Source organism: Stomoxys calcitrans, chromosome 3 (genome assembly GCF_963082655.1).
Source record: "Stomoxys calcitrans chromosome 3, idStoCalc2.1, whole genome shotgun sequence".
Classification (NCBI taxonomy): domain Eukaryota; kingdom Metazoa; phylum Arthropoda; class Insecta; order Diptera; family Muscidae; genus Stomoxys; species Stomoxys calcitrans.
In genome coordinates this window covers 105,660,703-105,732,791 of record NC_081554.1, presented here as the reverse complement: position 1 = coordinate 105,732,791, position 72,089 = coordinate 105,660,703, and the positions used below count along the sequence as shown (strand labels likewise).

At 38.6% G+C, this 72,089-nt stretch overlaps 1 protein-coding gene and 2 long non-coding RNA genes across 10 annotated transcripts in view; 1 reads left to right on the top strand and 2 right to left on the bottom strand.

Annotated features, from left to right (window-relative positions):
• The window catches only part of LOC106090318 (cyclin-dependent kinase 5 activator 1), a 428,985-nt gene extending 424,023 nt beyond the window's left edge, over positions 1–4,962 (top strand). For 6 of the 7 annotated variants that reach the window (XM_059365389.1, XM_059365384.1, XM_059365390.1 and 3 more), the window contains one exon: positions 4,705–4,962. In XM_059365389.1, the coding sequence (XP_059221372.1) occupies positions 4,705–4,852 (148 nt within the window). In that variant the 3' untranslated portion in view covers positions 4,853–4,962. The remainder of the gene's footprint in view (positions 1–4,704) is intronic. The other variant, XM_059365391.1, reaches the window with a different exon arrangement.
• Positions 4,963–32,978: 28,016 nt separating this feature from the next.
• Positions 32,979–65,161, bottom strand: LOC106093259 (uncharacterized). The gene is made up of 3 exons (XR_001222319.2): positions 65,009–65,161; positions 64,482–64,950; positions 32,979–33,242 (listed from the first exon to the last, which is right to left on the bottom strand). It is a non-coding gene; the product is annotated as an uncharacterized LOC106093259 (long non-coding RNA).
• On the bottom strand, positions 58,704–59,382 carry LOC106093258 (uncharacterized). Of its 2 annotated transcripts, none has more exons than XR_009397732.1 (2): positions 59,214–59,382; positions 58,704–59,171 (listed from the first exon to the last, which is right to left on the bottom strand). It is a non-coding gene; the product is annotated as an uncharacterized LOC106093258 (long non-coding RNA). The 2 variants fall into 2 exon arrangements; XR_001222318.2 differs by having other exon boundaries at positions 58,704–59,150.
• Positions 65,162–72,089: the final 6,928 nt, after the last annotated feature.

Sequence of the window (72,089 nt, the reverse complement as noted above, 5' to 3'; positions counted from 1 at the left end):
TCCCCTCACCAAAGCATACACGTATTCTTCTTCGCAGCATATAAGTAAAGTCAACAAAAAACAAGACATAATAGTCATTGGTGATATGAACATCAACATCAACATGGACATGCTCTCTTCATATGGACATGCTCTCTTCATACGACCTACAATGTATGGTAAACGCGCCAACTAGAGAAGATGCTTGCAATTATACAAGCACATGTATTGATCACCTGTTTGTGCGTTCGAAGTCAAACACACATGTTGGTGTCGCAAAAAACATATCAGACGATTATACATTATACGACTGCATCGAGAGTGATGACAACGGCTGCATAAATAAAAAACGCGAAAACAATGATAATGTGGAAATTTCAAAAATTCATAATAAAAAAAATTAACCAAATAATAAGAGCAGTAAATTGGAACAATATAATTGAAAACTCATATTCTATTAAATATGTGATATTTTTAATAACGCTTACAAAATAGCTAAAACCACTGATAAAATAATGGGAAAAAAGAGAAAACAATATAAATGGTTAAATGAAGAAATAATAAATTGCTGTGAAATACGTGAAAAACTCTATAAAAAATGGAGAAAAAACAAAAGTAATGCAGTAAATGAAAAAATTTATAAAACTTTTTATAATAAATTGATAAAAAAAATTGTAAATGCAAAAAATCGGTATACATTTCTGCAAAATAAAAATAATATGAGAGAATCTTGGAAACTGAAAAAGTTAGAGATATTTAATATTTTAAAAACCCTGAATATTCGGAAAACCGAAGGCACAGATTACATACGGGCCATTGACATAAAAAATAACGCCACTGAATTGACCCCGATAATAACAACACTTATCAACAGCAGCAAACATAACGCGGATGTACCTTCAATGCTAAAAGTTTCGCTAATACGACCTATCTACAAAACGGGAAAAAGACGGATATCAATAATTATAGGCCAATCGCAATATTTCCAATACTAGAAAAAGTGTTAGAAGAAATAGTGGTAAGAAGAATTAAAGGCTTCTTAATCAAATATAACATAATACATAAATCACAATTCGGCTTCCAGAAAGGAAAAAATATAAATCAGCTGTTGGGATATTTTTCAAACCATGTACAACAGAATCTCAATAAGAATATGAACTACCTTGTATTGTTCATAGACTTCAGCAAAGCGTTTGATACTCTGTCGCATACTAAACTCCTTGATACTTTGGAACGAAATGGCATAAGAGGTCACAGTCTAAACTGGTTTAAAAGCTACTTAACCTGTAGAAAATACAAAGTAAAGATAGGAAATGAATTTAGTGAAGATAAACCGACAAATTATGGGGTTCCACATGGTTCCAAACTTGGGCCCATCTTATACATAATATATGCTAATGATCTGATGAAAACTATTCCGAAAGGAACGGCCTTCGCGTATGTAGATGATACCGCTGTAATAGTATCAACTAAATGTATTAAAGCAACAACGGAGATAATGCAAAGCGAACTGAATACCATTACAAATCGGTGCCATGATAATGAACTAATTATACATAAATGCATCAAACGCTCGTCATACAGCTCCAGCCGAAACTAAAATAATATTTCACAACACCTAATGTCTGCACAAAATATATTTACAAAACCAAAATATCAATGAAACTTGTACTACGATAATTGAAAGAGTAAACACTTATAAGTATCTAGGAATTCATCTACAATAGATAGCCTTTTTAAATGGAAAAATCACACTGACATTGTCCAAAAGAAGATCAGAAAATCATCGTATGCTCTTTATCATCTAAGACTCTGTTCACCCTTTTACGTACTCAAGCTGGCATATTTCTCTCTTATCGAATCGTACATACGGCACGACATAACGGCGTGGGGAAATGGAGTAGGCTGCAGATATGTTCAATCAGCTCAGGATAGAGTAGTTAAATTACTATATAAAAAGTGCCAAAGCGAAAAACATTACATGAACCAAAATATTAATATTCTTTCTAATTCAAACCACCAAAACAACACAAATAATACAAACAACCCTAGAGTCACACTCGATACAAAAAAAAAAAATTACAAAGAACTACAAATAATGAACATACATGATCTATGCAAAACTACTATAATAAATGAATTTTCTGAAAACACACAACTTCTACAACGTATAAGCCATCGACATCAAACCAGAAGCCGAACTGAAGGACGGTATACTGTGCCAACTTTCCGAAATAACTACGGCAAATACTCCCTGGCGGTAACTTTGCCTACAACTTTGAATATAATACCAGTAGAATTGTTACAATTAAGAAATAAGAAGAATAAGAAAAAAGAAATAAGCAAATTTTTTATAAATATGTATTAAATCAAAACTTTAGAAAAGATAAATACTATAATACAGCTGGACGGTGGAACTAAGTCTGATATTGAAATAATATACAATTTTTATTATTAATATTATGCTGCAGACAAGCCATAAGGCTTCGCTGCAATAGTAAATAAGATGAATTGTTATTATAAAATTGTCTTTAATAAAGTAAATTATGAATTAAAAAAAAAAAAAAATTTAAATTCTTATGATAAATAACGCAGGTCATCGGCCGAGTATCAGTGTTAGCATAGAATAATTGGTGGTTGATATGGTTCAGTCCAGAAACGTTGTTCTGGTCGAAGGCTTTTGATTTATGAAACTTGTCCATGATGATTTTCTCCATCAGAGCTGTAGCTGTCCCGCTCCGGTGGAGGTTTATCTAGAAAACCTCAATCATTGATCTTCCATTAGATGGGTTTCTTGGGAGTGGGTGATGTGGGCTCATCGTTTGCTCCCTGTTCCTCAGGATGCATTGAGTTTCCCGTCGCTGCACTGCCTGATGCTTTAATATTAGGGTCTTTGGAAATCCTATTCTACCGAATCTTGAGAAAGTTGGTAATGGTTCCATCATCGGGTCCCTGTTCGTTATGCTGTATTGCGTCTGCCGTCCCTGCACTGCCTGTTGTTCATATATTAGGGTCATTGCCTTTACTAGTCTTCTAAATTTTGAGTAAATGGGCCTCTTGGGAGTAGGTTATGGTCTCATCGTCGGCTCCTGTGGGTTAGGCGGCATTGAGTTTTCTGTCATCCATCCTAGCCTTCTTAATCCCGAGAAAGTCGTCGGGTCCCTGTTCATAAAGCTGTGTTGGGTCTCTCGCCCCTGCCCTGCCTCATGTTTTTCTTCCCAATACCGAGAGATTCGGTGATAATCTCGTTATCGGCCCCTGTCAGTTACTGAGTGTCCCGCCACTACATCGCCTGATGGCTCAGTATGAGGATATTTGCCTATCCTTGTCTTCACAATATTGAAAAATACGGCCAAGGTCCCGTAGTACGCCGTGCCTTTAGTTTGGCCAAACTTGTTACGGAGACTTGATCGATGCCAACCACAAGGAGAGTTCATTCCTGCTTCTCCTCCCTTTCACAGCTAAATATTGGTTTTGCTTGTTTAAGACTTCCATTATGCGCTCCATCGCGATTTCACCACCCAAATCCTTGATGAAGACCTTCGCCTTTTTGTGCTGTGGGATATCCATCTTTCTCACAAGGTCGACCTTTGCGCCCCAGTGTGTGTGTATACTTTCAGCGAGCTTTTTGGCGGTATCAATACATTCCGCTGATGCAAAGCGCAGCGTTAAGATGATGAAGTCATAGTCCTCCATGAGGTTCAGGTTGCTGTTTCGACTTTGTCTCCCTCCACAGAGCATTGTCTGGTGTCTCCATTATGTAGGGGCTGTCTTGGTCTTCCCAGATTACTTGAAAGTGGGGAGCTCCTTTCCATTTTCAGCATTTTTGCAGTGTTATGCTCTTCGGGTGATATAAGTGCTTGGAACGTCAGTTCTATTTATTCTGTCTCCTTCGTTGTGCCCCGGATCCCTTTTCTGGTCCGCTTGAGAGAATAGCAAAGCTATCGCTCACCTCTGCCGTCATCCCGATGCCCTCACCTCTCGATTCGGCTGCGTTGACTGTTTCATGGACACTGTCGATGGCTGAATCCGAGTCGGAAACACGACCTTTACTTAAAGGCTGGGGACGAACTGTGCATTCCTCGCGATTATCCGCCTCTTCCTCATTAATAAGTGTAGTATTTGCTTCCCTTTAGTACCATTTTGTATAACTGAATGCCCCTATTCTATGGTGTTGTGTATAAAAACTACAGTACATATTTAAGCGCGGTCTATTCAAATCTGACAGGCCATGACATAATTACCAGGTAGTATACCGTAAACAGCTGAGTACAATTTTTGTTCTCGCGAAGTGGACTATCTCTCAACCAGTTTTGGTTGTGTGTGTGTAGTTAAGAACCATGACACACACAGGCAACGAAAAATGGCGCGAACTAGTAACTTACCCAAAATCAGAGTTGCACTAATAACTGATTTTGACAGAAAGTGTACTCAATATTTGTTGTTTGGCAACTGCCACTACCGGAAATGAATATATCTTGTGACAGACACACAGAAAACCAATTGGAAATATAATGGGAGAGCACTTTGCTTATAAAATATTTTATTGTGTGTACTAAATTAAACCATAAATCTCGGATTTTACTGCTTTTACCGTTCATGACAAACGACTTATCACATTTTTAACTAAACCCAAATGTGTTCACATTCCTCTATGATTTTTAGTTAATTACCCTACACGCCATTAAAATATCAACTTAGCGTACATATTTCTTTTTTTTTCAGATGCTTACTGATAGTGAACCGTTTAAGCACAAAGATGCTTAAAATTAACGCTGAGCCAGGATTTTTCACTGAAGTTTTTACTGAACTTAAATCGTGTGGTCAACTGGTTTCAAGTTCGAACCGCTCCCTTTCCTGCGGAGCTGCTTGACGCATTTTTATTGCAGAAATCACGATTCGACTAACATTTTCTGCACAACATTATGATAACCGTATATATAAACTTTGTTGTAATTGATATACATAAATCGATAAAAACAATGCCGATTAGTTTCATTTACCTTTAAAAAATGTCTTCCTCCGTAAGTACTTTATTATAGTGTGAAACTAGAAAACACCTATATCGGAGTTTTGTATTTTACATTGGGAACTAACCTAACTAGACGAAGATTTCGCCTATTTTAATTCGCTAACATTCTGCTTTCCTTTAATTTTTTTAACGATTGCACAATTTATTTAGGCCTTTCAAGGAGCAGAAATATGCTTTCAACTTGGTTAGGTAAGGTTGGAAAAAGGGTACGAATATTATTCCGCTCTATACCACCATGGAATCCGGTAATCGGCTCTTTGAGCGCTCTAAATACTATTAAATAACCTCGAAATAAAGTCGAAGTCAGGATTTCAGAAAAATAATAAAGCAGGCGTTGTGTGGAGCGAACAAGTCTGTATTTCGCTCCTCAAAAAATATATGTATTTCGGAATAGGAAGTACCTATCACCCACAAAATTTAAATCTCTTCAGGCGTAGGATCAAAATGGACTCCAAAGACCCAACAGCTGCGCGTCTTAGGTACGTTGGTACCTTGGCCCCTGTAAACCGAACTAAAAATTGATAACAACGGTAGTGATAGTAAAAGAAATACCAAAACAATATCGTGGTATGAACGATATAAATCATTATAAATACCATACTGATTTTTTTGTTATTATTTTCAAGTCTATAGATAAACAATTCTACACATATACATGTATACAATATACATGTATACAGTACACATTTAAAAATTGGATTGATTTTTAATCACAAATTTAAATGCAAAATATTCTTACGCTTTAGCAAACTCTTATTTCAGAAAAATTTAAGATGTGATAGTACTTATTGAAATCGCAACATAGACGACGAAGAGGATTATTATTAGAATAGTCTCTTTGAAAATATTGAATAAAAACCAACTGAAATTTCCTCGTTGATCTTATAGGAACGTTTAGATTTATACGGCTCATAAAAAGCTCTTAAGAAATATTGCCATGTAAAACATTATTTAGGAATGCGATGTTCAACGTCTTTCTGCGACTACTCAGAGTCGGTAACGTAATCAAATTAATCCTGTCTTTAGAAGAAGGTTACATCTTAAACAGAAAACAATAAATTTCTTCTGCACAAATTCAATTATGTCAGAATGTATAGTGTAAACAGGATCCCATAATATGGAACCGAATTTTAATGTATTTCGTACTAAACAAATATATACATTTTTTGTGACAGAGGTATCATCAAGTTCCTAAGTCCATCTCTTCATAAACAATAGTGAGCTTAAAGCTATGTTAACCATACTCGATATATGTACCTTAAAATTCAATCTATTATCCAAGATAAGGCTGAGGTCCAAGAATGTTTGCACACTTTGAAGTCCACTTCCAAAAAGGGAATAATTTGTATCCAAAGTCTAGCTCGATAAAAAGACATCTGTTTACATTTTTTAATATTGAGCTGCATATGATTTACATCACACCAATTAGTAAAATTATCAAGGACAGCCAGTAAAAAACTTTGGTTAAATGTATCGGTAATTGAACGAAATATTTTGGCATCATGTCCGTATATTAGTACATGAAAATTGTTTACAACTTGGGGTAAGTTATTAGAAAAAAAAGAAAATTACAGCAATTTGTTTAGAATCAATTCCCCGAATTGCACTTTCTGACTCCGATCTGACAAATAAGAACCAATCCCTTTCAGTGACCCTGGACAAAACCCTATTTCCTGGAGTTTAAGCAACAGCAAATTGTGATCGACCTTATCAAAGACTGCTGAAATAGGTATATATCGAGTCCGTCTGTTTCCCAGATCTAAAACCGCCATTAAACATTCTAGATAGTTCTAAGATGTTAGTAATCAGATAAGGTGTGCGAAATCTAATGCGATATCACATCAGTCAACAACTTTTCAAGCAGTTTAGGAATAGCACATAAGTTAGCAATCCATCTATAATTGGATCGTATCTATTTTTCAAATTTTAATAACGGTATAATGTACGACTGCTTCCATATTCTTGGAACGTATCAATTTTATATTGATTTTTTAAAAATTTTTGTCAATGGGAATCTGAGAGAGGTGGCACAATGCTATACTTAGGCATTCCATCTGGTATAGGGCTAAAAGTGATTTCAGACTTTCAAAAACACTCTCTGTGTATTCTCGATATTGTATTCAGATCTAGCAAGGGCGTATAAAGAGAAATCAGCAGATAAACACGATTTCTTGCATTTCTTAAAGAGATATTCTTCTTGTTTTTGAGTATGGAAAGCTTGTGGGTAATCCAAGGGGGAAATCAAGGTTATGGGAACAGATTTAGAAAAACTCAAAAATAAAACTCTTTAAAATTTATCAATCAAAACATCAACAAAATCATTCATCAAACAAAACATTAATTTACGGTATTGCTTTACTATCAACACCATTGATACCATACGGCAACCATTTTTCTTTAGGCGTAGTCGAGGCCTTTGCTCACTACTGATGGCAGAAGTAAGCAAAGGCCTTGTTATGTTCGCAAGAAGGCTAACAAAGCAATCCAAGGCACGACGAAGGAAACAGAGGAGCATGCACCGGCAGCGCAATCGGGTAAAAGGATAGTGATATGAATAGAACCAAGCACTTCTACCGAAGCTGGAAAGAGAAGCAAATCTCCCGAAGAGCATAATACTGTTAAAATCCTGAAGAAGAAAAAGAACTTCCCTCTTTCAAGTTCTCTGGGAAAACTAAGCAAGCCCTCCCGTAATGGAGATTCCAGACAGTGTCCAGAGGAGGAAGACAGAGACAGAACTTGAACGAAGGAAGCGCGCACGGCCCCTGAAATTTCATGGAGGACCGTGACTTCTAAAAGGACGCCACAGCCATCAGGGAAGGGGAAGATGGTTGTTGAAAAAGGTGGGACCGCATTCTTCCGCCTGAAGGGCAGGCAAGCACAACAGAGGGCAGCTGACGTATGCAGTCATCGTTATCAGTAGTGCACTCCTCTGAAGAGGATCCACCCATACAAACAATAAGCTGCAAGTTTAGAGGGGACATCTTGATGGTGCGCTTTGCGTCAAAAGAATGTAGTGATACCGTCAAAAGCTCGCTGGAAATATCCACACCAGAGAACGGTTTGAATGCCATTTTCATTGCCTATGAATGAATCCATTCGTAAAAAAATTTATAGTCTTCTTCACCACTCATCATGGCAAAACTACAGCATTCAACATAATTATTAGAAAAAGAGTATGACGAAAGCTGTGCATTGTATTCCATGTCTTTTGTTTATCTCACATAACACTCTTAAAAGCAACGAATAAGCAGAGAAAAACAACTTAAGATCTATAAAATCTACTTATCTTGCTGGTGCGGACGGTCCCGGCTAGCATTTGAAACAGTGTGCAGATCAGCTTTCCTATCCTTTATCGATACTGTTTAATAGCCCATTAAAATCTGGATCTCTATCGCAGAAATGGAAAAAATCTTTTATTATGCCACATAAGAAAAAAATATCCGTATCTCGGAATAGGTACTACCTATTACGAACAATTTTATAGCCATTTTGGAGTACAGCTACGTTGGTGGCGTGAGACCGTAGCATGTTGTCCTCCCCTCCTATAAGTGTGGGTGCCTTGGTACCTGTAGACGAGAGTAATGCTTCAAGCGCACTACTAGTCGTCAGACTAATTAATGAAGAAGAGATGGATAAACCAGAGGGATGCACAGTTCATCCACATCCTTTAAGTAAAGGTCGTGTTTCCGACTCGCATTCAGACAGCGACGGTGCCATCAGCGATGGCTTTGCTAAACTCGCAAGTAGACCGAGAAAGCGAACCGGGGCTCGACGTAGGTGACAGAGAAGGAATTAAACTGTCATTCCAAGCACTTCTACGGGGAAGATGGTAGCCGAGAATGGTAAGGTGCCGCCCTCTTATGGCAGAGTAGGAAGGAAGAACAACATAGATGAGCTGACTTATGCAGTCATCAATATCGGCGATGCATCCGGCAGGATTCCACCAGATCATCGGTCCCAGGTATAGGATCTGGTTAACGAGCAAATTTTCGAACATGTGTGGAACTCTGTAGAGTGTCCACCCATACAAATGATGAGCTGCGAGTATAGAGGGGACATCTTTACGCTGCGTTTTGCATTGGCGGAATGTATTGATACCGTCTCCGCTTTTTTTTCAAGCTTGGGAGATTAAGATAGGCAGAAATCCTCATATTGAGACATTAGGCCGTACAGTGGCAGATGACTCAATACCATCCAAAGAACAGCGGGCTGACGACACCCATCAATATTGGAAACACTAGGATAAGCAAAGATCTCAATACTAAAATATTAAGCAGTGCAGTGGCGAGAGACCCAACATAGCCTAACAAACAGGGACCTGACGAAGGACCCATCATCGACTTCAAGATTTGGAAGACGAGGATAGGTAAAATCCTAATATTGAAACAGTAGGCAGCGCAGCGACAAGAGTCTCTGTGCAACCTAACGTACAGGGAGCCGATGATGGTACCATCACTTACTCCCAAGAAACCCATTTACTTAAGATTTGGAAGACTAGTATAGGCAAAGATCCTAGTATTGAAACATCAGGCAGTACAGGGAATGGAAACTCAATACAGCCTAACGAGCAGGGACCTGACGATGGAACCATTACAGACTTTATAAAGATTTGGAAGACTAGGATGGACAAAGAACTTAATACGATGACATCAGGTAGGGCAGTGACAGGAAATTTAACGCAGTCTAAAGAACAGGGAGCAGACGATGAGATAATCACCTACTCTCAAGATTCCCTTCAACTTGAGGACCACTAATTGCGACAATCCAATTATTATTCTATGCTAATACTGGTACTCGGCCGAAGATCTGCGTTGTTTGTCATAAAAATTTAAATTATATATTATCCCCAGAGTTAGACAGGGAGACGGTGGAGCATACCTGGCATCACTTTATCTGCCTTTCGACTCTCCGACCAGATCCACGTCGGAGCTGCAACGGCTGGAGAGGAAAGCAAAACAGACAGGAAACGAGGTACTAACAGTGTGCGATGAGAACTTAAACGACAAATCGTGGGGAAGTACCAACACTAATAAGCAGGGCCAAGCCCTGGCAGAGTTCATGAATACTAAGGAGCTAATAACATTTAATATTGGTAACACCCCTGCCTTTGTCAATAGGATAAGAGAGGTGGTATTAGATATAACGATATGTTAGGAAAATCTAACCGATAAGGTTCAGGACTGGAGGGTCTCCATGGAACACTCTTTGTCTGACCATGGCTACATTAGGTTCAGAATAGCACGGCTAGCGCCGAATCCGATAAGCTTCAGGAACAGGTTGAAAACCAACTGGACAAAATTCGGAAGGCTACTTAGAAAAAAACTTGGGCAATATAATTAGATTTTCCAAGCATAGAAGACATTGACGAAAATTTCAACAGGATTACGACTGCACTGGTGGGGTCCTTCGAAGATAGTTGTCCTCTTCGAGAAAGGAAATCACCCCAAGAAAATCACTAAATGGCCGGAGAGATTCGCAATATTGACTAGAGGTCCGCAGACTTTTTAACAGAGCATTTCGTTAAAAAAACGGGAGTTTATTGGGAAGTGCATTACAAAAGGCTCAAGGAAAACAATAAGATTACCAGAGCGGCAAAACATGCCTCCTAGAAGCTTTTCTGCGAACAGCTCAAAAGCGTTAATAACGTAGCCAAGATAAAAAATTTTCGCTCAAAAACCCAAGTCCAAACTAAAACTTTAGTAGGACATGTTGTGGCTTTTGAAGAAACCCCATTTTCCACAGGATAACACGGGACTCATGCAGACACCGGAATCTTGGAATAGTGGATTCCTCAAGGAATCCCTGAGGAGCTTTAGGCCTTTTAACTCACCAGGACCTGACCGAATACATCCAGCGTTACTGTAAAAGGAGGCAGACGTTTGGATTTGGATGTACTCCGAAAGACTGGCAGAAGGCAAGGGTGGTGTTTATACCCAAGCCCGGCAAGGTAAGTTATGCGACACCAAAGGCCTACAGACCTAAAAGCCTTACGTCCTTTCTACTCAAAACCATGGAACGTATTGTGGACACCATCATAAAGAGTAGGACTGCTCAAACAGCGTCATTATGTCAAGGAAAGGTCGGTGGAGACTGTCTTGCATGAGGTTGTGCATAAAATAGAAAAAATCCTTCGATGCCAAAACGTGCACACTGGCGGTATGCATTGATAACGAGGGGGCTTTTAACAATATGCGGACCTACACACTAATACCGCGTGGATCTTTATGCCATGTGTGTCCCATGGCATAAATATAAGGGAGAAAGTGGCACAAGTTACGACACAGGGGTATATTTTATCGCCACTCCTACGGGTGACTACCATAAATGACCTATTACAGATGCTGACTGAGGAGGGGTTTGAATATATTTGCTACGCAAACCATCTTATAATAATTCTAAGGATCCGAAACAGCTATGCAGAAGGGCCGAAAGGGTCTTGCGTATGGCACATGACTGGGCTAGACCCAGAGAAGACTGAAATATGCCTGTTCACGAGGAAGACGAAGGTGGACATATTTAACGCACCACGTTTCCTCAATAAGACGATTTCGATATCTGACAAGGTCAAATACTTGGGAGTGATCTTGGACAACCCAAGAACATACTGATTAATTGCAAGACAGCCGCTGCGGCTATAAGACTTTAGGCGATGGGATAATGGATTGAGGATGAAGGCATCTCATACCATCGCGTTATAATCGAGGCGACGATAGGAAACCTGGAAGGAAGGGAAGAGGTTTCCGATCGGATACCTGAGATGAACCTTGAGGTCAAATGTGAGGCACTGCTGCTGCGGCACAGTCTTGGACTGATGGAACGCTAGTATTGCCATCTGGAAGATCATGTTATACGGATGGATCAAATTGCCATAAGGGCAATAACATCCAGGTCAGAAAGGTCACAAACAGGCTTGCAGTGTAAGAAATAGATTAACGCCTTCTCTGGGGATGGCAAAATCCGCATCATTTTGGTGAAGCGCCATAACAGAATAAGGGGCTAGAGGACTGCCGTTAATAAACTTGGTTATCCCGAAGCTAAACGGTCGAAAATCCTATGGGGGCATCCAGACGGGACACAGGAGTACGAGCTCACTTATGTAAAATCGGTGCGGCAAGTTATAGCATATGTATGGTATACGGGGAAGATGATGAGACGTTGGAGCATATCCTATGTCATTGCCCTGCTTTCGCGTCTGACGGATACCGGCACTTATACCAGACATAAACCAACTTGGATTTTTAATGGAAAACAAGTAAGGATTTTGTTAGTAGTATTGACTGTCCTGGAAGAATCGTAGCCAATCTGTATTAGTTGGAAATCGTAATTCTAGATGCCTTCCAGTTTCACGAGATGTCCCACAAGGTTCGATATTAGGCCCTCTCCTTTTTTCTTTATACAGCAATGACCTTCCCAAACAGTTGCAGAGTTGTAGTATGTATGCCGATGATGTTCAACTGTATATAAGCACGACAGCTGAGAAAATAAATGATACTATAGATCATCTGAATAACGACCTTGGCAATATTAATGCGTGGGCGAATGCGAATGGCCTTCTATTGAATCCCTCGAAGTCAAAATACATACCCATTTCCAGAAATCGCACAATATTGCCCCTAAATATTAATATTGTAATTAATGGTTCTGCAATCGAAATGGTGACTTCAGCACTAATCTTGGCGTAGCTTTTTTTTGCGTAGGAGAGATCGGATGTCGGACTTTGCCAAACAGTTATATGGTGTCAATTTCTATACGTTCTTAAAATACGTTCGATGCTGGTACTGCACAAAATAATATACACAAATAAGCCGTCTTATTTGTCTGCTATACTTCGTTATGCTAATTCTAGTAGAGGCAAACGAGTGATTCAAATACGACACCAATATTGCATATCAGAGCAACAGTTTTTTATCAGTGCAATACGCCTCTGCAATACTCTTCCCACACACTTTATACAAGACCTAATCCTTTGAATGGGTATTATCACAATAAAAATAAATACAAAAAAATTCAAATGTATACGGCCATCGTGAGACCAGTACTGGCCTATGGAGCACTGGTATGGTGGGGCGCCGTAGGGAAGAGGACGCGTGCGAAGGTCCAGAAACTAGCCAGCGTCGGGATCACAGGGGCGCTGAGATCCGCACCGCAGGCAGGCCTGGTGGTATTTGGAACTGCGCCGCCAGGGTCGCGCTTAGACTGAGAGAGCTGGGCATGCTGAAGGAGGATGGTTGCGGAAACAGTTCGATTCTGGGTGTTAAGGATACGGAGGGTAGACTGAGGAGGATCTCTGACTACCTGGCACCATTCCCGACTGGAGTGAGGGCATTCGCGATTCGTTTTCCTAAGAGGGACGAGAGGGTGACACAGGCTCCGGCGTAGGTAGATCCGTGCTAGCGGAGCTGTTTTTCACTTCCCGCTCGGGTTTCCACTCCTCCAGTCTTTTTCTTTTTATTCGTGTATGACCTTCAGTACGAGGTCTCAAATTTCCCTTTACTTCCCTTTTTCTCTCTAGGGTACCACAATGGGTCAAACTGGCCTCTGGGTGAAATCAACCCATTCAACCTAACCTAAGTAGTACGGAATTCTTATCTTAGATTTGCTTTTTCGAGGTTATTTTTTGTATTCAGAGCGCAAAAAAAGCTGATTTCTGGTCTAGGTGTATGTCCATGGGAGGATTAATACCTGCACCCTCTTTAGACCTCAATCCTTTTGGGTTATAATAACGACACACGTTGTTATACTTTGGAAGACTAAAGAAAAAATCAGTTCGTTACTTCAAATATTACAATAGATGATACCAAAAGAGAAACATTTAAAAAAAAAAACTGCCTCTTTCGCCATAGTTAGAGCAATGTATTTGGCCTCGGTACTACTTAAGGCCACACATTTCTGTCGTTGTGAACCCCACGAAAAGGCTGCACCACCAAGAAAGAAGACCTACGCATAGTAAGATTTTCGATTGGATGCTGCCCCAGTCTGCGTCGGTATATCCCTCAATCGGCTTTCCAGTATGTTGATATACTAATCGCTGATCTACCGTCTGACTTAGGTACCGAAGAATGTGCTTAATTGCTGCCTCGTGCTCCTTGTGTGGGTTCTGGTTAGGTTGAGCAAACTTTAGCACCGAATGCATGATGCCAGGTCTGGTACAAATCGCCATGAGACTACCAATAAGCGACATAAACCGCAACTACACACAGCGTTCCATTTATGTACATTCTATAGAAGCATTTGTCATTGATGCAGGGCGTGAAATCGAACTTACGAAGAACTTCATCTAGTGTAGTGTTCCACTCACGGTTTGCTTGTTTGTGTCCATGTATTGCTTTATTCAGCTTCACAACGTGATTTGGATGCCCCTTGGTGACAAACATTTCTGGTTACACCATGTAGACCTCATCAGACAGCTCACTATTCACATACGCAGTACATACGTTATTTGATATAATAACATTTTATGTTCCGCCGCCAATGCAATGTCCATACGTATCACCTCGTACCGTATAACAGGGGAAAATGTGTCTGTATAGTTAACACCAAACTGCTAACTGCAGCTTTTTGCCACTAAGCGCGATTTGAATTTTTCGATGTCACCATCCTTATTGTGCTTAACAGTAAACACCCATTTACACCCTATTGGTTCAACATTCTGTGGCTTTTCTACAAGAGACCAAGTTTTGCTGTTCAGAAGCGCTTTATATTCTCTTGCCATAGACTGCTTCCATTCATTGGCATATTCACCACTAATACCCTCTTTTGCACTTTAGGGTATGGCAATATCAAAGTTCTCCATTACGTTACACACGCCGTCGCTTTTCACCTGTTAAATATTTGGATTTTCTTCGAAGTTTGACATTTCCTTTTCATCGATCGCAACTGCTTCATGTAGTTCCTCTACGATATTGATTTCTTCCCCTTCAAACCCATTTTCTTGGGTTCGTCACTAGAGTCACTTTCATATGGATCTTCCCGTACACTTCTGGAATGCTGAACAGCTCTGATACGCTTACCTCGTCAATGTCTTATTCTTTTTCCGTAAAAAGTACATCACGCTTTTCCACTACTATTCGTTTTTATGGGTCACGTAAACGATATGCTTTAGCTGTAAGAAAATAACCAACCATTTTATATTCTCTTCCTTTGGGCTTAAATTTCTTGTGACTTGTCTTCTCTAGTCCCACAGCCTCAGCTCCAAAAACACGTAAATGTTGCACGTTGGGTTTTTTGCCAGTAAATGCCTCAAAAAGTGTCATATTATGTAAAGTTTTCGTAGGCGACCTGTTTCTTAAATACACCGCCGTAGCAACAGCCTATGCTCATAGCGAATCACATAAATCGGACTGCAACAACATTGCCCGTGCCATCTTGACAATTGCCCGATTCGCCCGTTTGGCTACGCCGTTATGCTGTGGCGTATAAGGCACTATCAGTTCTCGCACTATACCATTCTTCTTCAAATAATCGCTGAAGTTTTTATACACAAATTCACGGCCATTGTTGCTTCTTAAAATTTTCATCCGTTCACCAGTTTGACACTCCACCATTTCCTTGAACTGTATAAATTTCGAAGCACTTCATCTTTACGTTTAAGGAAATATTCAAATATACGCCTTGACTGGTCATCAATGAATGTTAAAAAATAACTTGCTCCACCGAGCGACTGCTTTTCAAATGGTCAGCACACATCTGCATGTATCCTTTCAATAACATTCTTTGACCGTGTATCACTTTTCTCAAATGGGTTGACGTGTGTTTTTGTCTTCATACAAATTTTGCAATCTATGTCACGAACATAATTAATTCCATCTATTCCGAGCACCAGTTTAGTTTTTGACACTCATGCAAACTACGAAAATTTAGATGTCCGTATCGTTCGTGCCATTTCATTACGTTCTCATTATTCTTGACGACAAAACATCGCTGCAATTCACTGACGAAAATATATAATTAGTTTTCTTTTCCTATTCTAAACTTTTTATTATCAAATGCCACTTTGTATCCATTTTCGCAAAGTCTGTTGACAGAAATAAAGTTCCAATCCATTGCCATCACAATATGTTCTCCAGCCAGGTGGATATTTTCTTTGTGTTCTCTTATCTCAGAGAAATACGACTTGTTGCTGCACATATGCGCGGTTGCGCCACTATCCAAACATCACTAGCGTCGGTTGAGAACGTCGGCGTCAGCAGCTGCTAAAACGGTGAATTGCCTTTGTGCTTTCTGTTTTCTCCTTTACTCGGCAATTTGCAGAAAAATGTCCACGTTGACCGCAACTGAAACATTTGAAATTCTACTTGCTTTTCTTGCTCATTCTTGAACTGTTTTCTGTCGTCTTTGTTTTCGGCTTAACCATATATGCATGTGATTCACTATTAATGCTCGAACTGTTTTGGCTTTTTCTCCCCCTCCTCCAGGAGTTTTATTCTCAGCACTTGGAGCGTTGCTCGTACGACTTAGACAAGCTTGACAACAATATTATAACCACCAGCTCGTCCTGTAGATTAATTATACCCTCCACCATATGATGGGGGGTATACTAATTTCGTCATTCTGTTTGTAACTACTTGAAATATTCGTCTGATACCCCATAAAGTATATATATTCTTGATCGTCGTGACATTTTATGTCGATCTAGCCATGTCCGTCCGTCTGTCTGTCGAAAGCACGCTAACCTCCGAAGGAGTAAAGCTAGCCGCTTGAAATTTTGTACAAATACTTCTTATTAGTGTAGGTCGGTTGGTATTGTAAATTGGCTATATCGGTCCATGTTTTGATATAGCTGTCATATAAACCGATCTTGGGTCTTGACTTCTTGAGCCTCTAGAGTGCGCAATTCTTATCCGATTGGAATAAAATTTTGCACGATGTGTTTTGTTATGATATCCAACAACTGTGCCAAGTACGGTTCAAATCGATCCATAACCTGATATAGCTGTCATATAAACCGATCTTGGGTCTTGACTTCTTAAGCCTCTAGAGTGCGAAATTCTTATCTAATTGGAATGAAATTTCGCACGAACATTTTTTTTATGATATCCAATAACTATGCCAAGTATGGTTCAAATCGTTTTATAACCTGATATAGCTGTCATATAAACCGATCTTGGGTCTTGACTTCTTGAGCCTCTAGAGGTCGCAATTATTATCCGATTTGCCTGAAATTTTCTACGACTGATTCTCTCATGACCATCAACATACGTGTTTATTATGGTCTGAATCGGTCTATAGCCCGATACAGCTTCCATATAAATCGAACTCTCTATTTTACTTCTTGAGCCCCCAAAGGGCGCGATTCTTGTTCGAATTGGCTGACATTTTACACAGGTCTTCAACATATAATTTAATTGTGGTCCAAAGCGGACCATATCTTGATATCGCTCTAATAGCAGAGCAAATCTTTTCTTATATCCTGTTTTGCCTAAGAAGAGATGCCGGGGAAAGAACTCGACAAATGCGATCAATGTTGGAGGGTATATAAGATTCGGCCCGGCCGAACTTAGGGAAACCTTTCTTACAGGGCCAACCTTTCTTTCTGGTCGATAAATCTCACTTAACTTTTCCACGCTTCCGCAGATGTCTTACAAGACATATATATATGATTTAACTGCGAAGCCTTCACGCAGAATATTAATGTCGCCAACGCCTTTTCATCCTGTGTATCCGATTCATCAACTGAAGCAGGCGCAGTTCTGGAACTTTTCCCACTATCCAATTTCCACAATCCCTAGTGGACTAATCCAATTTATCGATCGTGTAAAGCAAATTCATCTTTAATACCGTCCTGGGCCCATAACCTGTTAGACCTCAATCCTTTTGGGTTATAATAACGTCACACGTTGTTATACTTTGGAATGTTTATTAAAGACTAAAGAAAAAATCAGTTCGTTACTTCAAATTTGAGATGATACCAAAAGAGAAACATAAAAGATAGAATACAGAGTTGTATCATTTGAATATTCACATTGCCATATTTTCTTATTCAAAATGTCAGATTTCAATACAACCTAACCTTACCTATGCCACTCTTTAAATTTGCAGATGTAAAGATGCCTGGAGTTGGATAGGTATCTCTATACATGGTGCATTTCAAAGTTAATGGAGAAGATATTGATTAAATATATTTCTCACTAAGCTGCCCCAGTGCTCTTCATGGCAACACGGATTAAGGATATCACGCTCAACCATAACAAATCTTATGGAATTTACATGTCTTGTCAACGATGCTTTTAGGAGCAATAGACAGACTGATACCGTATATACGGATTTCAGTAAAGCTTTCAATAAGATTAATCATTCACTTCTGATGATGAAATTAGATCTAAATATAAGGTTTCAGTAATTCGTTGTTAAAATGGCTAAGTTCATATCTGATTGGCCGTACGCAAAATATGAAATTTCGTAATGCGATCTCTAAAACCATCATTGTTTCCTCCGGTGTTCCCCAAGGTAGCCATCTCGGTCCGATCTTGTTTTGTCTCTTCATTAATGATTTATCTAACATAACAAAGCATTCTAGTATTTTAATGTTTCCCGATTATGTGAACGTTTTTAGAACTTTTAATGGCCCAGATAATCAGTATTTTCTCCAGTCCGATCTTGATCTCTTTTATGAATGATGCAATTGAACATTTCCAAATGCAATATAATGCGTTTTTCAAGACGAAAATTTTTTATCACAAATTATTTTATCGGATCCGATGAGCTTGAATCGGTCGATTCATTTAAAGACCTTGGACAACTTATGGATCCACGTTTTAACTTTCATTATCCTATCTTTATGCAACTTTGGAGCAGTGAATTTCGTGATACTTCTGCGACAAAAAATTTATACACTTCTGTAGTACGTTGCAACCTTGAATTCGGATCTAGTATGGGATTCTTACTATACTCTTCACTCTAATCTGATAGAATCTGTTCAAAAGCAATTCCTTTTATTTTGCCTCCGACGACGTGAGTGGGATCGGCAGTCCCTACCTTCATATGAGTTTAGACTGAACCTTATTAAACTACCAATGTATATTGTCAAGCCGGAGAACTATATTGAATGTTAATTCTGTAATGAATATTGTCAATGGAAAAGTTGAATCGCAATTTCTTCTAAGTAGAATTTTTTCAATGTTCCGATCAGACCTACCAGAATTTTTTAATTATTACGTATAACATATTATATAGCAAATTTTGCAAACAATGATCCCTTTCGTCCTATATGCTATCAATTTAACAAATTCTATAATACACAAACCTATTTGAGAATCAAGACACATAAAAAGAATATTATATTGCATTTAAACAGTTACTTTTTATAATTTTTTTTATATGTTATATATATTTTTTTATGTTATATATATTTTTTATGTTATATAATAAGATTTATAAATGTAAATAGTAGTGTGTGAGGATATTTGCGATCCACAGACTTAATAAAGAAAATCGCTTTTTTGTTTTTCAAAATATTACCCATTAAGATCTACACACTTTTGGATGCGTTTGATCCAATTGTCGAAGCACTTTTGCCACTCTGATTAAGGTATCGTCAAAACATGCAACGCATCAACTGCTTCTTCAGGTTGATGCTTTGAGAGCTAAAAAATGCAGTTGTTTTGTGTTTTTGGAGAATTTCTTTCGACCAATTGATACGAGCCTTTTTTTTGAGCGATTGACAAATTGTGTGGGATCCAATACAAACAAATTTTTTTGGTGTTCAAACGTTCATGCAATATTGAATGTATGCTGGTCCCGCTAATGCCTAAGGTTGTCTCAATCTCACAAACGGTCACAGACGATTTTGGAATATCAGTTGGCGCACAGCATCAATGGTTTTTGGAACTACAACTGATTTTGGACGACCTACGCGAAATTCGCCTTGAAATGAACTACGACCTCTATTAAATTCACCATACCATCGATAAACACTGGTCCTTGATGGAGCTACATCGCCAAAAATTTAATTAAGTTAATCGATGCACTGTTGTTGAGTTATTCCATGTCGAAATTTTTAAACAATAATTGCAAGAAAATTTTCACGATTTAATAAAATTTTTTTGGGCGAGATGAATCTTTTAAATTACTGTACACAACATAAATAGCGCTGGTATTTCAAAACGTGCTGAGCACGTATAACCTCAGAAATGTCAAGCTTTACGATAGAGCTGTCAGTTGGCAGATTGCAACACAAGGGTTGTCCAATCCCGAAACATAAAAGGCAAAATTTTGAATTTTTTGTTCTTTTTCAATGCAATAGCTTTTGATCCAAATACCTTCAGATGCGATACCTTCGGTTTGATACCACGAACTAACTCAACTAACATTCGAATGATTTATTCTGCTATACCATTCTGCTGCGGCGTATATGGTACGTTTAGTTGACGAATAATTCTATATTTTTCAGATACGAAATAAACACTTTGTAGCCGAGTTCAGTACCATTATCGCTTCCGAAAATTTTCATTTAATTACCGGTTTTCCTTTCCATCATTGAATGAACTTCTACATCCTTACATCCTTACTCTTAAGGAAATATACTTATACATACCTTGACTTGTCATATATTGTATGAAGGTTAGCATATATCTTGCTCCACCAATCGATGTTTCCTTCATCGGGTCACAAAAGATCTGTGTGAAAAATCTCTCCAATTTCCTTCACATGACTCTCTCCATTTCATATCATTAGGAACATTGACATTCATGCCAGAGACAAGTAGCTTCTTCTGCGGCTCACTTACGCTTCCGAAATTGTGGTGTTCATGACGGCAATGTCACTTCTTTGCATTTTAATCAAAATTTCTCGATAAAAACAAAGTTGTATCTCTTTGTGTGCGATCTCCCCTTTTCTAGGCTTGGAGAATCAACTCACCATCTTTTTTGTATATTTCACCTCCATATTGGCCGAATAGCACCTTAAGTTTAAATCACCTTCGAATGTGACAACAAATTGCATTTTTAGCCGGAAGCCATGGACGACCCGGAACAAAGTTGCTGTACTGAACTATATCAACTATCAATTATTCTATGGTAACTGGTTCTCGGCCGAGGACCTGCGTTATTTGTCATAAAAAAAAAGAATAATATGTGTTCCCCAGAGTTATCAACGTCGGATGCAACAGTGGTTAGACATGAGACGGTGGACCATACCTGGCATCACTTAATCTGCCTTTCAATTTTCTGACCTCGCCACACACGTCGGAACTGCAACTGATGGTGAGGAAAGCAAAACAAGAAATGTGGTACTATGAGGGTGCGATGCGAACTCTCACCACATTTCGTGGGGTAGTACCAACTCTAATAAGGGGTGCCAAACCTTGGCAGAATTCTTGAAAATCTGATCGATTAGGTTCAGGATTGAAGGGTCTTCATTGAACACTCCTTCTCTGACCATCGCTACATTAGGTTTAGAATAGCACTGTCAGCGCCGAATCCGATAAGCTTCCGGAATAAGTTGAAAACCAGCTGGACAAACTTCGGAAGACTATTTAGAAGAAGATTTGGGCAATATAGTTAAGATTGTCCAAGCATGGAAGACATTGACGACAACGTCAACAGGATTGCGACTGCACTGTTGGGGTCTTTCGAAGATAGTTGTCATCTTCGGTAAAGGAAATCAGTCCAAGAAAAACCTTGGATGACCGGAGAGATACGCAATTTTGGGAAAGAGGTCCGCAGACCTTTTTACAGAGCAAGTCGTAAAAAAGTGGAATTTGTATTACACACAGATCAAGGAAAACAATAATATTACCAGAGAGCCAAAACGTGCTGTCTGGAAGCTTTTCTGCAAACATTTCGATAGCGTTGATGACGCCGCCAAGATGAAAAAGATTCTCTCCAAAACCCATATACAAACTAAAACGTTTGTAGACGACATGGGAGTGGGAGCAGAGACAACGGAGTTGTTGAGGCTTTTGATGAAAACCCATTTTCCACAGGATACGACTGGACTAACGGATACACCGGAATCTTGGGAATAATGATGTTGATTTAAGCCTTATCATTATAGCATTTATGGTGAAGGAATCCTAGAGGAGGTTAAAATTATTGAAGTCACCAGGGCCTAATGGGAATATTTCCGGCGTTACTACAAAAGGAGGCAGACTATCTGGCGACATATCTGGCCATTATTTTCACAGCGCGCCAAGGACTTGCATTTATTCCGAAAGCCAGGAGGTAAATGTGGTATTTATACTCAATTCCGTCAAGGCAAGTTATGCGACACCAAAGACCTACTGACCTATAAGCCATACGTCCTTTCGTCTCAAAACCATGGAATGTATTGTGGACATCATGATATGGGGTAGGATATCCAGCGACTGTTCATATACAAACAGCATGCCTACAAGAAGGGAAGGTCGGTGGAGACTGCCCTATACGAGGTTGTGCATAAAATAGAAGAATCTCTCGATGCCAAAACGTACTCGCTGGCGGTAAGCATTGACATCGAGGGGCTTTAACTGATCCAATCTTTAGACCAGTTCTGGGTAGACCCGGTCCTTAGAGACTAGATAAACTATACGCTAAGGAACAGGCGGATAAATTGTGCGTCCCATGACATAAATATCAGGAAGATGTGGCAAAAGGATGCTGACTGGGCAGGGATTTAAACCCGTCTACTACGCAGACGGTGCTATAATACTTCTAAAAAATAATGATCCCAACTAGCTATGCAGAAGGGCCAAAAGGGTCTAGCATATGGTATATGACTATGCTAAGCCTAGGGGTCTCTATGATAACCCAGAGAAGACGGAAATATGCCTGTTCACGTGGAAGACGAAGATGGGCCAATTTGTCGCACCACGTTTCCCCAATGGAATAATTTCGATATCTGACAAGGTCAAATACTTCCACAATAGAATAATTTTGAATTGAAACTGAATTGAAAGTGTCACATTTAGTGGAGTACCGAGAAGGCTCACAGATGACATGCACTATGTAGACGGGCCGTAGGCTCGAAATGGAGCCTGAATCCGATGATAGTCCACTGGCCCTACAGGCCACTGCTTAGACCAATACTAATTTACTCCTCCGTAGATTATACAACAGATTCATAGACATACAGATTAAATGTGAGGCAGCCACTGCGGCTTTGAGACTTAAGCCGATGGAAGACTGGATTGAGGATGGGAGCAGCTCATACCATCGCGGTATAATCGAAGCGACGATAGGAAACCCGGAAAAAATGCTAAAGGTGACCGATCAAATATTTAAGACAACACTTAAGGTCGAGTGCTGGGTTCTGCTGCCATCGGCACAGTCTTGGATTGATGAAACCCTAGTATTGCCATCTGAAAGATTATGTTACATGGATGGATCAAAGCCGGAGGACAGAATGGGCCTTGCGTCTACATTGAACTACTCAGGAACTGATATCTATTTTAGACTGCATTACCATAAAACGGTCCTGCAAGTGGGGATCCGGGCGATCACGGACTGCGTGAGGTGGTGTGGTGTTAATGCCAGGATGTCGATTATGAACATATGTACGGACAGTAAACAGGACATAAGGGTAAGGAAAACAAGACGGTAAGATCACGAACAGTCTTGCTATGTAAGAAGGAGATTAACGCCTTCTCCGAGGATGGGACGATCTGTATCGTTTGGGTGGTCAAGACAGAGGTCAGTATAGCTCTCGGAATCATAACGGGACACATAGAATTACAAGCTCACTAATGTAAAATCGGTGCGGCAAGTGATAGCATGTGTAGGGCATGCTGGGAAGATGATGAGACGTTGAAGCATTTCTTATGTCGTCATCCGGCACTTAGGTGGGAACGCAATATCATCCTCGCGATGCTCTTTGAGCTTTTCAAACAAATTGCGATCACACCACATATGAGACGACCAACCACTGTCCAGGCACCAGCTACCTTCGTTCAGAAATCGATGTCCACCAGCTGCAGAAAACAATGCACCACTCTTACCTTGAGAATTTATTTTTTTTTCTTGTGATGCTATCAAATTGCATTGAAATGCGTAGTGATCAATCCTCTTGCACTTGAAGCACGGAATTCTTTTACATGTTGCTATTGAGCTCCACTAGTTACTTCATTTCGTGGTTTCTGTTCTTTCTTGGATTGATTTTTCCATATGCGAAAGCATGTTCATGTTCTCTCGCTTTCTTCCAACAACTTTATATTCAGCGATGACAATGAACGAAGACTGTATCGAGCTTCTAGGGCAACTAATAGGTTCTGTTACGAAATGGGAAGACCGGCGAGGAACATAATGGTAAATATTTCCTCCTGCAGTTCAACTCCAACTACTGCAAGTTGTTTCACACATGCACTGAAATTGCATGTATGCACTTGCATACTCACATCAGCATCCATTCGCATTTCCAAGAGTTTTTTGAACAACGGAACCTACATGCAGGTCCTTTCGGGCGATGGACATCTCCCAACTTATTCCATGCCATCCAATATACAATTCTTTATGTGTTGCATTTCTGTTGACGTCACAATCAGCGCTATTAATGCTGAAGCCTTTCATCATGAGCCTTCCAAACAAATACACGATTAAATAACGCAAAAAAGTATAATTTTAGCATATGGATTGTCTGGGCCCATAACCCCTTGAAAGAAATTAGTTTTAATAAGAAATGTGTTTTCTGATATGTATGACAGAACACGAATAAAATGTTGCATGACGCAAAACGTTTAGATACAGACAATGATTTGCAACCTGAAAATGAGTTGTAACAAAACTAAAAAACAATTTGTTCTAGAAAATATTAAATTCCATTATTATTGTAGCCGTTGAGTGGAGCGGACGTGTTATTTCGCTCCTCAAAGAAAAAATATCCGTATGTCGAAATATGTACTACCTATTACGAAAAATATTAAAGCCTTTTCGAGAAGGCTAGAAATTGATCCAAAGACCCAACAGCTGAGATGGTGGCGTCAGACCGTAGCATGTTGTTCTCCCCATAACATATTGCACAACACTGCAAAAATGATGAAGAAGAAAATGAGTTCCCCGCTTTTAAGTACTCTAGGAAAACCAAGCCAGCCACCCCGCAATATAAACTCCAGACAGTGTCCGGCAGAGGAATACAAAATCGGAACAGGAACGGAGGAAACGCGAACGGCGCCGAGACTTCATTTAGGACTGTGACTTCCAATAGGAGGCCACAGCCATCACAGAAGGGGAAGATGGTCGCTGAGACTGGTAAGGAGCCGCCCCTTTACGCCAAAGTGGCAAGGAAGCACAATAGAGATGAGCTGACTTATGCAGTCATCAATATTGCGTGCTGTAGGATTCCACCAGATCAACAGTCGCAAGTGGAGGATCTGGTTACTTACTTTACTTTAATTGGCTATGACAGAATTTTTCTTCCACTAGCTGAACGTAGAATAGAGTTCCAAGCGCCTCGATCTTCTGCGCTCATTCTAAAATCTCTGGCATAAAGTTTCGAGGTGTCTCCCACAACTTGATCTTTCCATCGGGCTTTTGGTCTTCCCGGTTTGCGTGTACCACCGTGTTTGCCTTCAAAAGACTTCTTTGCTGGAGCTTCTTCATCCATTCTGACAGCATGACCTAGCCAACGCAGCCGTTGTATTTTGATGCGTGTAACTACATGTATACATACAGCTCATACAGCCCGTGGTTAATACGTCGCCTATATTCTCCGTTAACGCAAATTGGTCCATATATTTTACGAAGAATCTTTCTCTCAAATACTCCAACCACTGCCTCATGTGCTTTCACAAGTACCCATGCTTCAGAACCATATAACAGCACAGGTAGTATCAGTGTCTTGTAAAGTATAGTCTTTGTCGGTCGAGAGGTGGCCTTGTTACTAAACTGCTTACTTAGTCCAAAGTAGCATCTGTTTGCCAGCATTATTCTTCGCTTTATCTCAAAACTGGTGTCATTGTTTCGGTTACGGTGGTGCCGAGATAGATAAAGTTACTGACTATCTCAAAGTTGTGGTTCCCAACTTTCTCCATGTTCTTTATCTGCTCGGTTGTGCAAGGCTTTTTGGGAGTGGAAACCATCCATTTCGTCTTATCTCCATTTACTGCCAGACCTATGATATCGATATCGTCGGCATAGGCGAGTAGCATGTGCTCTCTTGTGATTAGTGTGCCATATCTATTCACTTCTGCATCTCGTATAATCTTCTCCAGCAGGATATTAAAGAGATCACACGATAGGCTGTGTCCTTGTCTGAAACCTCGTTTGGTATTAAATGGTTCGGAGAGATTCTTTCCTATTCTTACTGAGGAACGCGTATCAGCAAGTGTCATCCTGCAGAGTCTTATTAATTTTGCAGGGATACCAAACTCAGACATGGCTTGAAATACCTTTGAACGTAAAGGAGTATCGAAGGCGGCTTTGTCTCTTCAAGAGGATGTGCCTGCACCAGAGCCATCGGTTTGGTGTTTAATTCTTTGGTAGAATTTCCGGACTTCATTCTGACTCCTGTACATCTCAATTCACTCGCACTCACGTCTTTCCATTTCCTTTTTCTTTCTGCGGAATTGACGTTTCTCCTCTCTCCTTCATCTGCTACTGATTGCAGGGTTGCTCTATATGCCGCATTCTTGGCTTCAGTAGCATCTCGACACTCTTGGTCGTTCCATGGGTTTTTGGAGGAGGCTTCCGGTACCCAAGTACGGATTTCGCGGCATTTTCCATGGAGTGGGCAATAGTCTGCCACTGCATTATATCATCGGAACAAGGAATGCTTTCAGTCGAGTGGAGTATGCCGCTGCCATTTGTTGTGTCTGCAGCTTTTCAATGTCCAGCTTCCGTGCAGTGTCAGAACGTACTTTCCTCGCCATGTTCAAACGGGTGCGAACCTTTGCTGCAACAAGGTAATGATTCGAATCTATATTCGCTCCACGGATCGATCGTACATCTAACACGCTGGATGAATGCTTTCCATCTACAACGAGAAACAAAATTGATCACAACGTGATCAATTTTGTTTCTCGTGTTTTTATCGTGTGACAGCCATATGACTTTGTGGATATTTTTATGTTGAAATCTGGTGCTACTAACTGGTATGTTTTTTGCCGCGGCGAAATCTATTAGCCTCAACCCATTACTGGACGTTATCTCGTGGAGGCTAAACTTTCCGACTGTTGGACCAAAAATGTCTTCCTTCCCTATTTTCGCATTAAAATCTCCCAGAACGATTTTAATATCTTGGGCGGGGCAGCAGTCATATTCTCTCTCTAGGCGCTCGTAGAAAATATCCTTGGTCTGCCCGAATTTGGCTTTTATGTGGATTGTGGCTAGCCTCCCATCCACCGGAGTAAAGCTGGAGACTAAGTGTTTCAGTCTCCGACTAACCACAAATCCGCAGCCAAATTCATGCCTCGTGTTATGGCAACTATAGTATAGTTCGTCATCGCACTTCCTGTAAGGCAGTTATATCTGCCTTGTACTTCTCTAATACATCCGCCAGCGCGTATACTACACCTTCTCTATAAAGAGTGCGGACATTCCAGGTGCAGATCCGCAAATCATGGTCCTTTTTTCGTTTGCGTGGGTCGTTAACGTTGGGGGTCCGTTTTTACCATTCCTTTGTTTTTCATAGTAGTTCTATGTTTTCCGGCGGCGGGTTACTGGCCCAGTGCCCTAGCCGCATGGGTTTGTGGGATTGCATGTATCCCTCGTTGTGGCGAGCCGCTTGCTCCAAGATCCGACGCTCGCCGCCAGCCGCCCCTAACCTGGAAACAGACGCTTATGTTGGCCATTGGTTATTTGAAGGCGCCAATAACTCGCATTGTCATCTCGAGTATCATTGGCACACAGTATTTAATTAAGAGCCAGTGCCACCTGACTCCTCACTGAGACTCTCCTCTCGAAAATCGGAGGATCTGGTTAACGAACTGATTTTCGAACATGTGTGGAACTCTGCAGATGGTCCCATCATCTTCCCCGCATAACCTACACATGTTATCACTTGCCGTACCAATTTTACATAAGTGAGCTCGTAGTTCTATGTATCCCATTATGATACCAATAGCTATATTAACTTCCTTCTTACTTCCTTTCAGTAATAGTCTCGCCTTCTCCCGATCTAAATCCACCCCATAGAATTTTCGCCGTCCAACCTACCGTTTCGTTGTTCTACAGGGTTGCACGTGCATTCCTCACCCACGCCCTTATCTCGGACATTGGAGCATTTCCTTTGTCATTACCCGGCTTTCGCGTCTAACAGATACCGGCACTTAGGAGGGGACACACTACCAGACATGAACCAACTTTTCGAGAATACTTTTTTTAGTTTTTAGAGCGCAAAATAAGCCGATTACTGACTTAGGTGTATGTCCATAGTGGCATGGACAGCCTTTTTTCAACACAACCTCTCATAACCATTAGAGTTCATTGCATAAGGTAAAATGCATATTAGTTAGCCAGTATATATAAATAAAAATATCTATGCTTTGGAATCAAATTTTTGATAACAGGTCAATCCGTTACGCATTCTACAGAAAATAATAAAAAATAATTAGTATATTGTAAAATTTTCAAAAAAAAAAAAAACTCAAGACTTATTATTTTTTACTAAAATTAAAGACTTTAATAGAAAGATTGTCTCTTTCGTATCGTATTGTACTTTTTTATTCCAAATTTTGTGAGGATGAACTATTGGTGGAATCAGAAGACGAGGCTAACACAACAGTGAGTTCTGAATCCTGACTATGATCTGGTTTCTACAGGTAAACTATACTACTATAGGTCCTCCTAATGGCAGGGGGATTGAACGTGGTTCTTATCCAGGAACGATGGGTGTGTGGAGGAACGGTTCGTGGATTAAGAATTCCGGGATTTAAACTACTCAAGGGTATGGGGAATGGGAGACATAGAGCCTGTATTCTTGCAAATAGTAGTCTAAATGTTTTTCTTCTTCCGTCGCTAAGCACTGAAGATTTAGTAGTAGCCAGCCTTGAAGTAAACAAGTCTCATTCCTGGCTGGCTACCCTATACATGGCACACGATTCAGAGATGCAGCCTTCAAACCTTCAAACAGTCTGGTCCGGTACTGCCGAGGTAGAGTTATATAACGTGTACATACCGCCGGTTGGTAGCTGTGTCCCGATTAATGGCCAAGCTTACAACCCCGATATAAGTGGGTTACAATCTGGCCATAATCGTCTGGTTCTAGGGGATTTTAATACGCATTACACTTCATGGCATTCTCCCCTAGGTAACGACCAGCGTGGCATAGCTTTGGCGGAGCAGCATTGAAAGATCCACGTTTTGCGTGGTGAATAAGGATGCCCGCACTAGGATTACGAGGATCTCCAGGGTGACGTATCTTGGCAAGCCGTCATCTCCTTGGTCAGCCCACCTCCCCATTATTTTCACCATCGACCGACGACCCGACTTCATAACCTCCGAGCGCCGGACGTTTATCAATCAGAAGAAGGCCGATTGGGCTGGCTTCAGAGAGTATACCAATCACCGCTTCAGTGAACTGCCACCCTCCTCGGAAGTGCTAGTGGCCGAGAGGAAATTCCGAGACATCATTAACGCAGCAGCCGCTCGCTTTATACCAGCCGGTCGAATACCCCACGTGCGGCCCAATTTCGATAGGTTGAACGTCTACCGCAACGAACTCACCTCATATTTTGCTGCAAGAAATCTGACGATATCCGCCACCAAATCTTCAGCCACATTGTTCACTACAAATACGCGTCAGGTGAATACTGAGCTGACTGTGATGGCGTCACATTTGACAGCTCTTACACATTCCCCCCACATGCCAAAGCAATTTGCGATAAAGTCAAAAGTAGAAAGGTCCTCATGTCACTTGCTGGCAGCACTTGGAGTGCAGATAAAGAAACCTTGGCAATTGGCCGGTCTGTGGTAAGTTATGCAGCGTCAGTGTGGTCTTGTCAACTTTGTGACATGCAGTGGAATAATATTCAGATCTGTCTCCTCCCTCCGAACTGCGACGGGCTTTCTCCTCAGTTCTCATGTGGACCACCTCCATCAGGAGACGAAGATCCTACCAGTGCAAAGACATAACTACATGCTGTCGAAGCAATACCTTTTGGGCTGTTATCGCACAGACCATCCAAATCATCATCTTGTGGATAGATATCCACCGCCTAGAAGCCTTAAGGTAGATCTACATGATCTAGAGCGTGAGGTTCAGCGCAACCAGAGAGAACCTCTAGATCAAGCAGGTTTAGACAACATTTATTCAGACACGGGAGCAGATGCAGATATAATTGGCTACCGAGTGAATGTAGTCCTTGGAGAACGACCGCCTCCCATTGCACCTGAAGAAATTGACCTCCCCCGGCAATCCAGAGTAGTTCTGGCTCAATTAAGTTCCGGCAGATGCAGCCGCATCAACTCCTACAGAGCACGGATTGATGCCGACGTGCAAGATGTATGTCCCGATTGTAACCAGGGACCGCACGTACACGTCACAATCTGGCGATTTGTAATAAAGTGGATAAACCGACCTTTATTACATGGAATAGGCAGGAGATATTATATATTACCATTGTATAGTAATATACAGAAGTGGTCCCCCGGCAAAACAGAAAAAAGGCGGATTGGAATAAATTTCGGCACAAATTCTTTTCTAGACCAGAAATGAAAGTGGCAAATGCGCAGAATAAAGACATAACGATCAAGCGGATTACGAATGCCCTGAATGATTCGCTTGTGTCAGCAGGTCCTAATGCCAAGGGGCAAACAGCGACCGCCATGGTGGACCTCAACGCTGGTTGGTCTAGGGAAGGACTGCAGAAAACTCTTCAACAGAGCGAAAACCACATAAGCACCACACGATTGGAACATCTCTAAGGCTGAGCTAATAAAATATAATGGCGAGCTGAGAAAGGCTCAAAACACTGCCTCAGATGTATCCCGTGGTGGATACATCTGAGGCCCCTAGGCTAAGGAAAATTCTGTCCTCTATCTTCGGCTCTGACACAACGGTGGGATATATTCTGAAGTCAGATAATGTATGGACAGGGTCTATTGAGAAAACACTAGCACCAATCGTTGATACACATTTCTCGTCAGGGCCTGATGATGTAACACCGGTTGAATTACAAGCTGCGTCTAATAGACTGGTTCCTGGGTTCCAGAGAGATGTACTCTACATGTATCAATATGTCATATATACCAGTGGGACGGAGAGACACCAAGGTCATTTTTATTCCGAGAGCAGGAAAGATTTACCACACGAAGACAAAAGATTTTCTTCCTATTAGTCTGTCATCTTTTATGCTAAATACTCTTGAAAGGTTGATAGAAATATATCGTAGGGCAAAAATCCTTGGAGATCGCCTTCGCTGCAACAGCATGCATATAGTAATGCCAATTCCACTGAAACAGCCCTTCACGACCTAGTCGGCTACATAGAGGGTTCTCTCGCTGTCAAGGAATATACAATGGTAGCATTTCTTGACTCTGAAGGTGCTTTCGATAATGTCAAACCGACGTCAATCATGAAGGAGTTGGAGTTTCTAGGCATCAACTCTACCGTTAGAGAGTTTATTAATAACTGTCTTATTAATTAACTAACTAACTAAAATTTTGGGGCACTGCAGTTGTCAAACTTATAGTGCTATTTGGTGTTTTGGTCCGGTGGACGGCGATTCAAAAGTCCACCTACTGTTCAATACTCAACTGGATTCAAAGTATGGCTTGTTTGTGCATCACAACCGCACTGAGGGCGACACCATCTGACACAACATTGCAATTTGTCTAGCAATTGCAGCGACCACTGCCGTGAGGCTAATGGAGCTTTCTCTTTAGTCATTTGGCGGCTACGGACTCTGTGTTATCCATGATACAATGTCCGTTATTCCAGGCAGTGTGGATTACACCCCACCTGAGCCGATTTTTGATAATAAGTACTGTACCACTATTCCCGATAGAACCGATTGAATCTACGATATCCCTGGTAATAGAAGTTATATAGACTTCTATTCGGATGGTTCCAAACTAGACGACCAGTTTGGCTTTGGGGTGTACTCTAGAGATCTAGAACTGGTCATATCGAAAAGACAACCTAAACACTGCAATGTATATCAAGCGGAGATTCTTGCAATAAAGGAAGTGGTGAAATGGCTAAGATATAATGACATAAAGACGATTGGCATAAATATCTTCTCAGACAGTCATGTAGCCATTTAATCTCTGAAGAACATATTTCTGAACACAAAAACTGCCCTCGACTGTCGCAGATCACTAAACTAGATGGCTGATCAGTTCAAAATTCGTGTGCTCTGGGTGCCGGGCAACAGAGGTATTCCAGGGAATTGTAAAGCGAGCTTGCGAGACTAGGAACAATCTTACACATTCCAGGGAAACTAGAATCTGTGGGTGTGATTCTAGCGACATGTAGGCTAAGTTTTCAGGACCAGGCCCGAAGGACAACGAATAATAGATGGGAAAACAAGCTGACAGACCGGAGGTTTGCTGCAACGACTTTTAGAGAAGCTGTAAGGACATCGAAGAAGAACAGACTATAAAAGACCTTATGTGTGTGTCCGCACTTGCTGTCATTTTTTTGAGACCCTGTCTGATTTAGCGGATGTGAACATTCGCAAGTCGTTGGGTTTTTAAAGCGAACTAGAAGACATATCCTCTGTTTCTGTGGTATCACAATGCACGAAAACGTCTAAGTGAATCGATGGCAGACTGCCACTTAAACCTAACCTACTATATAGTTCGACTTTTCAGTTTTCCTCTAACCTAATATGCCTTTCATAAAATAAAAGAGAACGCATACATATATATTTGTTTGTAATTTTTTCTTTGAGTAGATTTAAGGTTTTATATTTTTCGTTTTCCTTTTAACAAGCAAAGGGATTGGTGGAATAAATATTAAAGGAGGTTTTACTTTTAAAATTCATTCAATGGCAATTAAAAAATGTGTTATACTTTAGATTTAGAAAAAATTGGGAAAAGCAATATTAGTTTTAAGTTAGGGTTTAATTCAAGGGGTTTGCAATGAAAAGATTTAAGTATAAAACATAATTTAACAGCAATAATTTCAAGAGGTTTTGGAAATAGTTTTATTTTCATTTCAAAAGCGGGGAAGAAGCAATGGTAGTTATTAGTTGGCATAAGCTATTTTAGTTATAAGTTCAATGTTGATAGGTTTTGATGGCACTTGTTGTTTCTGTGGATGTGTCTCGAACTTCTTTACTTTTTGTTTCGTGACCCGCACTTGGTTTGTAGATTGTAGAGAAATGAACCGCACTTCCTTTTGTTGTTATGTCCCGCACTTGGTTTGGTTTGTTGATGAGTGTCTTTTAGAAAGGTAATTTATTACTTTTTTTTGTGTTCTAAAAAATTTTAATTTTAGTATGTTCAATAAGAGGGGATTTATAAATGTAGTTGTCTGAGGGTAGCAGAAATGAACGATTCGTTTTTAAAGGCGGCGCGAAATGGATGTTTACCTGAAATTGTCTTGAGCGGAAAAGTAACAGGACTTTCCCAAGCTACAAACTACAATTCCACGTAATCAAATGAGTGTCTAAAGAACTTTGAATATTGACGGATTATTATGGTGTGATACGATATCCTCACAAATCTATGTTCTCCCATAGCTTGTTACGGCCGAATATGCGATTCTTGAAATCGTGGCTGATTGGGGCTTAAATGATATCCAGCAATTTATCTCTAATGGTCTAGACACGTATGCGCCTGGTCGATAGTTGACCTTTCAGTTAGCCCTTGGGACATTTGGCGTACGGCTCTGAGCTAGTGAATGAGATTAATGACAAAAAGTGCTTCTTGTAGACTTTGAGAATCACCTTTCGAAAAAAACGCATTATGCCTTTGGCGACAACAGAATGGAACGCTTTCTAAAGATTATGGGAAGCACCGCTGGCAAAATTATTGGGCTGCTATGCCCTTGGCCACAATAAGGCAAAACGTCTTTCTGCCCTTGTTGGTATGATGAGCCTCTGCCATCACCTTCCAATTTGGAGCAAACACAGTTCCAGCAAAAATCTTTGCAATAAATGTAGTCGCACGATATATCCAATAGAACGGGCAAATTGATGGGAACTTCAACTGGTATGTCCAAAAGTTTCAGATCGGGAAAGGCGTATTTCGTTCTATGAAACATATCATGTTTCCTTTTTCCGCCGATCTGAAGTAAAAAGTTTCCCGAAATAAATGAAAAATTTGCTGAATAACTTTCAAAAATACCAACCTGAGGAAAAGATGGTTAAAAAAATCTTAATTACTTTCGAGGAGAATTTAAGACTTATGACTTGAAAGGTTAACGCAAAAAGAAAGTGTATTTGATAAGCTACCGATAGTTTAACCTCATATTGGCTTAGGCAGCAATGGTTAGAAAGCAAAATGTCAAATCTGCTAGACTAATGTCAAAATGCCACCGTAGCGTAGAGGTTAGCATGTCCGCCTATGACGATGAACACCTGGGATCAAATCCTGGCAGGATCTTCAAAAAATTTTTCAGCAGTGGTTATACACTCCTAATGCTGGCGACATTTGTGAGGTACTTTGCAATGTAAAAACTTGCCCCAGTTCCTTAATTCATGGACAAATTTACATTTTGCAATGTCAAAATGCAGAAATAAACATTTGCTACCAGTTTTGGTACAATTTCGGACAGTTTTCTTTAAAATTAAAAAATTCAATTGCCATCATACGATAGAAATTTTGGATTTGTACATATGGTAAGCACATTGATCTCATTTAAATCTTGCAAAATTTCTGGAAATAAATAATTAAGAAAATATAAGACCTGAAGTTGGTAGTGCAGTATGTACCAGAACTTCACTACAATGTGTATTGTATAAACCATACACATCAATTTTATCGACTCAAAGCGAGTCGATAAAATTGACTGACAGTGATCAAAACAGAACAAAAATAAAAACACTACCATAAGGCCTAAACAGAATCGACATAAAAAATTTTCTCTGGCTGTTCTGGTACAAACTTACCAGAACAGCAATTGACATTTTTATTATAGATCTAATTAAAGAATATTTGCAGTGTCGTATCAATGAGAAGGGGCTTGTGGATATACAGCAAATGAACATAGTTACTGATCATTTTGTAAAAATATAAAGTTGTCCTGAGGTTGGTAGGAATTTGTCTTTCCAAGATATATGATAATCATTAATTTTTGTTTCTCTCGGAAACGACTTAAACAATTCGCAAACAGCTTTATTCGTTTGAAAGCCAAGAAAAATATAATTCCTACCACTTGTGTCAGGTCATTCTTGAAGTGTATGTTACGGATAGAATCTTTAATTTTCTTTTTTCTCGAAAACGACTTAGCCGATTAGCAAATAGCTTGATTCTTTTTAAAGCCAACAGAAATATGTATAAAACCACGATTTACCTTTAATATCTACTACACAGTTTCGGAGATATATGTCAATTATATTTTGGGTCATTCTTGAAGTGTCTCTAATGTCAGAAATTTTCGCTTTTTCAAATACGATATAACCGTTTTGGCAACAGCTTGATTCGTTTATTTTTTAAAGCTATCACACATAGTTTCCGAGATATATGATAATTATGTGTTGGGTAATTCTTGAAGTGCCTATTACGGATATAATCGGTAATTTTTGTTTTTCTCGGAAACGACTTATTCAATTCGCAAACATTGATTCGTTTGAAAGCCAGCAAAACTTTCTGAAACTTTCTTTTCTTACCAGGTACTAACAGGTTCCGAGATATATGGTAATTAAGTGTATGGTCTTTCTTGAAGTGTCTGTTATGGAAACAATCAGTGATTGCCGTTTTCCTCGGAAACGGCTTAACCGATTCGCAAACAGATAGGTTAGTTTAAAGCCGATAAAACTATCTACAAAACCAGCTTTATTTTTCATATCTATCACTAACAGTTTCCTAGATGCATGACAATTATGAGCTGGGTCGTTCATTACATCTCTGTTACTGATAGAATCAGTAATCTTTGTTTTTCTCGTAAACGACTTCACCGATTCGCAAAGCGCTTGATTCTTTCGAAAGCCATTATAAATATCTACAAGACCATCATGTGTTCTCCACACCAACCACTTACAGTATCCTCGATATGCGATAATAATGTAACGGATAGAATCAGTGATATTCGTTTTTCTCGGGAACGACCTAAGCGATTCTCAAATAGCTTGGTACATTTAGTACAACCCCTTACTCTTAATACCTAGCACACTCAGATTCAGAGATGTATAATAATTATATGTTGGGTCATTGGGCCTATTACGGAAGAATAAAAAAATTTCATGCAATTATGGGTGCCAAATTTGTTCATCTCTTTGAAATATCTAGAAAAATATCCACTAAAAAATCCACCAGAAATATCTACAAAACCACCCTTAAACTTTAACACCTATCACTCACAAATTTCTAGATGTTGATCATTATAAGTTGGGTCATTCTTGAAGTGTCTGTTATGGAGAGAATCAGTGATTTTCGTTTTTCTCGAAAACGACTTAACCGATACGAACATAGCTTGATTCGTTTAAAATCTACCAAAAATATCTACATAACCACTTTACTTTTAATACGTACTACTCACAGTTTCCGATATATATGGTAATTATTGGGTTGCCCAAAAAGTAATTGCGGATTTTTCATACAGTCGGCGTTGACAAATTTTTTCACAGCTTGTGACTCTGTAATTGCATTCTTTCTTCTGTCAGCTGTTACTTTTAGCTTGCTTCAGAAAAAAGTGTAAAAAAAGTATATTTGATTAAAGTTCATACTAAATTTTATTAAAAAGGCATTTACTTTCTTTTAAAAAATCTGCAATTACTTTTTGGGCAACCCAATATATGTTACGACTTAACCGATAAGCAAACAGGTTAATTTTGTGAAACCCAACAAATATATCTACAAAATCAAGATTTACTTTCAAGGCCCACCACTCAATGTTTCCCAGATGTATGGTAATTATATTTTGGGTTATTCTTGAAGTGTCTGTTATGGATAGAATCAGTAATTTTCGCTTTTTCGCAACGATTCGCAAACAGTTTGATTCGTTTGAAAGTCAAGAAAATATAAACCAAACCACATTTTACTTGTAATACCTACCACTCATAGTTTCCGAGATATATGATAACAATATTTTGGGTCATTCTTGAAGTGCCTACTATGGATAGAATCATTAGTTTTCGTTTTTGTCGGAAATGTCTTAACAGATTGATTCGTTTGAAAGCCAAAAAAAAATGCAAATCAAACCAAATTTTTTTTGAGTCATCTTGAAGTGGCATAGGCCACCGTATCGCAGAGGTTAGCATGTCCGCCTATGACGCTGAACGCCTGGGTTCAAATCCTGGCGAGACCATCAGAAAAAATTTTTAGCGGTGGTTGTTTCCTCCTAATGCTGGCAACATTTGTGAGGTACTATGTAAAACTTCTCTACAAAGATGTGTCGCACTGCGGCACGCCGTTCGGACTCGGCTATAAAGAAGAGGCCCCTTATCATTAAGCTTAAACTTGAATCGGACTGCACTCATTGATATGTGAGAAGTTTGCCCCTGTTCCTTAGTGGAATGTTCATAGGCAAAATTTGCAATTTGCATGAAGTGTCTTTTACGGATAGAATTAGTAATTTTCATTTTCCCCGAAAAAACAATTTTACCGATTCGCAAACAGCTGGATTAATTTGAAACCCAACAAAAGTGTGGACAAATCCACGCTTTACTTTTCATATCTACCAATCACAGTATCCGAGATATAGGATAATTATCTGTTGGGTTATTCTTAAAGAAAATATTACGGATAGAATCATTTGCTTTTAATACCTCCCACACATAATATCCGACATACATGATAATTATGTGATGGGCCAGTAATTTTCTTTTTTCTCGGGGTCAGTAATTTTATTTTTTCTCGGAAACGATTTAACCGATTCGTCAACATATTAGTTCGTTTGAAAGCAAATAAACTAACTACAAGATCAGCCTTATTTCTCATACCTACCACTAACAGTTAGTGATATATATGATAATAATACGTTGGGTCATTCTTGACGTGTCTTTTACGGATAGAATCAGTTAATTCGTTTTTCTCAGAAACATGTTAACCGATTCGCAAACAGCTTGATTCGTTTAAAGCCCAAAACAAATATCTACAAAACCACCATTTACTTTTAATACATACCATACATAGTTACCGCTATACATGATAATTATGTGTTGGGTCATTATTGAAGTGTCTGTAATTGTCTTGTTTCTCGAAAACGACTTAACCGATTCGCAAACAGCTTGATTCGTTTGAAAGCCAACAAAACTATCTACACAATCGGCCTTATTTATCATACGTACCACTAACAGTTATTAAGATACATGATCATTATGTGTTGGGTCATTCTTGAAGTGTCTGTTACGGATAGAATCAGTAATGTTCGCTTTTTCGGAAACAGCTTGATTCGTTTGAAAGCCAACAAAACTATGTACAAAACCAGCTTTCTTTTTCATACCCACCACTCACAGTTTCCTTGATATATGATAATTATATGTCGGATAGAATCAGTAATTTTGGCTTTCTCGGAAACGACTTACTCGATTCACAAACAGCTTTATTCGTTTGAAAGCCAACAAAAATATAATACCTACCACTGCCAGTTTTCGACATATATGATAATAATTTGTTGGGTCATTCTGAAGTGTCTGTTAGGGATAGAATCAGTTATCTTCGGCTTAACCGGTAGGTCGGAAACGTCTTAACTGATTCGTTTGAAAGTCAACAAAAAATTCTACAAAACCACCCTTTACTTTTAGTACCTACCACTCACACTTTCCGAGATATATGGTAATTATATGCTGGGTCGTTCTTGAAGTGCCTATTGCGGATAGAATCTGAAATTTTCGTTATTCTCGGAAACGACTTAACCGATTGGCAAACAGCTTGGTTCACTGGAAAGCCAACAAAATGTCAATAAAACCAGCCTTTGCCTTTAATAGAATCATAAATTTTCTCGGAAACGACTTATTCGATAAGCAAATAGGTATCTACAAACCCACCCTTTATTTTTCATATCTACCACTCGCAGCTTCCGCGATATATGATAATTATGTGTTGGCTTATTCTAGAAGTATATTTTACGGATAGAATGATTAATTTTGTTTTTTCGCGGAAACGACTTAACCGCAAACATCTTTATTCGGATAGAATCGAAATTTTCGTTTATCGCGGAAAAGACTTAACCGATTCGTAAGCATCTTGATTCGTTTGAAAGCCAACGAATTCCACAAAGCCACCTTTATTTTTCATACCTACCACTCACTTACTTTACTTTACTTTAATTGGCTATGACAGAATATTTGTTCCACTAGCCGAACGTAGAATAGCGTTCCGAGCGCCTCGATCTTCTGCGCTCATTCTAAAATCTCTGATCCACCACCACTGGATCGGGATTATGGTCTTCCCGGTTAGCATGTACCAACGTGTTTGCCTTCAAAAGACTTCTTGGCTGGAGCTTCTTCATCCATTCTGACAACATGACCTAGCCAACGCAGCCGTTGTATTCTGATGCGTGTAACTATGCTATCGTCGTATATAGCTCATACAGCTCGTGGTTCATCTGCTTTCACAAGTACCCATGCTTCAGAACCATATAACAGCACGGGTAGTATCAGTGTCTTGTATAGTGTAATATTCGTCTGTCGAGAGGAGGCCTTGTTTCTAAACTGCTTACTTAGTCCAAAATAGGATCTGTTTGCCAGTATTATTATTCGCTTTATCTCAAAACTAGTGTCATTCGTTTCGGCAACGGCGGTGCCGAAGTAGATAAAGTTACTGATTATCTCAAAGTTGTGGTTCCGAACTTTCTCCATGTTCTTTATCTGCTGTTTTGGGAGTTGAAACCATCCATTTCGTCTTATCTCCATTTACTGCTCTCTTTCGATTCTTTCAAAGGCAGCAGTTACTACATCCGGTGACCGACCTATGATGTCGATGTCGTCGGCATAGGCGAGAAGCATGTGTTCTCTTGTGATTAGTGTGCCATATCTATTCACATCTGCATCTCGTATAATCTTCTCCAGCAGGATATTAAAGAGATCACACGATAGGCTGTCTCCTTGTCTGAAACCTCTTTGGTATTAAAAGGTTCGGAGAGATTCTTTCCCATTATTACTGAGGAACGCGTATCAGCAAGTGTCATCCTGCAGAGTCTTATTAATTTTGCAGGGATATCAAACTCAGACATGGCTTGAAATACCTTTGAACGTAAAGGAGTATCAAAAGCGGCTTTGTAGTCAACAAAGAGATCGTAGGTGTTGATTTGTCCATCTCGGGTCTTTTCCAGGATTTGGCGCAGTGTGAATAACTGGTCCAGGGTAGATTTATCAGGCTTAAAGCCGCACTGAAAGCGCCCAATTATCTCATTGACTTTATGTTTTAATATTTCACACATTACGTTCGAGAGTACCTTGTATGCGATGGGAAAGAGACTTATTCCTCTGTAGTTGGCACATTCCGTCTTGTCTCCTTTCTTGTGTACGGGACATAGTATGCTGAGGTCCCAATCATCGGGTATGCGTTCTTCTAGCCAGATTGCGCAGATAAGCTGATGCATACGCCTTATCAGCGTGTCACCTCTGGTCTTAAATAGTTCAGCGGGTAACCCGTCGGCTCCTGCTCCTTGTTGTTCTTTAGTCGGGTCACTGCTACCTGGACCTAATTCTGACTAGGAGGTAAACATTCTATACCATCATCATTGATTGGTTCTGCGGTATCCTCTTCGCCGCCAACATCGGTCACTAACAGTTGGGTAAAATGTTCTTTCCATATCCTCAGCATGTTATCTGTGTTATGTTTAATTCTTCGGTTTGATGTTTAATTCTTTGGTAAAATTTCCGGAATTCATTCCGACTCCTGTACATCTCAATTCGCTCACACTCACGTCTTTCCGTTTCCTTTTTCTTTTTTGCGGAATAGACGTTTCTCTTCTCTCCTTTTCTCCCGATACCTCTCCTCATCTGGCGCATTGCTACTGACTGCAGGGTTACTCTATATGCCGCATTCTTGGCTTCAATAGCATCTCGACACTCTTGGTCGTACCATGGGTTTCTTGGAGGAGGCATCCGGTACCCAAGTACGGATTTCGCGGCATTTTGCACGGAGTGGGCAATAGTCATTATATCATCTGAACAAGGAGTGCTTTCATCAAGTAGTTGGGTCAATCAAGTGGAGTATGCCGCTGCCATATGTTGTGTTTGCAGCTTTTCAATGTCCAGCTTCCGTGCAGTTTCAGAACGTACTTTTCTTACCATGTTCCAGCGGGTGGGAACCTCTGATGCAACAAGGTAGTGATCCGAATCTCTATTCGCTCCACGGATCGATCGTACTTCTAACACGCTGGATGAATGCCATCTATCACAACGTGATCAATTTGGGTCCTGGTGTTTTGATCGGGTAACAGCCATATGGCTTTGTGGATATTTTTATGTTGAAATCTGGTGCTACTAACTACCATGTTTTTTCCCGCGGCGAAATCTATCAGCTTCAACCCATTACTACACGTTATCTCGTGGAGGCTAAACTTTCCGACTGTTGGACCAAAAATGTTTTCCTTCCCTATCTTCGCATTAAAATCTCCCAGAACGAATTTAATATCATGGGCGGCGAGCGGTCATATTCTCTCTCTAGGCGCTCGTAAAAAATCCCAAATAAGGCTGATGTTCTCATCCACCGGAGTAAAACTGGAAACAAGTTGTTTCAGGCTCCGACTAACCACAAATCCACAGCCAAATTCATGCCTCGTGTTATGGCAGCTATAGTATAGTCACCGTCGAAAACGACTTAATCGATTCAAGTGCAAAATTATCGTTCTTCTCAGAAACAACTTAACCGATTCGAAAACAGCTTTATTCGGATATAAATTCGGAATAAATATTTTAGTTTTTCGAGCAAAAGAATTAACCGATTCGGAAGCAGCTTGATTCGTTTGAAAGCCAACAACAATTTCTATAAAACCAGCCTTATTTTTCATACTTAGTGATCACAGTTTCCGTGATATATGATATCTATATAGTTTGAGTCTTTCGTGAAGTGTCTTGTGCGGATAGAATCAGTAATTTTCGATTATCTCGGAAACGTCTTAACCGATTCGCAAACAGATTGATTCGTTTGAAAGCCAACAAAAATATAATACTTGGGGTTTCCGAAATATATTATCATTATGTGTTGGATCATTCTTCAAGTGTCTGTTAAGAACATAATCAGTAACGTTGGTTTTTCACTTAAACGTCTTAACCGATAAATTGGAAACGACTTAACTGATTCATTTGAAAGCCAACAAAAATTTTACAAAAACACCCATTATTTTTTATATCTGCAGTTTTGTGTTGGCTCATTCTAAAAGTGTATGTTACGGAATGAATCAGGGATTTTCGTTTTCGCGGAAACGACCTAATCGCAAACATCTTTATTCTAATAGAATAAAAATTTTCGTTTTCCGCGGAAAAGAATTTACCGATTCGCAAGCGGCTTGATTCGTTTGAAAGCCAACAAAAATATCTTCAAAACAAGCCGTTTTTTTTAATACCTAACACACATAGTTTCCGAGATATATGATAATTAAGTGAAGGGTCATTGTTGAAGTGTGTGTTACGGATAGAATCTTAAATTTTCGTTATTCTCGGAAACAAGTTATTCGATTCGAAAACAACTTGATTCGTTTGAAAGCCAACAAAAATAACTACAAAACTACCTTTAATTTTTCATACCTATCGCTTACAGTTTCCGAGATTATGATAATTATGTTTTGTTTTAAAGTTTTAAAAGTGTCTGTTATGGATAGAATCAGTAATTTTCCTTTTTCTCGGAAAGAATTGACCAGATTCGCAAACAGGTTGATACGTTTGAACGCTAACAAAAATATCCACAATACTACCTTTTACTTTTAATGAATTCCACTCACAGACAGACGGTGGGACGGTCATGGCTAGATCGTCTTAGATTTTTATAAGGATCAAGAGTACATATACTTTAAAGGTTCGAAAATGGATATTTCGATGTGTTGCAAACGGAATGGCAAAATTAATATTCCCTTATCCTTTGGTGGTGGGTATAAAAATCTTGACATCGGGCATTAAAATTTAATAACCATTTTAATATTATTATCCCTCCAATCTACTGAAGTTTGAATTCAATCTTTTTTATATTGGAAGTTGTTATCGTGCATATTGGGATCAAATCAAAAAATGGAGAGTAAGGCACGCTTACTCTTTGCAACAAAAAAATTTACTTTATAGCATGTGACATATATACATTGGAGATGTATGTAAATCTGAACCGTTTTTTTTTATAAATTAACCAGTAATAAAAGACCACATTACTGCAATATTTGTAGTAATCGAGTAAATATATATATTTCAATAGTGTTCGTCTTCAAACCGAAAGAGTCACTTGTGCCAAATTTCGCGATCTGTATTTGGTACACAAATCACTATGGACAGACAGGAAGACGGGCAGGGCTAAATCGAGTCTGAAGCTGATTTTGTGTTGATCGGTATAATATTTCACTAACTTATTTGGGAAAAATTATTGAATAAAGTTACAAAAATGGCAGTTTGAAGCAGTTCTACCACGAATAGATCATCCTCTTGAGGTAGTTAACACAAAAAAACACAATTTGTTAAAATTGTGTACATGTTTATTTATGTGTACAGCAATATCATGATAAAACCCTAAATGTATACTTCACTTTTAAGGTTTTCGTTTTATAGTCGATATTCTTTGACAAATTTGAGATCACAGTTTTAAGGCTATGCAAAAGTACGTTTTTAGGGAATGAGTTAGTCACTCAGGTCACAAGGCCTGTTATGCTCTCGTAAATGTAGAACAAATGTATCGTAAATGTAATAAGTAAAAGCGTGCAAAGTTCGGCCGGGCCGAATCTTATATACCCTCCACCATGGATCGCATTTGTCGAGTTCTTTTCCCGGCATCTCTTCTTAGGCAAAAAAGGATATAAGAAAATATTTGCTCTGCTATTAGAGAGATATCAAGATATGGTCCGGTTTGGGCCACTATTAAATTATATGCTGGAGACCAGATCGGTTTATATGGCAGCTATGTAAAATGTGAATTAGAATTACGCCGTTTTGGGGGATCAAGAAGTAAAATAGAGAGATCGATTAATATGAGAGCTGTATCGGGCTATACACCGATTCAGACCATAATAAACACGAATGTTGATGGTCATGAGAGAATCCGTCGTACAAATTTTTAGGAAAATCGGATAATAATTGCGACCTCCAGAAGCTCAAGAAGGTAAAATCCCAAACGAGTTTATATGCCAGCTATATCAGGTTATGAACCGATTTGAACCTTATTTGACACAGTTGTTGGAAGTAAGAATAAAATACGTCATGCAAAATTTCAGCCAAATCGGATAGGAATTGCGCCCTCTAAAAGTTCAAGAAGTCAAGTCCCCAGATCGGTTTATATGACAGCTACATCAGGTTATTAACTGATTTGAACCATACTTGGCACAGTTCTTGGATATCATAACAAAACACGTCGTCCAAAATTTCATTCCATTCGGATAAGAATTGCGCACTCTAGAGGCTCAAGAAGTCAAGACCCAAGATCGGTTTATATGGCAGCTATATCAGGTTATGGACCGATTTGAACCATACTAGGCGCAGTTGTTGGATATCATAACAAAACACGTCGTGCAAAATTTCATTCCCATCGGATAAGAATTTTGTTATAACATATATCTTACTTTTTCATTTTCTCTTCACAGCAGGTCAGGCTGGGCACCTTTTCAGGGTGGACTACTTTTTTTGGTTTTGAAATTTCTTCAAACTTCAAATTTTATCAGCTGACACGAAACGGTACGTAAAATTTTTTTACTGATAGCCTGTTTGTAGATTTCGGACAATAATCCAGACGAACAAACAACTACCGCTTAAAATCGAATCTTTTTCGGTTTGTGTATGTCGAATTCAATTTCTCGCCTGCACATACGGAAGTCAATGTTTTCATTTTCACATGCTCAATATTTGGGAATGCCATAGGGGTGGTTTTTCGATTTCTCCTAATCTACTACCAATTTGTATGTACGATTATGCAACTAAGTTGTAATTTCTTTATTTCAATTACATACACAAGTTCAAAGCATTGTTAGCATAAAAAATTGTGATGTGTTTAATAAAAAACAAATGGAATCATTTATTGGCGTATACTTTCTTTGGCGGATGAGGACGAGCCCAACATTCTACAACTACTTCAAGGTAGCGCGGCACGGGATAACTATTAGCACCACACAGGCTGGAACTTTGAGCTTCAAACAGTGTAGTGTAAATCGTTGTTACGAGAAGCTTGACTGCGACCTACCGGTCTCATCCACAGGTTGCGGATAGTGGTGTCCTTTATACGGAGTAGCTGCAACTACAGTCGCGGACAATCGACGGTATCGAGTGAAGAGTCTCAATGAGAAGCCGGGGGGCTCCGGTTCTTCCAAAAATAATGAGGGCCAATGATGCTCAATATGACAAGTAGAGTTTTTGGTGCCAATGACCATCGTGTTCCCGCGGCGATCCCGGAACGAGCATTCTCATCTAAGGAGCTTGACAAAGATCGCCACCTCCACACACAGACATGTGGCGACAACAACAGCAAAAAAAACCTCGAGGCACAAAGAAACAATTTTAATTGTGTCCACATTTGTAGAAGTACGCTAAAGAGATATATCCGTAAAATGTTATAGGTTTTTACTTTCCATTTTTGCTAAAACAAAATCTATCTCGAAAGCAAATTATCAAGTGACTGGTTTTGACATATGCTTCGCATTGTTGACAACTATTACGCTATGCATGAACCCAGTTTTGTATGGGAATGCTTACGTTTTTGTTCGGCTTGTCTTTCGATAAATTCTTCGGTTAAAAGAGATACACAAACCCAAACGTTTTTTTTTTCGTTTGCACGCCGAATATGACAAACAGGCTATGAATTATACTTCCCGGTTAAGGTCGAAAGGCGTTCGGTAATCGTTTGCATGTGTTTTCATAAAGCAAAACAAAACAGCTGACACGTTTGCCTACATTTACGGTATGCTTACGAAAGCATAACCAGGCCTTTATTCGTTCGTTTAGGTTGACAGTGTTACATGTACATGTTTAACAGGTGCCGCCTGTCAAAATTGTTTTTTTTTTTGCGATTTGCTTAAAATTGGTTATTTAAAGAATAATTTTGCATCAGCGAGCGCTTATATATTTATCGATTATATGTAACTCTTTATGCCCTAGACTAGAATTTATATAGGTACTTATGATAGAATATCTATTCATTTTGAAAGTGTTTATACACGTAGAGATTCGGCATTTGGAAACTTTTATTAGTGATCATTTCGATCGCATAGGTGACTGTGTATATATCACATATTCTTCAAAAAGTACATACAATATATACTAGACCAGTAAATGTGGGGATAAATATATTTATTTAAGCTCACTCATGCTAAATTACATCCAATTTTAGGAAAACCTCTAAAAAAATTGGGCCCGACTTTTGTTGAATACTACTTGTAACTGCAATATAATTGAAAAATGGGGTCATTATTGTTAGCGACATCTGTGATCTAAAAGTCTCAATCTAAATACTGTATCATTACATAATGTAGGTCTTTCCGTTGTTCCGGCGTCGTTATTTATGACGTTTTGTAAAAATTCGGCAAATGTATTCCTCTACAGAGCTATGAAAACATCGAAATATAACACATCGAACGTCGTTATTTAGACGTTATTTGATAGATTCGGCAAACGAAAATATAATAAAAGCGACAGATCAACGAAATCTGGCGCTTTTGGGCTGCCAGATGTCGTTAGTAAAAAAGGGCTTCATTTTACAAGTAGTGGCCAAAAAGGACCCAATGTTTTTAGCGATTTTCCTACAATTTGATACAACGTAGGAGACAGAGGAGTATGCACCGGCAGCGCAATCGGGCGATAGTGCAGAATGCTGGAAGGGATAGAACTGACATTCCATGCACTTCTACGGAAGCTGGAAAGAGAATCAGATCTCCCGAAGAGCATAACACTGCTAAAATGGTGAAAAAGAAAAAACTCCCCGCTTTCAAGTACTCTGGGAAGTCCAAGCCAGCCATCCCGCAATGACGACTCCAGACAGTTTCCAGAGGAGGTAGACAAAGTCGGAAAAGTAACGAAGGAAGCGCGCCCGGCAATCTTCATGGAGGACTGAGACTTCCAAAAAGAGCCCACAGCCATCACGGAAGGCGAAGATGGTATCTGAGAAAGGTATACAGCCCCCCTTCTTCGCCGGAGGGGCAAGGAAGCACAACAGAGATGAGATGACTTATGCAGTCAATATCGGCTGTGCATCCAGTAGAATTCCACCCAATCGGCGGTCTCAGATGAGCCATTTGGTAAACGATCGAGTTATTGAACATGTATTGAACTCTGAAGGGAGTCCATCCTTTCATATTATGAGCTGTGAGTATAGAGAGGACATCTTAACGCTGCGTTTTCCGTCAGCGGAACGAATTTATACCGTCAAAAAGCTTGCTGAAAGTATCTACACTCCCGGGGCGCTAAGCTCGTCCTTGTGAGAATGATGGACATCCACACAGCTCACAAAGGCAACGGTTTTCATCAAGGATGTGGCCGGCAAAATCACGACGAATCGGAAAGCATGATGGAAGTCTTAAACAAGCAAAACCAAGATTTGGCTATGGGGAAATGACAGGTTTTTCACAGGGAGCAAAAGGAGGAAGGAACTCTAACTCTGGCAAGTTAATCTAAGACTAAAGGCACGCGTACTACGGGGCCATGGTCCCCTTTTTCACGATTGGGAAAACAAGGATAGGCAAATGTCTTCATATTGAGCCATCAGGCGGTTTAAGGTCATCCATATAAACCTCCACCGGAGCGAGACAGCTAATCACGCTCAGTTGGAGAAAATCAGCAAGGCAAGATTCATATTGCCTAAATTCAGGAGCCATGGACGACTCGAACCAAAGTTTCTGGATTGAACTGTATTAACTACCATTTATTCTATTCTAACACTGGTACTCGACCGAGCTGCGATTCGCAACATTGGGAAAGAGGTCCGCAGACTTTTTAATAGAGCGCGTCTAAAAAAATCGGTTTATTAGGATGTGTATTACATACGGCTCAAAGAATACCATGAGATTACCAGACGGGCAAAACGTGCCAGTGACGCCGCCAAAATGAAAAAGTTTCTCTCCAAAAACCCCTTTCCAAACTGAAACGTTAGTAGACGACATGGGAGTAAGAGCAGAAACAACGGAATACATGTTGATGCTTTTGATGAAAACGCATATTCCACAGGATACGACGGAACTCACGGACCCACCGGAATCTTGGAATAATGAGGTTGATCGAAGGTTTATCATAACAGAATTTATGGTCTAGGAAGCCTTGAGGAGCTTCAAAACATTTAAGTCACCCGGACCTGATGGAATATATCCGGCGTTACTACAAAAGGAGGCCGACTATCTGGCACCTCATCCCTCATCTGGCACCTCATCCCTCATCTGACCATTTTTTTTTACAACGTGCCTAGGTCTTGCATGTAATCCGAAAGCCTGGCAGGAAGCAAGATAAGGTCGGTGGAGACTGCCTGTACGAGGTCGATGCCGAGACGTAGACATTGGCGGTTTTCATTGACATCGAGGGGGCGTTTAATAATATGCGGACCGACACACTGATCCAATCCTTCGACCAATACCGGGTGGACCGGGTCCTTAGAGACTGGATAAACCATATGCTAAGGAACATTTGGATGAATTGAGGGTCCCATGACCTAAATATATGGGAGAAGGTTGCACAGGGAGACATTTTATCGCCACTCCTTTGGGTGACCACCATAAATAACCTATTACGTAAACTAAGTGAGGAAATATGCAGACGATGTTGTAATACTTCTTAAGGGTAAGGATCTGAACCAGCTATGCAGGCTAGACCTAGGGGTCTCAATGTTAACCCAGAGAAGACAGAAATATGCCTATTCACAATAAAGACGAAGGTGAGCCAATTTTACGCGCCTCAATAAAACGGTTTCGATATCTGACAAGGTCAAGTTTCTTAGGAGTGATCTTGGATAGGAAACTTAATTGGAAGTGTTTCTTAGGTTTTATGTCCATAGTGACATGGGGCGGAATAATATCTGCACCCTCTAACCTTATATCTTCAACCTAACCTGACCTTATTAGCGAAATGTTCCTGCTTAAAACAGCGACAGTTTGAATTTGTTTTAATACTCATATTTATCACTCATTTGGTGGGAAGGTGATTCGAAGATTTTGTACATTTTAGTACCTAAATGTACAAAAAAATCTTTTACTTGCCAGATATATAACGTCAACGTGTAAGAGCTGTAGCTCAATCCAAAAAAAAGAACCATAAAACGTACAATAGTTTTATGACCTAAATGCAATGATTTAAAAAAAGCAAAAAAAAATTTTGCTATTGAGCTCAATTCGTACAGAAGGTATCAAAAGTAAAAGTACGTTGTCTCCCGTTTCCACTGCTTCCACTGCACTGTAGATCGTCTTAGATTTTTATAAGGATCAAGAGTACATATACTTTAAAGGTTCGAAAATGGATATTTCGATGTGTTGCAAACGGAATGGCAAAATTAATATTCCCTTATCCTTTGGTGGTGGGTATAAAAATCTTGACATCGGGCATTAAAATTTAATAACCATTTTAATATTATTATCCCTCCAATCTACTGAAGTTTGAATTCAATCTTTTTTATATTGGAAGTTGTTATCGTGCATATTGGGATCAAATCAAAAAATGGAGAGTAAGGCACGCTTACTCTTTGCAACAAAAAAATTTACTTTATAGCATGTGACATATATACATTGGAGATGTATGTAAATCTGAACCGTTTTTTTTTATAAATTAACCAGTAATAAAAGACCACATTACTGCAATATTTGTAGTAATCGAGTAAATATATATATTTCAATAGTGTTCGTCTTCAAACCGAAAGAGTCACTTGTGCCAAATTTCGCGATCTGTATTTGGTACACAAATCACTATGGACAGACAGGAAGACGGGCAGGGCTAAATCGAGTCTGAAGCTGATTTTGTGTTGATCGGTATAATATTTCACTAACTTATTTGGGAAAAATTATTGAATAAAGTTACAAAAATGGCAGTTTGAAGCAGTTCTACCACGAATAGATCATCCTCTTGAGGTAGTTAACACAAAAAAACACAATTTGTTAAAATTGTGTACATGTTTATTTATGTGTACAGCAATATCATGATAAAACCCTAAATGTATACTTCACTTTTAAGGTTTTCGTTTTATAGTCGATATTCTTTGACAAATTTGAGATCACAGTTTTAAGGCTATGCAAAAGTACGTTTTTAGGGAATGAGTTAGTCACTCAGGTCACAAGGCCTGTTATGCTCTCGTAAATGTAGAACAAATGTATCGTAAATGTAATAAGTAAAAGCGTGCAAAGTTCGGCCGGGCCGAATCTTATATACCCTCCACCATGGATCGCATTTGTCGAGTTCTTTTCCCGGCATCTCTTCTTAGGCAAAAAAGGATATAAGAAAATATTTGCTCTGCTATTAGAGAGATATCAAGATATGGTCCGGTTTGGGCCACTATTAAATTATATGCTGGAGACCAGATCGGTTTATATGGCAGCTATGTAAAATGTGAATTAGAATTACGCCGTTTTGGGGGATCAAGAAGTAAAATAGAGAGATCGATTAATATGAGAGCTGTATCGGGCTATACACCGATTCAGACCATAATAAACACGAATGTTGATGGTCATGAGAGAATCCGTCGTACAAATTTTTAGGAAAATCGGATAATAATTGCGACCTCCAGAAGCTCAAGAAGGTAAAATCCCAAACGAGTTTATATGCCAGCTATATCAGGTTATGAACCGATTTGAACCTTATTTGACACAGTTGTTGGAAGTAAGAATAAAATACGTCATGCAAAATTTCAGCCAAATCGGATAGGAATTGCGCCCTCTAAAAGTTCAAGAAGTCAAGTCCCCAGATCGGTTTATATGACAGCTACATCAGGTTATTAACTGATTTGAACCATACTTGGCACAGTTCTTGGATATCATAACAAAACACGTCGTCCAAAATTTCATTCCATTCGGATAAGAATTGCGCACTCTAGAGGCTCAAGAAGTCAAGACCCAAGATCGGTTTATATGGCAGCTATATCAGGTTATGGACCGATTTGAACCATACTAGGCGCAGTTGTTGGATATCATAACAAAACACGTCGTGCAAAATTTCATTCCCATCGGATAAGAATTTTGTTATAACATATATCTTACTTTTTCATTTTCTCTTCACAGCAGGTCAGGCTGGGCACCTTTTCAGGGTGGACTACTTTTTTTGGTTTTGAAATTTCTTCAAACTTCAAATTTTATCAGCTGACACGAAACGGTACGTAAAATTTTTTTACTGATAGCCTGTTTGTAGATTTCGGACAATAATCCAGACGAACAAACAACTACCGCTTAAAATCGAATCTTTTTCGGTTTGTGTATGTCGAATTCAATTTCTCGCCTGCACATACGGAAGTCAATGTTTTCATTTTCACATGCTCAATATTTGGGAATGCCATAGGGGTGGTTTTTCGATTTCTCCTAATCTACTACCAATTTGTATGTACGATTATGCAACTAAGTTGTAATTTCTTTATTTCAATTACATACACAAGTTCAAAGCATTGTTAGCATAAAAAATTGTGATGTGTTTAATAAAAAACAAATGGAATCATTTATTGGCGTATACTTTCTTTGGCGGATGAGGACGAGCCCAACATTCTACAACTACTTCAAGGTAGCGCGGCACGGGATAACTATTAGCACCACACAGGCTGGAACTTTGAGCTTCAAACAGTGTAGTGTAAATCGTTGTTACGAGAAGCTTGACTGCGACCTACCGGTCTCATCCACAGGTTGCGGATAGTGGTGTCCTTTATACGGAGTAGCTGCAACTACAGTCGCGGACAATCGACGGTATCGAGTGAAGAGTCTCAATGAGAAGCCGGGGGGCTCCGGTTCTTCCAAAAATAATGAGGGCCAATGATGCTCAATATGACAAGTAGAGTTTTTGGTGCCAATGACCATCGTGTTCCCGCGGCGATCCCGGAACGAGCATTCTCATCTAAGGAGCTTGACAAAGATCGCCACCTCCACACACAGACATGTGGCGACAACAACAGCAAAAAAAACCTCGAGGCACAAAGAAACAATTTTAATTGTGTCCACATTTGTAGAAGTACGCTAAAGAGATATATCCGTAAAATGTTATAGGTTTTTACTTTCCATTTTTGCTAAAACAAAATCTATCTCGAAAGCAAATTATCAAGTGACTGGTTTTGACATATGCTTCGCATTGTTGACAACTATTACGCTATGCATGAACCCAGTTTTGTATGGGAATGCTTACGTTTTTGTTCGGCTTGTCTTTCGATAAATTCTTCGGTTAAAAGAGATACACAAACCCAAACGTTTTTTTTTTCGTTTGCACGCCGAATATGACAAACAGGCTATGAATTATACTTCCCGGTTAAGGTCGAAAGGCGTTCGGTAATCGTTTGCATGTGTTTTCATAAAGCAAAACAAAACAGCTGACACGTTTGCCTACATTTACGGTATGCTTACGAAAGCATAACCAGGCCTTTATTCGTTCGTTTAGGTTGACAGTGTTACATGTACATGTTTAACAGGTGCCGCCTGTCAAAATTGTTTTTTTTTTGCGATTTGCTTAAAATTGGTTATTTAAAGAATAATTTTGCATCAGCGAGCGCTTATATATTTATCGATTATATGTAACTCTTTATGCCCTAGACTAGAATTTATATAGGTACTTATGATAGAATATCTATTCATTTTGAAAGTGTTTATACACGTAGAGATTCGGCATTTGGAAACTTTTATTAGTGATCATTTCGATCGCATAGGTGACTGTGTATATATCACATATTCTTCAAAAAGTACATACAATATATACTAGACCAGTAAATGTGGGGATAAATATATTTATTTAAGCTCACTCATGCTAAATTACATCCAATTTTAGGAAAACCTCTAAAAAAATTGGGCCCGACTTTTGTTGAATACTACTTGTAACTGCAATATAATTGAAAAATGGGGTCATTATTGTTAGCGACATCTGTGATCTAAAAGTCTCAATCTAAATACTGTATCATTACATAATGTAGGTCTTTCCGTTGTTCCGGCGTCGTTATTTATGACGTTTTGTAAAAATTCGGCAAATGTATTCCTCTACAGAGCTATGAAAACATCGAAATATAACACATCGAACGTCGTTATTTAGACGTTATTTGATAGATTCGGCAAACGAAAATATAATAAAAGCGACAGATCAACGAAATCTGGCGCTTTTGGGCTGCCAGATGTCGTTAGTAAAAAAGGGCTTCATTTTACAAGTAGTGGCCAAAAAGGACCCAATGTTTTTAGCGATTTTCCTACAATTTGATACAACGTAGGAGACAGAGGAGTATGCACCGGCAGCGCAATCGGGCGATAGTGCAGAATGCTGGAAGGGATAGAACTGACATTCCATGCACTTCTACGGAAGCTGGAAAGAGAATCAGATCTCCCGAAGAGCATAACACTGCTAAAATGGTGAAAAAGAAAAAACTCCCCGCTTTCAAGTACTCTGGGAAGTCCAAGCCAGCCATCCCGCAATGACGACTCCAGACAGTTTCCAGAGGAGGTAGACAAAGTCGGAAAAGTAACGAAGGAAGCGCGCCCGGCAATCTTCATGGAGGACTGAGACTTCCAAAAAGAGCCCACAGCCATCACGGAAGGCGAAGATGGTATCTGAGAAAGGTATACAGCCCCCCTTCTTCGCCGGAGGGGCAAGGAAGCACAACAGAGATGAGATGACTTATGCAGTCAATATCGGCTGTGCATCCAGTAGAATTCCACCCAATCGGCGGTCTCAGATGAGCCATTTGGTAAACGATCGAGTTATTGAACATGTATTGAACTCTGAAGGGAGTCCATCCTTTCATATTATGAGCTGTGAGTATAGAGAGGACATCTTAACGCTGCGTTTTCCGTCAGCGGAACGAATTTATACCGTCAAAAAGCTTGCTGAAAGTATCTACACTCCCGGGGCGCTAAGCTCGTCCTTGTGAGAATGATGGACATCCACACAGCTCACAAAGGCAACGGTTTTCATCAAGGATGTGGCCGGCAAAATCACGACGAATCGGAAAGCATGATGGAAGTTTTAAACAAGCAAAACCAAGATTTGGCTATGGGGAAATGACAGGTTTTTCACAGGGAGCAAAAGGAGGAAGGAACTCTAACTCTGGCAAGTTAATCTAAGACTAAAGGCACGCGTACTACGGGGCCATGGTCCCCTTTTTCACGATTGGGAAAACAAGGATAGGCAAATGTCTTCATATTGAGCCATCAGGCGGTTTAAGGTCATCCATATAAACCTCCACCGGAGCGAGACAGCTAATCACGCTCAGTTGGAGAAAATCAGCAAGGCAAGATTCATATTGCCTAAATTCAGGAGCCATGGACGACTCGAACCAAAGTTTCTGGATTGAACTGTATTAACTACCATTTATTCTATTCTAACACTGGTACTCGACCGAGCTGCGATTCGCAACATTGGGAAAGAGGTCCGCAGACTTTTTAATAGAGCGCGTCTAAAAAAATCGGTTTATTAGGATGTGTATTACATACGGCTCAAAGAATACCATGAGATTACCAGACGGGCAAAACGTGCCAGTGACGCCGCCAAAATGAAAAAGTTTCTCTCCAAAAACCCCTTTCCAAACTGAAACGTTAGTAGACGACATGGGAGTAAGAGCAGAAACAACGGAATACATGTTGATGCTTTTGATGAAAACGCATATTCCACAGGATACGACGGAACTCACGGACCCACCGGAATCTTGGAATAATGAGGTTGATCGAAGGTTTATCATAACAGAATTTATGGTCTAGGAAGCCTTGAGGAGCTTCAAAACATTTAAGTCACCCGGACCTGATGGAATATATCCGGCGTTACTACAAAAGGAGGCCGACTATCTGGCACCTCATCCCTCATCTGGCACCTCATCCCTCATCTGACCATTTTTTTTTACAACGTGCCTAGGTCTTGCATGTAATCCGAAAGCCTGGCAGGAAGCAAGATAAGGTCGGTGGAGACTGCCTGTACGAGGTCGATGCCGAGACGTAGACATTGGCGGTTTTCATTGACATCGAGGGGGCGTTTAATAATATGCGGACCGACACACTGATCCAATCCTTCGACCAATACCGGGTGGACCGGGTCCTTAGAGACTGGATAAACCATATGCTAAGGAACATTTGGATGAATTGAGGGTCCCATGACCTAAATATATGGGAGAAGGTTGCACAGGGAGACATTTTATCGCCACTCCTTTGGGTGACCACCATAAATAACCTATTACGTAAACTAAGTGAGGAAATATGCAGACGATGTTGTAATACTTCTTAAGGGTAAGGATCTGAACCAGCTATGCAGGCTAGACCTAGGGGTCTCAATGTTAACCCAGAGAAGACAGAAATATGCCTATTCACAATAAAGACGAAGGTGAGCCAATTTTACGCGCCTCAATAAAACGGTTTCGATATCTGACAAGGTCAAGTTTCTTAGGAGTGATCTTGGATAGGAAACTTAATTGGAAGTGTTTCTTAGGTTTTATGTCCATAGTGACATGGGGCGGAATAATATCTGCACCCTCTAACCTTATATCTTCAACCTAACCTGACCTTATTAGCGAAATGTTCCTGCTTAAAACAGCGACAGTTTGAATTTGTTTTAATACTCATATTTATCACTCATTTGGTGGGAAGGTGATTCGAAGATTTTGTACATTTTAGTACCTAAATGTACAAAAAAATCTTTTACTTGCCAGATATATAACGTCAACGTGTAAGAGCTGTAGCTCAATCCAAAAAAAAGAACCATAAAACGTACAATAGTTTTATGACCTAAATGCAATGATTTAAAAAAAGCAAAAAAAAATTTTGCTATTGAGCTCAATTCGTACAGAAGGTATCAAAAGTAAAAGTACGTTGTCTCCCGTTTCCACTGCTTTATTAATTATTTTCGTTTAACTTTCATTATCTCATATTCGGAGTTTCAGCTCTGTTACATCGCCCTGTGCGAAGTTCACCTTTTTCGTACCTAAATGTACAAATGTCCAAAAACTCTTTAGGTCTCCCAGTTAAGGTTGTCCTAGTGTACTTATGCACACATACCTCTAGTTCAATTTACAAAGAAAGTTCCGTACAACCGGCTGCCATGGGATTGACAATTTGGTACTTTTTTGTACTTAGACGTATCAATATCCTACCTTATCTCGTGCCCACGGCTTAACCCCAAAATTCGTGCAAAATGTCATGTTTCTAGCTATAGCTATATATAGTGACCAGTTAGTTTGCAATTACAAATTGCAATCAATTCAGTCGATGGATTGTTTTATTCTCCGGTTTTAGTGCTATATTTATTTTATTTACTTTAAACTTCGTTGGCTACACTTGAACTGCTGCAGCAGAAATTTGTCTAATGTTTTGCCTAATTGCATACGCCATACGTATAGTTGTGTCAATTATTTTTTATCTGCTTAAGAAGAAACGTTTCGAATTACAAAATAATATATTACATTATCCAAACTTGTTCTTAATTAGATTTGCAATCGTATGATTATAAAATGCAGAGCGAAAACCTTGTATCCAAATTTTGATAGATGTAGCTCAGTCTAAGAAGAAAGTACGAAGGATGTACGAATTTCGAAAAATTCTTCTATTCACCGGATATATATTCTATGGTACCAATTAATGCACTCCAAATATACGTTTGTCCCCTTTTTTGTACGATATATTACTATTTTCCACTTTTTTCTAAGATCGTGATAGTTTCAACCCAGTTTTATAATTCTACCTATCTACATTTGTTGGAGACCAATATCAACTTTTTCGTGCATTTTGGGACTAAAAAGTACGAATTTTGAAAATCATTTCATTTCCGTTTGCCCTCTTCAAACATTTACAAGTTTCGTAAAAAGTACAAATACTTTTGAGTACGTAAGCGTATGTATATCACAAAAATCCGCCTTATCTCGTGCTTCCGACCCTAGACTAACATTTGTGCCCAACTTCATGATTATAGTCTTAGCCGTTTGCGCTGGGTAGTGATCAGTCAGACAATCACGCGTTCTATTTATATATAGAGACAAGCATACTCCCGGTCGCTCCCCATCCCCTATGCAACTTCCAATGTCAAGGTGTAGCTGTATCCAATTTTGAGAGGTGTAGCTCAATCCGTAGAGCAATTACCATTTTGTACGTTTTAATACCTAGATGTACGAATTTCAAAAAAATCTCCAAGTCACCCGATATATACCGTCGATGAGTAACCAAATCCCAATTTTAAAATCTTTAGCTCTACCTATCTGCGTTCATTTAGTACTTTGTGGTATCAAAATGTAGGATTTGTCATTTAGTCACCCAACAAAAATTTCCTACATGCCAAAATTCAGAACTTTAGCTCAATCCGTAAAGAAAGTACGAAATGGTGCCAATTACGGTACTAAACGTACTTTTTCCGATTGTTTTATAGCTTTCTATAGGTGGCATTCATTTGCAAAATTCAACTTTTTACAAATAACGTCCTAAATGACATAAAATTAAAAATTTTCCGGCAAATGTCTACAATAATGCTTTAGATATTTGCTTTTTAAAGTATCGGTAGTGCCGATTCCGGGTTCGCCTTGATTAAGGTTAAGGTTAAAAGCAAAGAGTTATCAATTATAATAATATCCCTCTGATCGTGATGTTGTGAACTGCATTATCCACTTTGGGAAATGCATTATGCCCACTAATCTTGGTCACTGGTCATCCCGTATTTTTCGTTTAAATTCCCTCTTATATATTAATACCCCTTTGAATACAGCAATGCAAATGCTGCATTCATAATCAGAAAAATATTAGCATCAAACTCAATATTGCCCATATTTTGTTCAGTTTTTATGCAAAGCATAATTTCAGGCATTTAATTTAATTGCTTTAACGTAGAGCAAGATTATCATAGAACATTTTCAATATCGATAGATAGTGCGGTTCTCCTTGTCAAAGAGTTGTATAAAACGATGAACTAAAAAGAATGAAAAATGTCTTGAGGTTGAAAACTGCATTACTCTCAAGTTGCACACTGATCCTGGTCACTGGCCATCCCGTTTTTTTCGCTTAAAATCCCTCTTTGATACTGAATACCAAATTAGTTAAATTTTCTGTTATCGCTTATAAACGATTTTCGTTAAAACACTTTACTGTATTTGACTACAGATGTCGTTAATAAATTACAAATGCATCCTGATTGATAGCAGAGTGATAGTTGACGGCGGTTGATAACAGATGTCTATAGTCGAAAGAAACCCGATCACTTTTAGCGAATTGTACCAAATGAGACCTCTAACTGTGTTCTCATAAATTCATAAATAGATACTGGGACACTAATATGAAGATTTTCAGGTTTTCTTTGGTTTCTCCAATGTTATCGACGCCTGTGGATATTGCAGTTCAAGTGCTACTATTAGATGTTAGATGTATTCAGTACATTTAATTTTACATTACAAGTAGTGGTTGCAGGTAGTGCAACGGGCAGTCGATATCAGATGTTCTAGTCGAAAGACATTCAATCACTTTTTATGAGTTTTTTTGATAGCACTGAGTTCCTCGTGGAAATAAAAAATCTTAATTCATATTTGTAACGTAACTTACGAAATCATAGATTTAATTATCAGTTTAAAAATATATTAAATTGTGTAAGTTTATAAATTTAATGATTTTAAAAATTTAAAATTAAAAAAAATTAAATTAAAACTATTATTTTTAAGTTGTAATGTTTTGGGTCCTCTTAAGAAACGTCAAGAATTTATACATGTATGTGAACATTTTCTATATATTGCACTATTTATTCCTTAATCTTGACAAGAGCTTGGAATGGTTGATTATCGTTTTGTGGCGTATACGTGTTGGTCAACAATAAAATTTACGGCGACAATAATTCGCAATGGTGCGCTTAGAACCGCCAAAGGTTAGACTGGTGGTGTTTGGGAGATGCTATTCCCTTTTATCTCTCTCGCGGAAAAAAACTTTAAATAAAATATCCTTGGGAGGAATTAGAGATAAACGCTCCCAATTCCTGAAAACGGAAAACTGGTCTCTAGTTTTTAAAATAATAATATGTCCAATATATTTACAATACCTCCCAGAAATATATAATAGCTTCCAATTTATTATTTGCAGTCCTAGCCGCAGCGAAATTGTCAATTCAAAAAATAAATTTCTACGAGAAGAACCAAAAATTATTTGACACAAAAAAATATCTTGCCTTTTAATCAACGATATAAACAGCCTGAAGTTTTCTTTCAAATAAAAAATATTTTCTGTACATACTCGTACAAATCAATTGAAAACAAAAGCCTACTCGATAAGAATATTTATCTAACATGCAGAGTAGCTTTGACCCAAAATCAGGCTTTGTGAGTTATAACTTGCAACGGCTGTTCAACCTTTCTAGGACCATATATCCTTTGCATGATAAATTCCTATATTACCACTTTCTATATCTCGAAGTTCATAATTTACCTGTCCTATACGTCGAAGCACCTCCGCATTTATACCTACCGAAGCTAATTTACTATTAAAATATGAACTCTGAGTAAAACTCCTCCTGACGACCTTTTGTCCAACGGTAAATTCCTTCTTTCTCGATTGCAAATTATATAATCGAGCATTGTTCTCGTAAGCGGTATGAACTCTTTTCTGGATTTGATCTCTCAATAAAAAAATTATTGATTGGCCAAAGACAATTTGATACGGTGTCTTTCTAGTCGTCTGGTGAATACTATATCCTAACGCTCAATTTATACTATCCAGATAAACGTTCCAGTCTCGTTGATCATGCCAAATATATGACCGCAACACTTAGTTTATCAAACGATTCACACGGTTACTGGCGTTGGCTTGTGAACTGTGAACAGCTGTGAAAATATGCTTAACACCATATTTCTCCAAAAATTTCTGAAAATCCTTATTTCGGAATTGTGTTCCATTATAAGTAAGTACCGTTACGGGTACATCGAAACAATGGAAATTTTCCTTATGTAAATAATCAAAAAAGTAAATTTGGAAAAATGATCCAAAATTATCAATATCCCAATAAATCCTTTCCTAGTCCTGGGAAGTGGTCCGATAAGGTCAATATAAAATCTTTGAAACGGTCGCTCCGTCTGAATGAACTGTCCCAATGGAGGCCTCATAGTTGTCGTTGGAGTCTTTGACGTCTTACACAAGTCAAAATTCTGAATATAATCCCGTACGTCAGTGCATAACCTAGGCCAATAAAAATAACGCCTTACCCTTTCTAGGGTTTTGAAATTTCCACCATGCGCTGAATTAGGCAAATTATGTGCAGTGTGAATCACATCTTTTCTCAGCAGTTGGCACAAATAGTTTCCAAGAATTAGATTCGTCGGAATGACCCTCAGAAAATTTGGTGCGTTTATAAATAAATTTGTCAAAGATTTTAAAATCTGGTAAGTCGTTCTTTTCCAATTCTGTTCTCAATTTTGAATATTCAGTGGACTCAAATGCTTTAGAGTCAAGGTCGATCGCTGGTAATATTTCCAAATCAATTTCTTCGATAAAGTCCTAGCCTTCATGAACTCGGGATAACATATCGGGTACAACATTCTCTTTTCCACTGCGGTGTTCGATGGTGAAATCAAAATGTTGCAATTCCAAAGACCATCTGGCTAAACGACCCGATAAGTCTCGCTGTCCCATTAGCCATTTAGGGTTTGCGTGGTCTGTAACGACTTTAAACTCTTGCATCTCGATGTATGCCCTAAACTTTTGAACAGCTAACACGACCGCCAAGCATTCAAGCTCTGTAATGGTGTAATTCTTTGTGCCTTGTTCAGTTTTTTCGACATGTACGCAATGGGTCGTTCATTCCCGTCTTTATTTTTTTGAGCCAAAACAGCTTCAACCCCATACGTGGTAGCGTCGCACTGAAGAACAAAGGGTTCATTGTAATTTGGGTGAATCATTACCCGTGCACTTGTCAGTTTATCCTTTAATTCATCAAAAGCATGACCACTGACCATTTATATTGCCTTCTCTTGGTCAGTAGTTCTGTGAATGGGTACGTAATGGTAGAGAAATTGCGTATAAAACGCCTGTACCAACTCGTCATACCCAAGAATCTTTTATGTTCCTTGATTGTCCTGGGAGGCGGAATTTCCTTTATCGCACTCACTTTCTCCTCATCAACTAGCAAAGTTCCATTACCGACAATGTAGCCGAGATACTTTTCTCTGGATAATTCAAAGCTACTTTTACTCACATTTATAGTGAGACCTGCCTAATGAAGATGTGTGGCGACTTCCATCAAATGTTTCAGGTGTTCGTCAAAATCCCTGGAGACAACGAGCAAGTCGTCCAAATATACAAAGACCAAAGATCCATAAGCCTACACAATGTCTGCGGCGCATTGCACAGTGCGAGTGGCATTCTTGTAACTTGATAGAGTGGCCGATTCTGTACTGTGAACGCTGTTTTCGACTTGGAACCTTCCTCCAGTTTGACTTGCCAAAAGCATCCTTCAAGTCAATTTTCGAGATACAGTATTCTGGAGGAATTCTTGCCAGCAGCCCATCAATATTTGGAATAGGATATGCATCCTTTACAGTGGCCAAGTTTAGTTTTCTACTGTCCACGCACATTCTTACCTTTCCTGGTCACAACGACCACTACCGGAGATGACCAGGGGGAACTCGGTGCTTCCTCAACAACACCCAATGCGATCATTCTGTCCATTTCTTTGCAAAGCAGTTTCTCGTTGTTTCACAGGTTTGGCGTCTCCAGTGTCTTTCATATGTTCGATTAATGTCGTACAGCGAAGACCCTCTACTTCGGAATCTGGAAATACTGACACTACCTTATCAAGCTTCCTTTGTTGTTTGTCCGTAAGAACAAGTTTGCCTGGCCGAATGCGTTCCAGAAGTTGTATCCACATATGATATTTTGTCGTATGGATGGTACTACCAAAAATTCTATCGACTTAACCTGACCTTGAAATTTAATCTCAATGGTAACTGTTCCCAACACGCACTGACTCTTACCGTCCGCTGTATTAACCTTGCCAATACATTTACAAATTCCATTCCATTCCTATACCTTGTCGGTAAGTTTACCGCCAATTACACTCTTATTGGCACCACTGTCTAATAGTGCTAGATAATTATCGTCATGAATCCTTAAATTTATAAATGGTCTACTGTCTGACTCAAGGTCAATGATTGGAGATATCATACACAATTTGTATGACTTCATTTTTGAATAGTATTGTCGGATGCGTCTGGATGATCTAATTTTTCTTTTACTTCCGTTAAAAATTTTTGCTCGAACTTCCTGGCATTTCTTCAAACGTAAATGGTATGGTCTCTGCAGTGGTATACTGGTCGAGCGTCGTTGTCATTTCCATCCACAGGTTTCCGAAAGGTGTTTTCATGATGTTCGAATGTCCGCTCTCCTACTGACGAACATCCCTATGTCCGTTTCCCTGCTTCCTACCTGTGCACTTCAGACAAGTCGGTTTGTAATTGTCCTTGAGACCGCATCCGTAGCAGAAAATAATCCTAGGCAGTCACAGAAAGTATTGCGTAGAAGAATTTCACACAAGTCATCGTCTGAAATAAGGTTCCTTAGGCGATCTGTCCAAATACTCATCGAAGACTTCGTTAGGTCTTTGTTTACGCTTACGTATATCCTCCAAAATCAGAGTAATCGACTTTATAATTTTTTTCTCAAAGCATTAGTAAGAGAAGGCCAGTCTATCTGATCATTCTGACGATGATACCGCCAGTACCATTCTAAAGTTTTACATTCGAATAAACTATTTATATGCATGTTTGCTCAAGAGTTCAAAGTCTCCTCTCAAATTAGTTGTAGCCAAAATATTTATTGTATATAAAATCTCATATATTGGCATCTGATTGTCAAATCCTGTTACGAATTATATTTAAAACTTTCTCCGTTAATAACGGTTCACTAAAATTGTCCGAACCAGTCGTGATAGAAGGAAAATGTCTGCCGTTATCGACTACAGAAGATGTATCCGGTCTATTTTGTACATTTCTCACGTCAGGGTTTATATTCAAATTCGAATTGAAATTTTGAACTACCATTTGTAATTCCGAAGAAACTAGATTTCTAATTTCACTTCGAAAGTTTTTTAACGATTCGGAAATCATTTGTGTATATCTAATGCCAGCATCGCCAGATCCGTCTACAATACTATTTGCATTTGGGGTATTTACCCGCCTTCTTGCAGTAGCACCTCGCGTGTTACGTGCAATTGCATCATTTTCACTCATATCAATCGTAAAACTAACATTCGTCGGTTCTTAAATTTCCAACAAATTTTCAGGACTTTGCGTAAATGGCATACTTAAAATATATTAAATAATAAAATAACAATAAATTAATCCACTACTAAACTCTGTTTTAATATTAGCACAATCATAAAAAAATAAATATTTACCAGTACTACTAAATGAAAAACAAACTAAAAACATAATACATAAACAAATTAATTAACAGGTATGCTAAAAACGAGATTCTCCCATAAAATATAATTCCCAAGTCAAGCAATTCGCCTAATGCTAATGTGAGTCAAAGTCCGAAATAATACCCAAACCATTAATCAAATATGTAATTTAGTAAGATAGAAAACCAAAACAACTGTGAGTAAATTATCGATAATCCCCAATAACAAAAATCTCAAACAAAATTACAAACTACAACAAATGTCAGGACATTTTCGTATGGTGTAGAAACCAGAGTCTAATACAAAGCTTCTAATATCCATGTACGCAAATATCCAACCAAAAATAAATAAGAAAAAGAAAAAATAGAATATCAAAGTCAGTCCACATTATCACGGAAAAGATGATACGGGAAAAAATAAAAGTGATAGGAAAGATATCAGCAGTACTGATTGGCAAAGAGGACAAGATGTTGGCGCCTCTTGCGTTCTACACCCACCTTTCCAATGTTATCCATTTTAATGTTCTTGGATAACCCACGTTGATTGCGCTAACCCAACACTGAGTTCCTCGTGGAAATAAAAAAAAACTTAATTCATATTTGTAACGTAACTTACAAAATCATAGATTTAATTATCAGTTTAAAAAAATATTAAAATGCGTAAGTTTATAAATTGAATGATTTTAAGATCTAATATATAGAATCAATAATCAATAATCAATAGAAATGAAAAAAATGGTTCAAGAATTGAACATTTAATTAAAACTATGATATTTAAGGTGTAATCAAAATGAAACCGGAGTAAGGGAAAACATTATGATATAAGAGAGCCATTAATGGGTAAATAAATAGTGTAGTGTAGTGTAAAAATAATGAGTAAATATTTAAACCAAAGAAAAAAAAAACGTATCCGACTTACCAGAACATTATGTCCATTGTTGACCGCAGGCCTGTCTTGTCTTTGCTGGATTCTGGTGCTTAACAAAATCAAAGTAAAATATTCACTCTTGACAGAATAAGTATTTGGTGAAACAAATTGTAGACTAGTGTATATATTGCGGTTATTCTTCGTATCCTAGCAATTGATTGAGAAGGTAACCATGACGCCCTTCTGACGATACGCTCTCAATGATAATATTGTCCTTTTTGTTTTGGGTCCTCTTAAGAAACGTCATGAATTTATATATGTATGTCAACATTTTCTTTATATTGCTCTATTTATGCCATAATCTTGACAAGAGCTTGGAATGGTAGATTATCGTTTTGTGGCCGCCAAAGGTCAGACTGGTGGTGTTTTGGACATGCTATTCCCTTTTATCTCTCTCGCGGAAAAAATAACTTTAAATAAAAAATCCTTGGGAGGAATTAGAGATAAACGTTCCCAATTCCTGAAAACGGAAAACTTGACTCTAAATTTTAAAATAATAATATGTCCAATATATTTACCTCCCAGAATATATAATAGCTTCCAATTTATTATACGCAGTCCGACCCACAGCGAAATTGTCAATTCAAAAAATAAATTTCTTCGAGAAAAACCAAAAATTATTTGACACAAAAATATCTTGCCTTTTAATCAACGATATAACCAGCCTGAAGTTTTCTTTCAAATGAAAAAAATATTTTCTGTACATACTCGTACAAATAAATTAAAAACAAATACCTACTCGATAAGAAAATTTATCTAACATGCAGAGTAGCTTCGACCTGGAGTGGAACACTTCTTACACGACTTAACAGACTCGCAAACAGATTGATTTGTTAGAAAGCCAACATAAATATCTACAAATCCAGCCTAATGTCTAATATCTAACTCACACGGTTTCCGAGGAGTAGAACAATTATATATTGGGTCATTCTTGAAATGTCTTGTGCGGATGGCATATGTAATTTTCGTTTCTTCTCGGAAACGACTTAAGCGATTCGCAACGGATAGATTCGTTTTAAAGCCAATAAAAATATCTTCAAAAGCAGCCTTAGTTTGCTTACCTAACGATGAAAGTTTCCGAGATTATATGTTGGGTCATTCTGGAAGTGTCTTATGCGGATGGAATTTGTAATTTTCGTTTTTCTGGGAAACGAGTTAAACGATTCACAAATGTATTGATTTGTATGAAATCTAAATATCTACAAAACAGCCGCATTTTACATACCTACGACTTAGAGATTCAGAGATATAAGATAAATATATGTTGGGTCATTCTTTAAATGTCTTGTGCGGATCCAATATTTAATTTTCGCTTTTCATGGGAACGACTTAACCAATCCGTAAATGGATTGATTTGTTTGAAAGCCAGTAAAAATATTTACATTACAGCCGTTTACTTCATACCTACCACAGTTTCCGAGATATAGGATAATTGTATGTTGGGTCATTCTGGTAGTGTCTTGTGCGGATGGAATATGTAGTCTTCGTTTTTCTCGGAAACGACTCGGCCGATTCAGAAACAGATTATTTCGTTTGGAAGCCGATAAAAATATCTACAAAACCAACCTTATTTTGCTTACGTTTCACTCACAGTTTCCGAGATATAGAATAACTTTATACTGGGTCATTCTCGAATTGTCTTTTGCGGATGGAGAATATAATTTTCGTTTTTCATGGAAACGACTAAACCAATCCGTAGATGGGTTTATTTGTTTGAAAGCTAGTAAAAATTTGTACAACACAGCCCTTTATTTCATACTGCTGCTCACAGTTTCCGAGATATAGGCTAACTATATGTTGGGTCATTCTTGACGTGTTTCTTATAGATGGAATATATAATATTCGTTTTGAATTAATTCGTTTAGAAGCCAATCAAAATATCTACAAAACCAGCCTTATTTTGCATACATTACACTCACAGTTTCCGAGATAAAGGATAATTATATGTTGGGTCATTCTCAAAGTGTCTTGTGTGGATGGATTATGTACTTTTCGTTTTTCTCGGAAACGACTTAACCGTTTTGCAAATAGATCGATTCGTATGAAAACCAATAAAAATATCTACAAAATAGTTCCATTTTTTTATACCTACCGCTCACAGTTTCAAAGATAATTATATGTCCGATCATTCTTGAAGTGTCTTGTGCAGATGGAATATGTAATTTTCATTTTTAGGAAACGACTTAGCCGATTCGCAATCAGATTGATTTGTTTGAAAGCCAATTAAAAATAGCTACAAACCCATCCTCTTCTATCTCCCAAAGTTCCCGAAGATATTGCATAATCATATGTTGGGTTATTCTCGAAGTGTCGTGTGCGGATGGAATATGTAATTTTCGTTTTTCTCAGGAACGACTTATCCGATTCGCAAGCAGACTGATTTGTTTAAAAGTCAACAAAAATATATATAAATCCAGCGTTATTTCTAATAATTAGCCCCCACCGTTTCCGAGGAATAGGATAATTGTATGTTGGAAAATTTTTAGAGAGTCTTGTTAGAATGGATTATGTAATTTTCGCATTTCTTTTAAACAACCTGACCGATTAGCAAACGGTATTAAATTGTTTGAAAGCCTATAAAAATGTGTACAAACTAGCCCCATCTTTCACATTTTCCGAAATATATGAAAATAATATATTGGATCATTCTTGATGTACAAAATAGTTCTTTATTTCATACCTTCCGCCTACAGTTTCCAAGATATAGGATAACGATTAATTCGCTTGAAAGAAAATAATAATATCTACAAAACTTGCCTCATTTTCCTTACCCATTGTTCAAATTTTCCGAGATATAGAATTACTTATATGTTGGGTCATTCTCGAAGATTCCATCAATCTCTTTACATATTCTTTCTGGAACATGCAATTTTCGTTTTTCTCAGAAACGACGTAACCGATTCGAAAATGGATTAATCCGAATGAAAGCCAATAAAAATATTTACACAACAGCCGCTTTTTTCATTCCTACCACTTACAGTTTCCAAAATATAGAATAATTATATGTTGGGTCATTCTCGAAGTGCATTGTGCGGATAGAATATGTGATTCTCGGAAACGACTTATCCGTTTCGCAAATGGGTTGAATCGTTTAAAAGCCGATAATAAATCTACAATTGTAGTCAAATACACACAGTTTCCGAGATATAGAATAATTTTATGTCGGGTCATTCTCGAAGTGTCTAGTGCGGATGCAATATAAAATTTTCCTTTTTGTCGAAAATGACTTGCCCGATTCGCAATTGGATTGATTCGTTTGAAAGCCGATGATAACATTTACAATTCCAGCCTTATTTTGCCTACCCAGCACTCATAGTTTCCCAGATATAGAATAATTATATGTTGGTTCATTCTCGAAGTGTCTTGAGCGTATGGAATACGCATTTTCTTTTTTCTCGGAAACGACTTAACCGATTCGCAATTGTATTGATTCGTTTGAAAGCCATTAATAATATCTACAATCTCAGCCATATTTTGCCTACGTAGTACGCATCGTTTCCGAAATATAGAATAATTTTATGTTATTTCTTTCTGAACGTGTCTTGTGCGAATGTAATGTAATATGTAATGTAATGTAATATGTAATTTTTGTTTTTCTCCGAAACGACTTAACCGATTCGCAAATGGATTGGTTCGTTTGAAAGCCAATATTAGTATTTACAATTCCATCCCCATTCAGAAGTAGACTCGGTTTAGTAAATTTAAAAGTAAAATAAGGTAGCTCTTCGGAAGGAAAGGATATAGGAAGAAAATAAAAAAAAATAAAAAAATAGGTAAAAAATAAAGTGAAGAAGTACATTATAAGAAATAGGATGGTGAATTACTATGTGATACAGCTATAGATCTTGTCTAACTGATCACCTTCCCGCCCTACCATGCTGATTTACAAGTTTTTCAGCCCATAAAAAACCTCCTCTACTCAATGTCCTTCACCTTTCACAAATGAACAATTAATTTCTTAGAAATTCATGACAATATTTAATTAAAATTAAGCAAAACAGTAGATAATGATGTTGTAAAACACATTTAAAAAGGAGAACTTAAAAATTTAAATTATGGAAAAAGAATGGGAACGTATGTTATAAGAATAAGGAACGTATGTTATATTTTTCGCAGTGTTAAAAGTGTTTTAATAATGAATAAATGAGCATTTGCAAACTGAATCCGAATTGAATGAAAATTAGGGACTCACCCGTTATTTCAACGACGTCAGCAGGCCTGATGACTGGGAATTATACAATAAACTGCGGCTGTAATTATTAATCTATAATTCAAGTTTGCAAAAACGCCTGGTTAAAATAAGTGTCTTGGTTTTAAAATTACGTTTAATTCTTGGAGAACATCATTTCGGGTCAAAAGTTTTCATGAATGTTCTCCCTAAGAAATCGCCATTATAAATGGAATCTCCGATTTAGCGGGACACTAAACAATAATTCCTTTTTGATGTGTCTGGTTTTTTTTTTCTTTTTTTATAAAAATTGCTTAAATCCGGGTCAGAATTAAAAATTGACAAATCCGTGTGTTGTTTTTAATGACTTCTTAATTGATGGATGAAATAATCCTTTAAAAAATTCCAGCGGCCTACATAATCAGCAGCACAAAGTCCTTTGAAAATCAAAAGCGTTAAGATGGATGTAGAATGTGCCGATTCTCCGCAGAATCTTCAGTCTAAAGAATAATCTCATTTTTATATAATTCTAAAAACACGAACATTTCTACACAAAAATCTTACCAAAATTCTTATCCTCTTGCTTTTTCCACGAAATTGTGAATTTCCTTGAATTTTCTTCTTTTCCGAAATTTTTATAAAATATTTGAAAATTCACACAAAGAATAATTATTTTTTTTTCTTTGCGAAAAATTTTTTACGCCTTGATAGTATGACTTTTAAAATGAAATTAAATGTATAATAGAATTTGGAATTCTCAAGTTTAAATTTCAATGCCAATGTGAGACAGAAAACAAAATTTTTGATAAAGTAAAAAATTTCTTTTCTTAACTAAAGTACAATTCAGCAGCCACAAATGATACACCGCTTAAAAAAAAAATTAAACAATCTTTAATACAATGTCCAAATATCTTTCAAGTAGTAAATTCAAATCTTACCACTCTCACAATCTTGTAACTCATAATTTACGTTTCCTATTTTTCGCACTACTTTTGCTTTAATACCAACGGGAGCCAATTTTGAACTAAAATAATTTAAGTGAAAACTTTAGCAAAATTGCGACGAATGACCTCTTGTCCCACTTTTATTTTTCTACTTCTGGCTTTTGCATTATACACCCTCGCATTCTTTTCGAATGCTGTTTTACTTTTTTCCTTTATTTTATCGCGTAGTATTGTAAACTTATCCTCACGCTGAATTTCTGAATCATTTTCCTCTAATAATTGTAGGTTCCTCAAAAGTTCCCCACCGTTAGTTTTCATTTTCTGTCTGAAAACAATCTGATAGAGTGTCTTGCCGGTCGTCTGAGGAATGGTATTTCTAATAGCGCAATTCACACTGGGTAAATATATATCCCACTGGCGATGATCATCCTTAACATGTGACCGAAGAGCCGCGTTACAGTTCTATTTACACGCTCGCTCGCGTTAGCCTGTGGACTGTAAACTGCCGTTCGCATGTGCTGGACACCAAACTCAGATAGAAATTTTTCAAAGTCTTTGCTTTTAAATTGGGTACCATTGTCGGATACCAGTACCTCAGGCACACCAAAAAATGTAAATATCCCTCGAATACGTGATAAAAGGTAAAGGCTTCAGGAATGAAAATTTTGAGAAATGGTCTAGCACAATTAAAATACCAATATTACCATTAGTGTTCGAGGAAAGGGACCAATAATGTCTACATATAGTCTCTGAAATGGCCTGTCAGTTATTACCATATTACCCATGGGAGGTCGCAGGGCCATAGCAGGAGTCTTATATGGTTTACAAATATCACATTTTTCAATATATCTTTTGACATCAGCCACTAACTGTGGCCAGTAGAAAAATCCTCAAACCATCTCTATGGTTTTGGCAATACCACAGTGGGAAGAGTTGGGAACATCATGAGCTGCATATAAAAATTCAGAACGTAATTTCATCGGCACAACCAACCTCAACGTCCTATGATAATCTTCATCCATACTGTCAAACTTCGTTCTTCGATAAATGAGTTTGTCAACAACTTTTAAATCAGGATGATTAGATTTTTTACTTCGTTCCTCAATTCGGAATATTCATTTTCATCAAAAGCGTTCGATTCAAAAATTATCATTGGACTTACTTCTATTTCTGAAATATTGCCTTCTATTTCGAAACTTCGTGACAACGCATCTGGAACTATATTGTCTTTCCCACGTCTATGCTCGGTATTGAAATTCAAGCCCTGTAATTTTAATGCCCATCTGGCCAATCGTCCTGATAAATCATTCTGTCTCATGAGCCATTTAAGGCTGGCATGATCTGTGACAACTTGGAATTCATGCCCCTCTATGTATGCTCTTAACTTTTTAACAGCAAGAACTACAGCTAAGCATTCTAGCTCCGTTATGGTATAGTTTCGCTGGGCTTTATTTAACTTTTGAGACATGTAAGCTATCGGTCTTTCATTACCATCTCCGTCCTCTTGAGTCAACACTGCGCCAACACCGACCGTACTTGCATCACATTGCAATATAAACGGCCAAAACTGGTGCTCGGCACAATTTAGATTTTAACAAATCAAAAGATTTCTGAGCATTTTCGTTCCATTTAAAAGACTTCTATTTTGGCAGTAACTCAGTTATTGCAAAGGTGAGATTGGAAAAATAAGCAATAAAACGTCGGTACCAACCAGTCATTCATAAAAACTGACGTAATGAGCGTACCGAAGTTGGAGTTGGAAAATTTAGGATAGCTCCTACTTTTTCTGAGTCAACACTCAGTGAACCTTCTCCCACAACGTATCCTAAATATTTTACATGTCTTATAGCGAAAAAACTCTTCTTGACATTTGTGGTAAGTCCAGCATTACTAAATTGTAAGGATACTTCTTGAAGGTGCTGCATATGTTCGTCAAAACTTTCAGACATTATCAATAAATCGTCTAAATAAACGAAAACGTGAGATTTGATGTTATACGGAATGACTTGACCCATGAGACGGCACATTGTTTGGGGTGCGTTGAACAACCCGAATGGCATTCTAGTGAACTGGTACAATGGTCTGTTGGGAATGGTGAATGCTGTTTTGGGCTTGGATGACTCAACCAACTTTATTTTCCAAAACGCATCTTTAAGGTCCACCTTGGAAATGAACTGAACTGATGGCAACCTCGACAAAATTCCTTCTATATTTGGGATGGGATATGAATCCTTAATTGTAACCGAGTTAAGTTTTCTGCTATCTACGCAGAACCGAACTTTGTCAGGCTTAACTATTAGTACTCCAGGTGATGACCATGGTGACTGGGGACATTCTTCGATAGCAGCCAGTGACAACATCCTGTCAATTTCTGTACACAAGATATTTTCTCTGGCCGGCGAGATAGGGTAATATCTCTGCTTAATTGGTTTTGAGTCCCCAGTATCGATTGAATGCTAAATTAAATGTGTACAACCCAATCCTTCG